Raw genomic sequence first — 72,089 nt, forward strand, 5'->3', positions numbered from 1 at the left:
ATATATATTATTTTATATTTTATATGGTCAATAATAATAAATTAGATGAAAATTACATCTTTGCAATGAATGTTATGCACATGAGTAACACGTACAATGAATTTTCATTAGATTTAACGTTGCTGGTAGACGAAAAGGGAGATTGAGAAGTTTTAAAAATTCGAGGGTCCACTTTAATGTAATTAGTAGTTTCAAAGGTACATTGTGAATTGAGTGAAAGTTCGAGAGGGTAAAGTGTAATTAACCCATTCCCAAATATAAACGCATTTCTTTGTTAAACGAAATTATTCTAATTATGACCTATCTATTATACTATATTTTATAAAATTCGACATATATTTTTCTAATTATATATTACACTAAAATAAAAAATTCCAATAGATAATTATATATATTAAAAATGTGGTAGTTAGCGTTATTGTAGCGGGACTTTAGAGGCAGTTGAAACTTTATAGCAGATCAACTATAGCGGTACTATATTGTTACTGTAGCATTACTGTAGGGATGGTTGAAATATTAGAGATGAGATAATATTTTGTATTCTGCCGTGTGGATAGGCATATGAAAGATGAAGTACAACTCAGATGAGATATGTCATTTGGGCATCCAAACCAGCCCTTAGTTTGTTAGTTTGTCCGCCCAATTTGATGACCTGACCCGAGAAGGATGTATTATGGTTTTTTGACAAATTTACAAGGAGGCTTGGGCCGATAAGCGAAAGTCGAAGTGAAAGTTCGCTCGATGTTCGTGCGAAATATTGCTTGAGCGAAGATCAGGTAGAAAGCTCGCTCAACATATCACTCGAACGAACATAGACAAAGGGTTCGCTCAAGGCCGCTCAACATTCTACTCGAGCGAATAATGCAGAGAAGTAAAAATTAAGATTTTTACCGTATGACAATATAAATATGTACTTAATGAATAATATAGTACTATTTATATTGTCAGTTTTGCACAAGGGATGGACACATAGACTGAAGATAGGACATGCTAGCAACAGGAGGTGGGATCAGTCTCCCAGATCAGAGATGAAGGCCTTTGCTACAGATTCTCTAATGTGTTCCAGGGTTAGTACGAGAGTAGATATTCCTAGTGCAGTTAGAGTTGAGAGTTTCCCTGTAGATATGTTGATTGAGGGTAGTGTACGTGTAAAACTGAAATTGGGTGCTACTTCAGTTGGTCTTCTAGCCTGAAGACTGGGGTTATGAGATGCAGAGATGGATGATTACATATTTGGGAGATGATGGTGATGTGTTGGCTGTAACTAGTCTCTAGATGGAATATTGTTGGGTTTGTGGAGCCTGGTTTGTTGGTGTGTTGACTCGATTTGATGACCCGACCTGACAATGATTCGTTATGGTCTTTTGATGGATTTTCAATTGAGGCTTGGGCCAATACCCTATGGGGTTTGCCCCCAGGAAAAATGTTTGGTATTGTTTTGACTTGTAGAAAGTAAGTTTGTTTGATGTTCGCTCGACATATTGTTCGAGCAAATATTAGGCAGAGAGTTCTCTCGAGGCTTACTCAACATGTCACTCGAGTAAACATCAGACAAAAGGTTCGCTTGAGGCGGGCTCGATATTCCGCTCAAGCGAATAATGCATAAAAGTATAAATTAGGATTTTCGCTGTGTGACATTAATATGTACTTAATGAACAATATAATAGGTTCTGAGTGTTCTGAATAATGAAGTTTCTCTCTAAAGTATATTTTGTGATTCCTTAGTACAATAAAATCATCTCCAACTCTGTGGACGTAGGCACGTTGCCTAACCACGTTAATATTGTATCGTCTGATTGATTTGATTTAATTTTTTTGTCATCGTTTTCACAACAAGGCTGTGGCTGAATAATTGACTGTCTTCGGAACAAGTTTTCTTTAGAAGGAGCTTTCTCCTACTTGGTGGAAGGCTTTGGCCCTTCACAAAAAGTTGGCAGGCTTATCATGAAAATTTAGGACAGTAATAGAAAAATAATACAAAACAAAAAATGCTATTATATGTTAATTGGTTTGGCATTGTTTTACACCAATAATGTGTCTGCTATGATAATAATGATTGTAATAAATAAATTTTTTCATAAAAATGAAATAAAAAAAAACCTATTTACTAGAACACTAAACACGATGCTAGCGTTGAAACATGTTATATTAGCTAGTAAATAAAAGTAATGGCGTTTTTAATTATTTTTATAACTGTAATATGTTTCAAGATATGTAATGGATAAACACACTATTTACAATCTTGTAAACAATAGAATTTCCTAAAATAAAGCCAAAGTTGAGTTTAATGACATATGTTGAAGTGACATATTTTAATTGTTGTTCATTTAAGTGATTGATATATGAACTGTTTTAAAGGTGTCACACCATCATATATTACTAGGCCTGAGCCTGCTACCCGCCCTATCGAGTAGGTAGTCGGCCATCCTGACTCCCGCCTGCTGGAAAAAAGTTGAATATATGATGGAAGAACGGAGTCTTTATGACCAACTACTTATTATATAGGAAAGCCTTTTATCATGAAATCAATTGATCAAGTTGATAAAATGCATGGACGTTCTAGCAGACATGTCCATATAGGGCTTTGATTATTTGTAACCTCAACTACTAATTTTGATTATTAATATGAATGTGAAACAATTTATCTCATTAAAATTTCACATTGAGTTTTTTAATATATGCATCCCATAATTAATCCAAGAAAATAGGATAACTTTGGGGGTAGGGGGGGATTTTTGGCACCGCACCTTGGTACCACCTTATCCCTTTCCCGCTCACATTCGTTAAATCGACGGGCGGATTTTTGCTATTTTCACCCGTAAACCCATAATAAATGCAACAAAGATGCTCGGCCAAAAAAATGACGAAGAAGATGAGAATAGAGAGAACAGATGCTCGATGGCCACAAAAATAGAAGCTTCGTCACGAAAACTTCATGAAAACGACGAAGAAGAAAAAAAAGAAAAAAAGAAAGAACAAGAGAAGAGATTATTGGAGTTAGGGTCATGATGAATCCACCATTTGTGGTTATAACAAAAAAAAATAAAGAACGATGAAGAACAGAAGAGATGAAGAGGGAAGAAGAAATGAGAGGAGGTGGATACTTGATAGCACATAAAAGAGGGGAAGAATAGATAGTTTTATAATTGTAATTTTAGAATAAGAATTGTAATTTACTGATATGACGGGCGGGTATGTAACAGGCAGATCTTGCCTTCAACTTGCCCCCACCCGTTTCACTTAAAATTCTAAAAGAACTCGCCTACCAGGCTACCTTGCCTGGGTAATGGGTAACCCGAGTCCTATATATGGCTGGAATCACGAAATTTAAGATAAAACGTAAAAGTTGCTCTTTCATAAAACGAAAAAAAAGGATTGTGTTCTTAATAATATATGGTGTTTAGATTTTCTTTTATGATAATTTCAATTAATGACTATTTTAAAATTTTGGTTTAACAATTTAAAGATCATGAAAACATCAAGAAAAATAACAATCATAAAATTGAATATTAAGTTTTTAATTTTCAAATTTCTCTATAGATTATCTTTGACATTTATATTCTCGATATATAAATACTTAATAATTTTTCTATAGATAATCTTTGACATTTATATTCTCGAAATATAGATACTTAATATTTTCACGACGAGTTCTTCTACTCATCATCTTTATACTATATATTTGTTAATAAAAAAAATAAAAGAATAAAAGTAAACGTAAATGTATAGGAGAAAAGCTCAGAAACGGTCGGGTGTCTTAACTCATATTCACACCAGCCAATAGGGACATAACTTGTAGCAGGTGTATTTGTCTGACAATGAACCCCACCTTATTGTAAAAAAGCTTAGACTTTCCCTCTTCTCTCCATGATTCTCCCTCCCCTTTCGATTCCCTCTTCTGACTTCTTTCCCTATTCTCCCCCCGATTCTTCATTTATTCTGCTTATCCTCTCCCTGATTCTACCTTTCTTTTTTTGTTCTGCTCTTTCGTTTCTTCTTTCCTGTTGTGTTCCTTTTTCTATAGTCGGTTCGTTTTTGGTTCTTCTACAGTCGGTTCTTCCGATTCCACATGTTTTAAAACACATGTTAAAAGGATTTATATATCTGTAGAGGATAATTATTATCCATTTTCTGGACCACCAAAACACAACATGGTAATTTGTCATGAACCTGCGTAAATACTTGTTGTGATGAACCTGATAAATGATTACTGTGATGTAATGGTGAATGCTTGTTGTGATGTAATGAGGAAATGTTAGATTGTTGGGTTGGTTTGTTGTATTAAGAAATGGAAATGGATGCAAGATGTTTGATAAAATGCTCAAATGAGCTGATTTGTATGATCCTGATCAACTACTATGGAATAACAACTACCCTAAAACATCAAATGGCCTGCTCACTCTACAATCACCCAAGAATGATGAAACTGAACACTTTTTGACAAAGAAAGAATTTTGTTGTCTGCACGCAATGCCAAGACTACTTTTCCCCTTCTTTTATGCTTCCATTTAATTTCTTTAAGGTGTGCTGCATCAACCTGGTAAATCTTATCGTGTTTGGTCTCTCTAATCATTATTTTTGGCTATATTTTTTTCATCTTGTAGAACTCGGTGGTAAAAAGGTTTCAGGGGAAGAGGCGGACAATTTTTTTCAGAGAGAGGCAGGGGAGGAGGCTGACAGGAGTGGGGGGCGGAGGAGAGAGGAGATAAAACTGGAGAAGAGAGGAGTAGTGGTCTTGGGTGCAGTCTTGAAAAGTAGTAATCTTCTACATGCGGCTCTATTTACAATATTATTAAAAGAAAGCCGCTTTGCAGCGGTCCATCCGAAAGTAAGCCATTAACAGCCCTCTAATAATACTCTGCCACGTCAGAAATTCTACATAAATCACAATAAAATCATTACACTGGATAATGAAACACATCTTCCCCTCACCCCTCGTTCCGAAATCAATTGAAAGTTGAGCCCCTCATTCAGAATTTCACTGCCAAAGAGCACCATGTCCCCTTCGCAACACTTTTACCAGCTTCTTTGTTTTTCTATTTTTCGCCGAAATCCATAGATAAGCTTTCTCTTTCTTCCACAGTTCCCTCTTGAGGAGGTTCCATTGAAGAAATGAGAGAAGGTTTCTATCTATCTATCTATCTAGACGTTTGCTTCAAAAATGAGGATCATCACATGAAAGTTCCCTCCTGAGGAGATTCCACACAATTATTATTGGACACCGTCTGCTATAAAAATTTGAATTTTTGATTTTGGGGTTGGGGTCTAGTTTAAAAGTAAATATACAAGAAAAGAAAAAGAAAATTGACTCGATTTTGGGTATTGTGTTTTGTATTAATCTCGATTTGTTGGTGAGTTCCTCGTTCTTTGTTCATCGTCCTGAAACATACGAAATCGACAGAAGAATAATTAGAAAATTCATGAATAGTAAGCTTTTTCTGGGCTTCGGATCTCTAAATTTATGAGTAGAAACAAATCATTTGCATTAGAAACATTTTACCTAAAATATCTATTGAAACCATGACAACTTTCATGTTATCCATTTTATTGAAGCAAACTCCTAGTGTCTTTTACACTAGAACACTACTGAATACAAGGCCACATACCTGCTATAGCTACGATAAATAGCAAGGTCGTCAAGAGCACTCAGAGCGACACCACCTGTTACAGTAAACAAAACAAAAGACATCGTCTTTCGAGTCAATGACTTGCTGTTATCTTCATAGGTGGGCTTTGCAGATACCTCCATTCATTGGCTCACAAAGATGAAGGGTTTGCGAAGGAAGGAGATGACTCAGATGAGGGTCTGCAACACAAACTGAAAGGGGCTGCAAGGCTTTCTCCTACAATGCAATCACATTAGTGTTCCAATAGACCGCCTATGTAGCCCTCACTTATTGGTGGGCTGCTTTTTAGTAGAGGACAGACGGACCGGTTTAAAGATTATCTCTTATTAAAATTGATGAGTGGCATGTTATTATTTGCTGGTGTTTAAAATCACTTGACACCTGACCGACTCTAAGTTCTTCTCAAATGTATAGTGTAGAAATGAATGATATAATTTTTCTTTCACAATAATAAAATTTTTATTTTTTATTATTTTCCCATTCCGAAAAAAAAACTAATATTTTTCCGAGAAGCGGGTAAGACCAACAAGCAAAATAATACGTTGGAAATTCCGACTATTCGCAGAGAGAGAAATAGATTTCTCTCTCTCTCTCTCTCTCTCTCTCTCTAGAAATCTTTCTTCTCGATAGAGATATCCTTCTCTTCCATTCATTGAAAAGCCTCAGAGAGAGAGCGGCGGATCCGAATAATCTCTGGTTCATCAACGGTATGGATCAGATATTGAACAAGGTGGGCTCGTACTGGTTCAGCCAGAAGGCTAACAAGGAAATAAACTCCGTCGGTGATGATATCAACGTACGCCCGGTTCTCCCTTTCTCTAATTGAATTATGTCTTTTTTTTTTTTTTTGCTTAATTCTATTAGCATATCCGTCTGATGGAAAAGTTGTTTCTTTGTATGTTGAAGCTGTAAATTAAATCGAGGTTTTTTATGATTTCGGTTTAAGAGAATAGATGTTGAGCATTGTCTCTAATTGATTTCTTAATTGATATTGAGGGATGTAGCTTAGAATGGGTAGCAATCTTGTTAGCTTAGTTTGTGATTGCTAGCTTAATTCGGAAAGAGAAATTATAAAATCACAACTAAAAAAAAAACTTCAGCAAAAATTTTCAATAAAATATTATTTTTCAAAATTCAAAAGTTATTAAAATCAAACAAAATTCAAATAAATTCATAAAATAATGAATATTTATTACAAAGTTTTGTCAAAGTTGTAAAGTAGTTGTATATATATTTTTTATTTGAACATCAATGTGGTTTGACACATTTAAACGAACATATAAAGAAAGAATCAATAAATTTTAGTCTGGATTATGTCGAATGGCTTGGGAAAAAAAGGGTGTAATCAAGAAATTAAATCAGACTGCATTTTATATTTGCGCTTTTTTTTTTGTCCTTTTGGTTATTGCTGTTTATGTTTAAATCTATGCGTGGTGACATGGGATTTGTATGGAGACAAATAGCTAGCGATCTCTATATAATCGATTTGATCATTTTTGGGCTAAGAAGGTGTAGCGTATTTGATATTTATTCTCTTTTGATATCACAAGCAGACCCATTATCACTGCTTAGCTCTAGGGTCTGCAAATATGTTTTGATTGAAAAATTCTATTTGCAGTCCTATGTGAGGGACTGCGTGTGCAGTTTCATTAATGAATGAGTGTAAAAGGGAAAAGAAATTATTTTAAAAATGATATTATTGTAATTTTAAATTTCTTTTAAACATAACTGTATGAGCTTGCATGAGCAATCCCCATTTGGGGACTGTATGTAGACTAACTCGTTTTGATTTGCATACATGCACTTTGGAATGTGAGTTTCTTTTTCTTTCTTTCTTTTTATTTAACTTCATGCTTTTCTAGTTATGAAAATGATGCTAGATTTGATAATTTTTGTTTGATTCAATAAATAATATTCGTAAATGGATAATCTGGCATTACATTAATAGCGTAATAATTATGTAAGATGGTTGAAGTTGAGTATAAACATGATAATGAAGCGATACACAAGCTTCCTTAAACCAAGGTTGAGCTTCTTTAGAATTATATCAAGAATGATATATACTTATATCAAGGTTTTAGTTAAAGACAGTTATCAATTGTAACACTCCAATGGAAGGCCCAAACCACATAGCCTATATTCTAAAAGGACTAGTTAATGATACAATTGGAGCTCCATTAGAATCTTATAATGAGCAATAACTTCTCCTTCCAAATAATGTGAGATTCCATACACCACCTACCATTATTCTTATCATATGGGGGTATCACAATCTCCCCTCCCTTAAATTTCCGACGTCCTCATTGGGCCAGTCTATCGTAGGTGGCACGGAAGGTCTCAATGGTTGGGATAGACTCTGATACCATTTGTAACACCTCATTAGAAAGCTCAAACCATATGGCCTATACTCCAAAAGAACTAGTTAATAATACAATTGAAGATCCATTGGAACTTTATAAAGAGCAATAATTTCTCATTCTCAAGTAATGTGGGATTTCATACACCATCTACCCTTATCCTTATCATATGGGGTATCATATCAATACACTCGCATTTTATCCACCCGTGGTTTGGGTGGTCTAGAAAGTTGCATATTACCCACACAAGGGCTGATTGTATATGGTTTTGGTTCTTGAGCTTAATGTATTTAGGGGTACCAAGGATGCTGTTGTGTGTGCAAGTTTTTGTTGTGTGGATAATTTGGTGCTAGAAGCTTTAAAGAATGTGAGTGAAGTAGAAACTTTTAAATCACATATTCGCAACCTGATCTCAATAAAAATCAATCAACCGAAAGGTATTGTTGTATTTGTAATGTGCTTAAACATATGGCCATTTGCATATAGCCTCCTACTTCTGTACTAAACTGGCATTGTTTAATTATTTTTCCACGTAGATCTTACTGACATTTTTGCCACTCTAATCAGTCATTGTCATCCAGCATTGAAGGTGGAGCCAAATGGTTGGTTAATAAAGTCAAAGGTTTGTGTTTGCTGCATTTTGTTTCTCTTTCAACAGTATTGCTTTGCATGTGAAAGAAATTTATTTATTCCCATTCCATAAATATATTCCCTTAATTTGCTTCAAACCTCATTACTAAAATACTGGATAACTGTAGGCACTTGTATGATAATGAACTGTGGTGTTTAGTTTATCACTTAGAACGGTATCTATTGTGTGCCAAGTTCAACTCTTTAGTAAGTTTAATATTTTGTACGTCAAACAAGATTTTCTTTCTTGGAAATTGTAATGAGTTGAGAACACCAAAGGTGAGAACACAACACTATATTTAATTTTGTCTATACAGGAAAAATGCAAAAGCCATTGCCAGAGCTGCTAAAGGAGTATGACATGGCAGTAGGGATCTTCCCTCGCGATGCTACCAACTATGAGTTCAATGAAGAGACAGGAAAGCTTACAGTCTTTGTACCGGCAGTTTGTGAAGTGGGCTACAAGGACTCATCTGTTTTGCGCTTTTCCACCACTATTACTGGGTATCTGGAGAAAGGAAAGCTAGTTGATATAGAGGGGATGAAGACAAAGGTGATGATATGGGTAAAAGTGAGCTGTATCTCATCTGATGGATCGAAGCTACATGTCACGGCTGGGATGAAGAAAACCAGGAGCAGAGAGGCTTATGAGGTTCTTAGAGATGGTGTAACTGTAGAAAAGTTCTAAAGCAGGATGCTTTTGATCAGTTTATATATCCACACCTGTAATTCCCCTTGTAGTGCTTGGACCGGCTTGTCTGCTCCATGATTGGGTATTGTAATGACCAAGACCAGTTGAATGATTGAATCACATGTTAAATGTTCCCTGCTATGTTATCTTTTTTAATGGTCGAAGTCACAGTGTTTGTTTTCTTGGGCTTTTCAAAGAGATGCGATTTCCTCTGGGTAATAAAGGGGCTATGCTATTTGAAAGAGTTATGTTAAATATAACCTCGTGGCGTATAAGTTTGGTATATATTTTTTTTTTGGAAAAGTCTACTTACAACCGGTTTGGGGAACCGGCGCGAAACCGTGTCTTACGTGGCACAAAACGGCGTCGTTTGCATTTTGAAAATGAAATCGTTTCCTGCATATTTCACTTTCACATTTTCCTTCACTTTCTCCTGCTCGATCCAGACCCTTCTCCCCATTCCCATTGTCTTCCCCACGAGCTTTGTTCCGCTCTGCTTCGGTCAACGTCGAAAGGAGTAAGGGCTTTCGGATTTCACTTTCTCCTGCTCGATCCAGACCCATCTTCTTCCCCTGGAAGGCTTCCTTCTGCTCTGGTTCGGTCAACGTCGAAACAAGTAAGGGGCTTCCGGATTTCACTTTCTCCCACTAGATCCAGACCCATCGTCTTCCCCAGGAAGGCTTCTTGGTCTTCTCCACCAGAACCCACTTGGTCTTCTCCACCAGAGCCACGAAGCCGATTTGTCTTCTCCACCATATCTGTAATCATGGTTTTCATTTTGCTGTGTGTTTGTTATGGACTTACTGCAGTGAAAAGGTAAAACAATGGCAGGGTATGGAAATATTACGTAAACACAGGAAGGTGATGAAAATGGAAATGCCCAATTCTTCTCTCCTTCTCATTTGCCCTAGCCCCTTCGATATTCTTCTTCCCAAATAAAGGTCCCACCTTTTTTCTTCTCCTTCCATCGTACTCCCCATCAGAACCCTAACAGTGTTCTTATTCGGGTTTCTTGCATTTTGTATATGCATGTATTTTACATTGTAATACTCTGTATCTTAATAATTGATATCGTTCAAATTTTCTTTTAGCATATTTTTTCAGTAATCAAAAGTTTGTTAAAGAACACAAAAGGCTTAGGTGATTTTTTTTTTCGTTTAAATTTCAACTAGAATTGCTTTGGTCACCTGCTGCATAACTTTGGATTTTCTTTATGACTTTTTGTAGAATAAGACAGTGTCTGTGTTTGAGACTACTATTCGCGTTCTTGGAGATTTACTCTCTGCTCATTTTATTGCAAGTGATTATGCTACGGTATTGGTTATGCATGTACCTTTACGAATTATTTTTATTACAATTTATGATTTTTTTTTAGTTAAAGCATTGGTTTTCCAGAAAAAGTATTGATGTGCTTTAGATCGACCTAAAAGGATTTAATTAGAAGGATTTATGAAAGAGGTTATTGATGCAACTTATGTGCATTTTACTTTCCATGCTGACATTTGTGACTTCTCTTGATAAATTATACTTGATGTGTAGAATATGTAGATCAATTATATGGTCTGTTTTTTATGGATTTTTTTTTTTAACTACTGATTTTATCATTTAAAAGTTGGATTGAAGGCAATGATAACCAATGAACCTTCAGATACCACAACCATTTTTCATAAATGTGAAGACATCACATAAAAACAAGTTTATTTTCTTTAGTGTTAGTTAGGAAAAGAATTGGAACACTCTTGTTATTAATAATGTAAAATGCTCATAATTCTTTAGTTTTAGCCCCTCTTTATTTGTTCTATTCTACAAATTGCCACATGCCCTATGTACCATTGATCATATGAGGTTTTTATACTTCAGTTTTAGGCCCTTTTTATTCTTTCTGTTCTATTCTTCTGCAGGTTTTTAGCTTGTTCTTTGTAATAGTTTCATTGCTTTTGAGAGCCTTGCTCTAGCATTGCTTAAAGGTATGCATTGCTCCAAATGTTGCACTTTATACATTTTCCTCTACTTCCCTGAATTGTTTGGTTACACTGCATAACATATATACTTTTGTGGCCTTCATCCAGGTGAAATCTAGAAGAGAGAGATTTTACTATCGAATAGAAATGATGGGGTTCTGAAGGAGTTGGTGCTTCTGGAGCAATAAATTGAAATAAGGCATTTACGCACACTACTCCGGCTGTATTGGGCTTTTCTAGTTGTTGTATCATGTTACTTAATAGTATCTAATTGATTTCAGAACTTAGTTTGTAAATACATAACTTAAGTCTGTGTTTCTGACTTATGTAAATCCAAAACAATGTGGTTGGTTTTTAAAGCCTTGGTGAAGGCAACCATTGAAATGAATATAAATCTAGCTTTTTACCACCTCTTATTTCCAGTAGTTCTTGTGCATTAAACATGTCAACATGCCAACAGATTTATGCATGCCAACATGCCAACAGATTTTCAGCAGTTATAGCTTTTAACATGCCAATAGATTTACGCATTAAAAATGCAATCAATAAAATGCAATCAAAAGCCACTCATTTGAAATGCAATTTGCCTAGCAATAAAATGCAATCTACTTTTAACACGCATTAAGTTACTACCATCCACAGCAAACCATTATAAAATCTATGAAATAAAATCTATGAAATAAATCCATGAATTACATTCAATACAAAATCCATGAATTACATTCAAACCACAAAAAACCCATTACAAAATTACAAATTCCAAATCCATGAATTACATTGAATACACAACAAACCCATTACAAAATCTATGAATTACATTGGATTTACATCCATGAATTAAATTAAATACACAACAAACCCATTACAAAATTCATGAATTACATCCATGAATTACATTGGATTTACATCCATGAATTATATTAAATACACAACAAACCCATTACAAAATCCATGAATTACATTCAATACACAAAATCCATGAATTACATCCATGAAAATAGAGGTTTCTTATTTCCTCAGCACGTACAGAGTTGCCCTGGTCCTCCTCCAATGATGCCCATGTCATCCAGGTTACATAACTTTGTGAATTTATATTCAACGAGAACTTAAATAATCTTCTGGCTGCTGATAAATTACGAAGCCTCTATTCAAGAACACCCCAAGCCTGCAATGATTTTTATTCTAGTAAGTTGTAATAATAATAAAATAGTTTGCAATCTCATAGAGCTACTACACTAAGCCAAACCAAATAGAACGTTTTGTTGCTACAACATCACACGACATGTTCATTACTTGAACACATCGAGCAGCACTTTCACTAGTTGAGTTGATTGACAGGGCTATTTGGTACAATTCCCTTGCCTTTGCGACGTTTCCTTCTTTCCATTCCATCCATCCCCACGCCTAAACAGCCACAAATCCTAATCATTAAATTAGTTTTCCAGTGGTTCACAAAGTGCTTGAAAAGAAATGGATGGACGCGATTTCTTGTGCTAAATCATTATAACGCACGAAGAAATCAAAATACAAGAACTACTAACAATCAGAATGGGAAAATATAGATTAAAATAATCTGCATCACCATCAGAGGCAGCTGCTCCCTCTTAGCTTGTCTAAGATTAAAATTATAGTACTTATAAAACCCCAAATTTCCACCATTTTAATGCGGTCTGTAATAACTGTCAGTGCAAGAAATTTGGTACTTGACAGAGCCCCAAAATAGAAATATTTCATCCAAGGAACGTAAAAATCCAAGATCCCAAGCAGAAACATGCACCACCACAACACAGAATGTATTATAAATTACCTGAAGCTAGCCACGGAGACACCCACACAACACAGATTTGGACGAGACACCCACAGAGATGGAAGAAACACCCACACGAAACTACTTATTCGGAGACACCCACAGAGATGGACGACACCCACGGAGACAGCCACACAAGATGCAGCGTCGCAGACCCAACAATGCGCAGGCGGAGACAGCCACACAAGAAGCAGCGTCGCAGACCCCAGTTTTGATTTTGTCTGAATAAGACAATGAGAAATCTGAAATTTTTACTCCCTCCATTTCATTTCACTTTTTCTTTTTCTTTTTCTTTTTTTTTTTAAATAAATTAGCAGCTGACGTGGCAGTACCACGTCAGCCGATTCCGCGCCGATTCCGCAACGGCGGTTGCAAGCAGAAGAACTGTTTTTTTTTTGGGAAAAGAAATTATGATTCGTTACAAAAAGAATAATTTTTTCAGTGGATCCCACTTTTCTCCAGCTTGAGGTTGCATCTCCCAAGTTTGTACAGTTATTTTTCTTCTTTTAAATAGACCACTCTCAACGAATTAATTAAAATTAAAAGATATTTTTTTATAAATATAAGATAAATTTAACTTTTGACTATTTCATTCATATAAATTTATATATTAGAATAGTTATTTTTTAATTATCTAATAATAAAATAATATAAGATAAATTTGATTTTAGTAATTCACATCAAATCTCCACACTAGATAATGAATAATTATTAATTTCAAAAATATTTAATTTTTTAATTATTAATTTATTTTATTTTATCATATTTTACTATTATATCTATTATATATTAATTACTAATCATATTCTTATTAAATTAATATATCACTAACTCAAATTAATATATCAATAGTGATAAAATATGTGATAAAGAAAGGAAGAGATATAATTAATAAAATATGTATTTAATATATATACAGTAACCTTCAAGCAGGTGCAGGAGACGGTTGATTTTTACACCCCTTAAGATATAGAATGATTTTATTCATCATTCTCACACACCAAATATCATATTTTTTTTTCTCTTACTAAATATGTGATATATAGATGATTAGTATAAGAATTCAATTAATTTAAAAAGAATAAAATAAAAAATAAAAAAAACGTGTGATACGTGAAGATGATGAATAACAAAGCTAATAGATATAAGTACTGGCTGCCACCAATGTAAACTTCAGGAATCACACATGGTATCTTGCATCTATCTATTGTAGAGGGACACTAAAAATAAAACATACCAGATCAGTTCGGAGAGTGGGAGCAATCATGGCAAAACAAAAAATAGTAATTGATGCACCAGCCGGGAATCGAACCCGGGTCTGTACCGTGGCAGGGTACTATTCTACCACTAGACCACTGGTGCTGGATATATAAATGGAATTGAAGTTTTAAGTGAGTAAATAATAACAAAGGTTGATTATTTGAGTTTTTTTCTTTGTAACATGGTGCCTTCTTGAATTAATGGAATGCAACTAGTATTCCCACCTCAATTGATATATTATGAATGTATCATATACATTCAAATCAACCAACCTTCTGGACAATGGCTGGGTTTGAGAAAATTATGTGTAACCCAAATACTGCAGGCTGAAGCTATTTCTTTCAGTAGGTCACCTAATCAAGCTGTCCGCAAATACCACGTATTTTCCCACATTAGTTTACAGAAGCGTTGATGTCACTGAGTCGATGAAGAAGGTGCATTTGATGGTGCATAATTGCAGCAGCAGGTGTATCCAAGTGCATTCTGGGAATCCATCCTTTGTTAACTAATTTTATGGTGTTGTTTGGTGGCTTGCAGGAGTGTGGCACTTCGATAAAGAATTATGGTGTTTTAAGGGTACGTTTAGATAGTGAGAAGTGTTGAGAAGTGTTGAGAATGTTTGTGAATAGTAGTGAAAAAGTAATAATAAAATATTGAATAGTAGTAAAAAGTAAGTAAAAAGTAATGAATAGTAGAAAAGTAGGTAAAAAATAATAATAAAGTAAAGAATAGGTACTCTCACTTGCCAAACACACCCAGTTCTTTGTTACAGTCTAGTAAGTATTTCATTGGATCAATGGAAGATCAACAAACATTATTTTAGTTTTATACTCAGATGCTGATATTTACAAATAATGGGTGTCTTCTTCCCCTTGGATTTTCAATTTCCTCCAAAAATGAAGCCAAACCTCTCAACAAAGCTGTAATGAGAAATGATAAGAGACTTGTCTAACAAGTTCATAATACCAATTCTCTGACATCTATATAACTCATTCAAGTTGGCCGAAAACAGAATCTCCAATTAGCACTCTTGCTTTCATTGTTCTTGCTGGCATTTGCAGGAGAAGAAGAAGAATGAAGCATCTCCCACATAACTTGTATGTCTGCATATTCCCTGCAAGACTCCATGTCCTTGTAGAGAGTTACAAGCCCTTGTCTATTCCCTGCCATTGTTATAATGAGAGACAGAGATTAGGAAACATAGATGTGAGAATTGGGCTTAATCCATTGCAAGCTTTCTAGTAGCCAAAAAAGAGTTACTTTTAACTATATATGTTGCGGGGGGTCTTACCTTTGGCCTTGCGTCTGAGATGTGAAGTGAATTTGAGAAATATACACTTAGTTGGGAAGAGAAGTGAGCGCTTGATGCATAGCCAGGCCCCCCAGCTCTCCATCTTCCCATGGCTGATCCTCCTCTACCTCCATTAAATATCTTGATCATCCTCACAATCGTTTAACTTCCCAAACAAATAAACTAATGCTAAAAGCAAAACAACAAAGCGCATCTGCCAAGCCACAAAGCAACATATGTAAAGACAGTGAGCCTGTGTGTGTGTAGGCAAATGATAGGACAAATAAAGTGATGAGTTTACGATAGAGATGAAAGTGCTGTGCTTATTAGGGAAAATGGAAATTGAGAAGGAGAGGTTGTTTGGACATAGCCTTTCCCACTTATCGTCCCCACAAATTAAAAGTCGAGAGATTCCCATTTTTTAAACATGTAGGGAAGGTGTCATGGGGCCACAGGTCAAACGGTTGGTTGCCTTTTCTCAGAGCCTTGGTGTACTTTGTCTGCACCCATCCTTCTGTGTCACACTTCATGAAAAAAAAAAATAAATTTATTTGCAAGTTCCTTATTCACACACTAAACACAACACTGATCACTGATCACTTAACATGAAAACATATAATTTTTATTTTCAATTTTTTACAACGGTCATGAATCTGATAATAAGTTGTGTTTACACATGGAATAGCTCAACTCTTATACGTGTTATCAAATTAGTGGCGATGTAAAAATTATGAAGAATGTTATGCATCAGTCACTATTCACTCTCACACTCCACACCTATAGCTTTTTCATAGAATGTATGAGTGTTCTTCATAAGATATGAGAGTGTTTTCATAATATGTGAAATGTTGAATAATAACTGATGAAAAGAATTTTATTAATCTAATAGAAGAACAGACACTTTTGTTCGAGTTAGAGCAATGGGATTCCCTTGGCATCGCTTTCAAAGCGTGCATGCTTAATCTTTTGGCCACAACTTCCAGCAGGGAGGGTTGAATTGCATGTGCGTTGCAACCGTTTTGGGTGTAAATTTCACCTGCCTCCTATCACATCTCACCAAATATATGTTAGGTTGTTTTAAATTCCTTGCGTTTCAAAGCACTTCACAAACATAATTTTTTAAGGTAAAATCGAAAAATCAAACCCCACCAAGATACCAACTTCATTCGTGGGTTTTCTTAAAGAATAATGTTATATGTATTTATAATTTTATTTATATTTTTACTTACAAAATTTATTTTGTTAGTCTTCTTTTGAAATTCAAATTTAATTATTTTCAGCATATCAATAAATGATATGTGAAGAAATACATTTTTTAGAATTTTATTACAAATCGACAACTGTTTACATTACACACTCTATACCTATAGCTTTTTTATAAAGTGTGAAATGATGAATAGTGACTAATAAAAAAAAATTTAATTTTTTGTAAGTCTTTCTTAGATATATTTTAAATATATAGGCCCTGAACAATCGCTTTTCCTTTTTCTTAAAAAAAAAAAAAAATGATTCAGGAAGCTAATCATGCAGCTTATTTATTAGATAAGGAAGGTACAAAAAGGAATAATCCTGGGAATATATAATGTGTCAACATATACCGAAAGTAGTAACAAGTTTCTTGGCACTTGACTGAGTGAGCAGTAGGGCTGCCTTCTTCTTTGAGTAAAGCTAGCGTGCCGCTTGCACGTTACCGCTGCAAGTGACCGCTAATGCAAGGTTTGGGTTTTTTCTATCTAATTTTTTTATTCACATTTTTTTATCATTTTTAAAAAATATAAAAAATATATCAATACACTAAAAATTATTTTCTTAATTATTAAATAAAAAAATATTATTATTAATTTTTTTTCATTGAGCGGTCAAATAGAGCAGTAAACTTTTTGCGGCAAAATAGAATTTTCCTTCTTCTTTTTACGACGTAGATGATTTCCTTAATTTTACGTATAGAATACAGATTTTTGTTTTGCATAGATTGCTAGGTTTTGTTGGGTTGAGGATGGCCTTGCTGATGTTAGAACAACTTCCAGCCACCAACACTGTTTCCAAACTCCAGTGAAAGATTATTTGCACAATAGAGTAAGGTCAGAGTAGTATGTATACTATGTAACACGTACATGACTCGATACTTAAGAAATCAGAGTGCACCTTAGAGAGGAGGGTTAGCAGTGATTTGGATTCAGAGATGAGTTAAGATGGGTTGAGATAGTTTATGAATAGTAGAATAAAAGTTGAATTATTTATTATATTTTGTGTAGAAATTTGTAAAAATTGTTTTAGAATTTTAAAAAGTTGAATTGTTTATTATATTTTGTGTAGAAATTTAAAGAAATTGTAATAATGAGATGAGATGAATTGAGGTGAATTTTGAATACAAACAAGGCAAGTTGGCATGTATCTATCAATTGATGTATTAAGTACTCAAGTAAACTTCCTATCACACTTTTTTACGGTAGGTTATGGATTTTTCAAGGAGTCATTCTACTTATTATCTCTATACCACACACTACACTTAATTTTTTTATTTTTTATTTTGTTTTATTATTGCTAAACTAAATAAATTATTCTACTCATCATCCATACAACACATATTTAGTAACGGAAAAAAATAAAAAATAAATAAATAAATCATGTGGGGTGTGTGAATAATGAGTAGAATTGTTATTTGACTATAACTTGACTTTTGTTCCATTTCGAACCAAACCTAAACTCCAATGAATTACAACTCAATTCAACTAAATTTTGTCATTAGAATATGCCAATAAATAGTTTTTACATAAACAATCTCTTCCATATCAATTTTATGACAAAACTTCTACTTGATACAAATAACCGAGCCTAATCCAATATACATGTATTGGAAACTTCTATATAAAATTATCTTTTGTTTTTCTGAATTGCTTACAGACGTAAACGCGTAGAAAACAAACACAGATAAAAATAATAACAGAAAGCAAAGGATAACATGCTGACAAACATATCATATTAGTTCATACATGAAAGTAAATCAATAAAAGACCAGACTTTAGAGATCAAATCATCAAAGATCTATACATCTCAACTCTCAAGTACTCTACCCCTGAATATCTCCCTAGATCAACTTTACAAAAACTCTCCTCCTTTTGTCATTGCTCATAAAAAAATATCCTTTTTGTCACATTATTACAAAAGGGTAAAATGTAGCTACTAAGCTCATTGGTACCATCTGGCACAACTGAGTTTGCAACTATCTATCTGCCAGAGAGGGTATGGTACGCACATCCTGCTCTAGTCTACTCTGGCGTTGCTCTAGTCTACTCTGGCGCTGCTCTAAGCAATCAAGGCGCGCTGACAATCGTTCCTCCATGCCAACTATGAACTCCATCACAGTTTGCAAGGTCACAAGGGCAGGTGCAGTCGAAGTAGAAGGACCATCAGAAGTTGAAGAAGGTATCTCAAGTGCAGGAGCAAGCTGTGTCACCTCCTTATGCACATTGGGCCTAGGAGGTGCGGCTCTTTTAAGATTATGCACATTTGGCCTAGGAGGTGCTGCTCTTTTAAGATGAGAAAGACTCAGCTGTAGGGTGCTATTCCCAATAGCTGTCGTATGGCTAACAATAGGATCATTACGAGGCAGAGGAACCTGATGAGCTAGAGCTATCAGGGTGATCAAACACGGAAAAGGAAGACACTTACGTTTTGCTTTTGTCTCAAATGCCTCTAGAATGACAGAACAAAAGTGTCTTCCAAAATCAATTGGAACACCTGTCAACAAAGCATATAGAAATCTAGCCCTAGTCACCCCAATGTCACTAGTATGTCGAATGGGAAACAGGTTGTAAAACATAACATGACATAGGGCAAGTGTATCATCTGTAAATCGAGAAGTATAAATGATATTACTGCCAGAATCCCAAGATCCGTCATTAGCACAAAAGAGAGTAGCCATGACAGGTTTGGATGGGCATAACGGAGACGAGGGATCATATGGATAGTCAGAATGCTCGACCCTAGGAACTCTATGAATGGAAGAGATCAAAGAAGGTGTCACCCTAATCGTGACACCTCTAAGTAAAGTAGTGAAGGAATAGTCATCCCCAATAGCATGAATGTTGGCATAAAATTCCTCAACTAAATTCTTAGAGTGGCGTGGTAAATTGGTCACTAAATTTTCCCAACCACGTTCACGAATGATGTTTGGAACAGGTGTGTGGTTGAGCTCACTCAAGATGACATTCCGCTCAATAAGGAGAGGACGATCATGAAATTTAGTGCCCCACAATTCCTGAGCCTTAGCATCATAAAACCGAGCAACTTCACGAGCTAGAGACTCAGCAGGCTGATGCCTAGTGGACTTGCGACCAGGAGGCATCTGCAAAATGCAAGACCAGACATACCAATGAGCCAATAAAACAGAGATATATATGTGATGAACTCTTTGAACCAAAACAATGCATGCAATGAAAATAACTTATTCAGTATGCCAATGAACTTAGAAAGTGTATGCTTACTCAGCCATGGCAAGTGCGTGCATGCCAGACAATGTCCACATGCAAATTATGAAATGCACTAAGCTAATGCAAATAAGGATAGGCCAAATGTAGTGTCTACATTGAAGAAATAATGCAATATTAGTTCATGGATACATTGATACAATGGGACGCTGGACGTGCATGGGTGCATGATGAACAGGAACCCAAATCAGAATGTTGGTACACAATCACATACAGAATGCATTATGAACCAAACATGAAATGAAATGATTCCAGAAATGCATGAGTTTCGTAACTTATAATTCAGTAGGGTATTTTTTCGAGCAGTGAGTGCGCATGCCCTGAGAGCCAAATGCACTCATGTGCACGAGCATGGAATCCAGGCCTAGTATATATGTAACTATTGTTCGATTTAGAGATGCCCAGACTTAACTCCAAACAACCAGATTAATTGAGAAACAAGAACAAAAATTCGTGAGAGTAACTCAAACACAACCGGTCCAACAGTGAAATGCGTGCATGACCTGAGAACCGAATGGACTCATGTGCATGTATGAGCATGAAATCGAGCCCTAGTACATATATAACTCTTGTTGAATGAAGAGATGCCCAGATTTAACTCAAAACAACCAAATGAATTGAGGAACATGAATCAAAATGCCTGAGAGGAACTCAAACACAACCAGCCCAAAAAGCTTTAATCAAATGCAGCAATAGACTAACCTTCAATGTCACTTAAAGATATAAGCAAAGAAAACGTGATTGAGAACCCGATTTATTGCCAACCAGAGATGAATCTAGGGAGTAGTGGAGGATTGATTAAAATTTGTTGGAATAATGATGGTGCAGAAATCGCAGGGTATTTAAGTAGCGAAAAGTCGCTCCACCTCCATGTCCAGAGCGCGCATAGCGAAAATGATTCTATTTCGCTCGACCGCCAATCACGCAGATCCTCTAGCAAACTCTCGGGATGCTAAAATTAGGGTGCTACCCGGCCCCTGGGTGGATGCCGGGGTGACCGTCAGCCCACCACCCCATCCACGACGGATATCAGAGAGTTATTCGGGATTGGGGACGACGACGAGAGGGAGAGAAACACTGTGACGATGATCGAACGGAACTTGATGTAGGAGAGAAGATACTTTAGCCGGACTGAGAGAGGAGAGAGAGAGAGGAAAGAGAGAGACACGAAGCGGGAAGGAGGAAGGTTTTAACAATAAAAAATAGTTTAACCAGAAAGTATAGTTTACCCACAAAGTAATTAACCACGAATAAACTTATAAACTGATGTAATTTAATATAATACGTCAGATTATAAAATTATTTTTATTATAAAATAGATCTAACAAATTCTATAAAATTACATCAATTTATAGATTTATTTTATATAATCTCTTTACCGTATGTGACAATTCTTATATTTGAATTGGACGTATTTGGACCTAGCTTGAGTCTCATCCCTTGGCTCTCAAAATTGTGGGAGGTCTACCCACACCCGGCCGGTGTGCGGACGGTCCCGGCCTAGGGGCAAGATGCGGTGGCAGCCCGCCACCCACTCTTAATTAAAATACTTTTACAAAATATGCAAAGAAAAACATTAAGGTTAATTGTTGAAACAACAATTGGATAACTAAATCTAGTAATAAAGAAACTTGGGCAGAAATATCCATTTTACATCTGATTTTGTAATCTCCCATGCAAACAGAAATTAGTACTCAATCCGAGTGTCCAAGGCGAATTACATTGAACACTTGTATTACGAGACAGAAAAAGTGAAAAACATCTCTGTTTTACAGCAGAAAGAGGACTAATCAGAACATAACATGACCAAGTTGCCACATGAAGGAAACGTAGAATTGTAAGCTCATTTCCACAATCTCCTGGAAAACTAGATATTTATGATGCTATGGGTCATCTTCAACTTGATCGCCCAATTCTTTCTCCATCGCAACTCTCTTCAGCACTTCCCTCCTTGCTACTTCTCTTCTGGTAGCCCTCGCATCAGAATCAGCCCGGACTTTGTCCATTATAGTACGGAAACCGGGGAGTGTCCGATCCAACTTCTTGTAAACTTGGGTGCTAAGGTTGATGAAAGTTTTATACAGCCTCTGCAAGAAAAGAAATCACAAAGGTTATATAGATTTATAAAGGATCGTGCACTAATTAAACCCACAGTTTTAGAGCACCCGATAGGAGAGGATTTAGGAAATAATCAAACAGTTTAGCTACTGATATGCAAAAACTCATGTTGGGACTTCCCAGCATGAATTCTTATGACTGTATCCGTTGTTCTTCCCTTGTACTTCTTTCCTAAAACAGACATTTCTGAAAAGGACATTTGAGGATAAATTGGCAAGGAGACACCAATAATAACGATATCAATCAGATTAATTAAGCAAGCAGACTTGATCAATCACAACTCAAGCAAAAAATAAAAATAAAAAATTGTTTCAAGATTATTGGCTCAAGTGTTTGAGGCCTTGGTCTTGGTGGTATGCTCCATCCAAGTCTAAGGTTCGAATCCCTTTGAGTGCAAACAATCTCTAGGAGCCATCGGCTTGGGCAATTTTTCCCTTGATTTACCCGAGGTGCACTTGCAGGAAACTCCTTGTCTAGGGCCTATGCACTCCCGGGATTAGTCAGGATGTTGTTCCCGGACACCCAATGCCAATAAAAAAATAAAGATTATCGAGCAAGAACATCAGTGTACCTCTTACTATTTTTAAAGTTGAACATAACCATAGAGCTCAAGCAATGTAAAAAACTAATCCAAAACCAGAAGTAGGATCAAGTCTTTACCTTGCAATCCTTATTCCAATGCCTGATGTATGGAGGACCTGTTGTGTATGTACCAAGAGGTTCACGATACCACTCCCCGCCATATGTTATCTGATCCATTGCTTGTTCTATACTTAAAACCTCCCATGGCCTTAACCCGGGAATAATTTTAGCCAATTGGTATCTGCCTCGCATACACAAACAAAACATTAGATTCACGCCAAAATATTTACAATTCCTTCTAACGGTGGGTTTGGATAGACAGTTCAAATGAAATGAGATGAGATGTTTTGTTGAAAGTTGAATAAAATATTGTTAAAATATAATTTTTTAGTATTATTTTTATTTTGAAATTTGAAAAAATTGAATTGTTTATTATATTTTGTATGGAAATTTAGAAAAGTTGTAATGATGAGATTAGATGAGATTAGATGTTTTGTGTATCCAAACCCACCGTATCCTCAAATGGTTGACTAATTGTGACTTTCATAAATCCTTAACTAAGAAAGCTTTAGCTCCACTAGCTCCAATCTGCAACTCTTTCCTTTTAAGAAAAGATAAAAGAATCATTTTCTAAGAGGACAGAATGGTATACCATTGACCAGTTGCTTCATCTATGATTTGACATACCATTAATCTTACAGTTGCTTCATCTATGATTTGACATACCATTAATCTTATATCAGTTGGATGTAAACGAGATGAAAAAAATGCAAAAAATCAGCTGCATGGACATACCTAAGATGTTTTGGTATGAATTTGTTTGGCATGTGGTCCTGCTCCATAAGTGTAGTCAGTTCAGAGCCACTAGCCCAAAGAAATAGGGCATGACTAGGAATTTTAACCCCTGGCCAAAAACCATCATTAGCTTTCAGAACCGCCAAGTCGCGTCTCTTACTCTCTAGAGCCTCTTCTTGGAGCTGCTTATAGGTTTTCTTCTCATGTCCTTTGAGAGGAACCCAAGGAGGTATGCCATTCTGTAGTTTGTGGAGAAAAGCTGTTGCGGCAGCACCAAGTCTAACTGAAGACCCCGAATGGTAAGCCAACAATCTATATTAAACAAAGTCATAGCTATGCATATCATACCTAATAAATTAAGACATCTTCACCGAGTGGCCCATTCAAATAACTTTTTGTGGCCTAAAGAAGTTACTGGAGTTCATAGTTCTATTACGTTCCATACGAATAACTTTCTTTTCTCAACCTCAAAATTTCCCCATCAACTATACAACAAAAAAGGTGGCATACATTTTTTTTCCCATCATGACTAGTACCAAAATTTTCAAAACACATCCAAAGAAAAATCACTACAAGGAATTGTCATCTAAAACTTGAAGTAACTTGAAGTAAATTTGATCGATGAATCGAGAGAGTTTTACTACAAGGAATTGTCATCTAAAACTTGCATTACGCAACCTTCAGTTTCTTCCTTCAATACCATTTGCCACTTCTGAAGTCCACATGTGTAGGCTAAGGATCAACCGGCCATGATCAAAAGTTATAATGTGTGTGTGTGTATATATTTAAGTACGAACGAATCAAAAGTCATGATATGATTAAAAAACATAGACGCCACCTTTTCGTTCTAAATTGACAAACAATAAGATCATTGCCACTAGAAATGGCCAAGAAGCTACTCATTACTAACAGATAAAGGAAAGATGAAAGCTGGAAGTTTAACAAACCTTCCCAAGTGGCAATTGCAGGTTCCAAGCCATAAACCATGTGTATTGGTGCCCATTCATCCATGTCATCACCCCAAATGAAAGTGTGCTTATCAATAATCCCACCACCCCAAGCTGTTTTAAGCGTTATCAGCTCGCATGGTCCCCGAGTACGACCCAACCGATCCTTATAGTACCATCCACCACTCCTCATGATAACTTCATCAACCAACAACAGCATTAACATAATGAAAAAAACAGATACGCTACCCAGAAACATAATGTCAGGGACTCTGTAAGTAAAACTGATGCACATTAAATATGCACCAATAAACATAAAATCTTTTTTTTTTTTTATATAAGTAAAAAAATTAAATAAACATAAAATCTTGTATAATACAAACTTACAATCGTAGTACCGCTTCTCGAGGCGCTTGTACCCGATGGCCTGAGCAACATCAATTGGCCGGCCCGGCGGATAGGGTCTCTGCCTAAAGCCCCAAAGCCCAAAAAGGAACTGCTTCATAAAGTCCCAAAACTTGTCGTCCGATTCCTTCTTCGTCTTTATCGCTTTCCTCGGCATAGGCCGGCCGTCCAACCCTGGCACATGGGGCAACGCCTGCCACAGCTTCTTATCCTCCCTGCGATACGGAGTATCATTCTCTTTCAGCTCCAACTCGTTGATCTTATCTGTAATCTCTTCGGCTCGAGCCAGGAACTGCACGACAGGGCTGGCCCTGAACCGGGCCCAGAACTCCTCGTTCTCTTTCAGCTCCGCCTCCGTGGGGTTCTCTTTCTTCTCGAAGATTGGGTCCTCGTTCAGGATCTTCTCGACCTCGGGGGTGTGTCTGTAATCAGGTAAGTTCTCGCATTCCCAGAAGAAGTAATCCAGCATTTGGCGGTAGAAGCCGGGTTCTTTCGGTTTTTGATCTTGCGGATTTTTGGGTTTTCCTCTAAAGGGGTTCGGGAGGCTGATTGCGGCGAAACTTGTGGGGTTTGGGGTGGTGGGTACAAACGATTCGGGGAAGGAGAGAAAGTTGATGGGAGCGATGGGGTTTGGAGGTTTCTTGAACCAGTTGTCAAAGGGGTTAAAGTTAATGGAAGCCATTTGGGTAGAGAATGGAGGAGGGTTTAGCAAAAGGTTGAGAAATGGACGAAGAGCTGAGTGAGAAGTGAGGAGAGTTTTGTTGGGGGAAGTAGAAGGAACGGATAGCGGAGATCAGATTAGGGAAGACGGAATGGCAATTTGTGGCTGTTTGGGCTCAATATCTCTTCTATTGCGACTATGCCCATTGGGCTAAATCAACGACAAAACAGTATTTACTTTACCAGTTCCTCTTTGGAACGGTTGGGCTGATGTTAGGCATTTAACAGCCCAATGAAAATAAGATACGTATGAAATTTTATACTAGACACGATAAATTTGATCTGATCTGATTAAACCAACGAAAGTCATTTTTTAGAAGAGAACGTGGAGAATCGAAAATCATTCGAACTTCATCTTGTAAAGAACTAGATTGTCGCCGCCGTGCCAAACTAGGTCCATCACAGCCACTTCCAGACAACGCCGTCGCACCACCAAGTTTTGTCACCCCCACAAAGCTCTTTCTCCCCCAGCCTATTCCATCACCCATGATGTTACGGAATGATACAGCAGCTACCTTGCCAAACGTCTCAGCTGAAGCACTACAAAACGTCTCCAACAAGATGCAACAGAATTCACAACAAACTCCCAGCAAATAATCATGTTATCTGTATATTTGTTTTTAGGGCTAGTTCAGTATTTTTACATTATATAATTCTTTCTATAAATAGTATACTGTACAGCTTAGAAAGGACACGAGAAATATATACAGCTTAAAGATTTTCTTCCCTTCAATACTCTGTTTCTGCATTCTTTGCATTTTAGCTAAACAACTATCCGGCCTCATCTTTCCTAATTCTGACATGGTATCAGAGAAGTAAAAATGGCCACCATCGATCCTCCTCCTCCTCCTCCTCCTCTTACCAAATATACCAACCTTGCAGACCCAACCAACCCTTATCGACTTGAGACATCAGATAATCCTGGCACTGTGCTTGTCACAGAACTCCTTACTGCCGAAAATTTTTCTACATGGTCTCGATCTATCCATCGTGCTCTACGAGCCAAGAACAAACTCGGATTCCTAAATGGAACTCTCACCAAACCATCTGATCCTCATAATCCACTTTTTGAGCTGTGGGAAAGATGCAATGATATGGTTGTGTCTTGGCTGCAAAATTCAATTAGTCTACCCCTACGATCTTCTGTAGCATTTGTTGATGATGCCCATCTCATATGGACTGAGTTGCAGGAACGCTTTTCACCACAAAATGGCCCACGCATCTATGAACTCAAGAAGACTTTGGCAACTCTTACCCAAGATGAAGATTCAGTAAACACATACTACGGTAAACTCAAATCTCTTTGGGATGAATTATGTGTTTATGACCCGTTATCTGTTTGTTCTTGTGGCTCAACCAAGTTTCTTACGGACCGATACCAACGGGACTGCGTCATTCAATTCCTAATGGGACTACGTGACTCCTTCAACAATGTCCGCGACCAGATCATGCTAATCGACCCCCTTCCACCAGTTAACAAAGTTTTTTCATACATCCAACAACAAGAACGCCATCGCTTGTTTACATCCTCAGCTCCATCCACTGACTCCATAGCCCTTGCTAGTCGAAAAACATTTTCCACTCCTTCACCACATTCTAGCCGTAAAGACAAACTATATTGTACACATTGCCGAATCACGGGTCATACATTAGCAAATTGTTTTAAATCAGGCAATGCCACAGCTCCTATTTGCACACACTGTGAGATGACTGGGCATACTATTGAACGATGCTACAAGCTTCATGGGTACCCCCCCAACCACAAATTTCACAAATCAAGAGCAAATGCAACCTCTCTTGGCACCTCTGCTGAAGTTTCCTCCGAATCAAGTATGACGTTGACAAAAGAGCAATATCAAGACCTCATAGCCTTACTGCACAGCAAGGATTCTTCTCCATCCGCCAACCACATTCAGACGGTTATACCTTCCCAATCTAATTCTTGTTCTGCTGCTGGTATTTCCTTCTGTTTCTCCTCCTCTTCTCTTTTGTCTACTCCTTGGATAATTGACACGGGTGCCACGGATCACATGATCTGTAGCCCTTCCTTTTACACCTCAATAACTGCTATAGTTTCACAAACTGTCAAATTACCAAATGGAGAAATCGCTGCTGTTACTCATGTTGGTACCGTGCAAGTCACAGCTAATATTTTTCTCCACAATGTTTTATGTGTACCTTCTTTTAGTTTTAACTTGCTATCTGGCTGTAAACTCGCCCATGACTTAAATTGTTGTCTCATATTTTTATCTACTTCATGCTTTATACAGGCCCTTTCACCCTGGACAACGATTGGGAAGGGTAGCTTGGAACATGGACTCTACCAGCTGATGCACGAACCTGTTTCTCCTCAAGCTTTAACCAACACTTTGTCACAAAACTTTCATTCACAAAATTCTTTTTCTGGTTTTGTACAACCTGCCGATAATGTCCATGACTTATGGCATTATCGATTGGGTCATCCATCTCATGATCGTATGAAATTACTTTCTGATTCTCTTGTAATCAAACAGATAAATACAAAGCAGATTTTACCATGCTTAGTATGTCCACTTGCCAAACAACCTCGCTCACCTTTCACTTCCAGCACTCATACCACTGATTCTTGTTTTCAACTTATCCATTGTGATTTGTGGGGACCTCATTCCATTGTTGCTCATGATGGCAGTAGGTTTTTCCTCACCATTGTTGATGACTATTCACGATGTACTTGGGTCTATTTACTGAAAAACAAATCTGATGCTCGCTCATGTCTTAAATCCTTTTGCCACTTGGTCGAAAATCAATTCAACACTAGAATAAAAATCTTGCGTAGCGACAATGGACCAGAATTTTCCATGACTGACTTCTACTCTGATCATGGCATTATTCACCAAAAATCTTGTGTCGAAACACCCCAGCAAAATGGTTTAGTCGAGCGCAAACATCGTCATATTCTTCAAGTTGCTCGAGCTCTTCGTTTTCAATCTCAAATTCCTCTACAATTTTGGTCCGATTGTATTCTTACCGCCACTTATTTGATCAATCGGATTCCCACCCCACTTCTGAAAAATAAAAGTCCCCATGAACTCCTTTTTCATAAACCACCTTCATACTCCCACTTACGTGTTTTTGGCTGCCTTGCTTTTGCCTCAACTCTTCTCCAAAATCGTCACAAGTTTGATCCTCGGAGTCAACGTTGTGCATTTCTCGGTTATCCTTTTTCTGTAAAGGGGTACAAATTACTCAATCTTGACACCTATCACATTTTCATTTCCCGAAATGTCATCTTTCATGAAACACTCTTCCCTTTTAAAACTCCCTCCCTTCTCCCCACAACAGATATTCTTCCTACTCCTACCTTGCCACCTAATTTTTCTTTACCTGATCCAGATTCCACATGCACGACCTTGCCACATCCAGAAACTCTGCCAACTCCAGAAACTCTTCCCACTGAATCCCACCAGCACTTACCTCATCATGAAATTCCAACAGCACCATCTCCACCTCCACTTCCACCACTTCGAAGATCCACACGCATACGTAAAAATCCTATCCACCTCAATAACTACATTTGCCCCTCTCTACCCATTCCATCTACTTCACAAACAATGGATTCCTCTCATTTGCAGGTGACTCATGTTCCTAGTGATCCTTCTTCCTCATTGTCTGCGGCAACACCATGTGCACCTGGTAAAGCTTTCCCTCTAACTTCCACTCTCTCTTTTTACAAATTATCTCCCTCTTATTTTTCCTTTGCCTCTGCCATTTCATCTTCCATTGAACCTTCTACATATGGTGAAGCTCTTAAAAATCCTAAATGGTGTGAGGCTATGAGATCTGAAATAGATGCACTTGAACTCAACAATACTTGGTCCCTCGCTGACTTGCCACCTGGAAAACGTGCTATTGGTTGCAAATGGATATTCAAAATCAAATATCATTCTAATGGTAGCATCGAACGCTAAAAGGCGCGCTTAGTCGCCAAAGGTTTTACTCAGCAAGAAGGGCTCGATTACACCGAAACCTTCTCACCCGTGGCTAAATTAGCTACTGTCCGAACATTATTAGCTGCTGCATCCATCCAAGGCTGGTACCTCAAGCAATTTGATGTTCAAAACGCCTTTCTTCACGGCGATCTAAATGAAGAAATATTCATGCGCAAACCTCCTGGCTTCTCAAAGGGATCGTCCTCTCAAATTTGCCGTCTCAACAAGAGTATTTACGGTCTCAAACAAGCCTCGAGACAATGGTACCAGAAATTTTCTAATGCTCTACTTCTCTTTGGTTTTCAGCAGTCCAAAGCCGACTACAGTCTTTTTACTCAACTCAAAGATGGCTCATTCACTGCCCTCCTTATCTATGTCGACGATATTATCGTCGCCAGCTCTCACATGGATTCTATTGAAATACTTCAACAATTTCTCAAAGATCATTTCAGAATTAAATCTCTCGGCAATCTCCGTTACTTCCTTGGCATTGAAGTGGCCCGCTCCTCCAAAGGAATTTCCATCTGCCAGCGTAAGTATGCACTCGATATCCTAGCTGATGCTGGTACACTCGGTTCTCGACCTCTCAAATTGCCAATGGATCAGAACCTCAAACTTCACAAAGATGAGGGTGATCCTCTCTCGGATCCACTTCCCTATCGGCGCTTAGTTGGTAGACTTCTCTACCTCACTATCACTCGGCCCGATCTCTGCTATTCAGTCCAGCACTTGAGCCAATTCATGACAGCCCCCACGAAGACACATCTACATGCTGCTCATCAAGTTTTACGGTACATTAAAAATGCTCCTGGGCAAGGTCTTCTTTTTTCTTCCAGTTCTTCACTTAATCTTCGTGCATACTCAGACTCGGATTGGGCATCTTGCCCAGACTCACGTCGCTCAGTTACGGGATTTTGCATCTTACTTGGCCAATCACTCATTTCCTGGCGCTCAAAGAAACAGGCAGTCGTCTCTCGATCCTCTGCTGAAGCCGAGTATAGGGCCATGGCAACAACTACATGTGAATTACAGTGGTTATCTTATATCCTTCATGATTTGCGTCTCTCCATCTCACTTCCAATAGATTTATATTGTGACAATCAAGCCGCACTCCATATTGCCAAGAATCCAGTTTTTCACGAGCGCACCAAACACATCGAAATGGATTGCCATCTCATCCGCGACAAAATCCAAGCTGGTTTCTTGCGGACATGTTTTATTCGATCTTCTTCTCAGCTTGCGGATGCTTTCACAAAAGCACTTTCTTCTTCACAATTTGTTTTCTTGTTATCCAAGATGGGAATAGAAAATATCTATTCTCCATCTTGCGGGGGGATGTTACGGAATGATACAGCAGCTACCTTGCCAAACGTCTCAGCTGAAGCACTACAAAACGTCTCCAACAAGATGCAACAGAATTCACAACAAACTCCCAGCAAATAATCATGTTATCTGTATATTTGTTTTTAGGGCTAGTTCAGTATTTTTACATTATATAATTCTTTCTATAAATAGTATACTGTACAGCTTAGAAAGGACACGAGAAATATATACAGCTTAAAGATTTTCTTCCCTTCAATACTCTGTTTCTGCATTCTTTGCATTTTAGCTAAACAACTATCCGGCCTCATCTTTCCTAATTCTGACACATGATAGCCTTGGCCTACCACAGCCGTCACCCACCACAGCATCGGACCCAACTGATCTCAGTCCCGAGAAGCACACAACAGCACTAACCTCTGCAGGTGTCAATGCAGGGAAATATCCCAAGTATTTCATTGTTGCGGGCTCATAGCACTGAACTTCCCTCGGTGGAACTTGCACCAAACCAATCACCAATAAAAGGTAAGAAACTTGGTCGTACACCAAAGTGAATAAAATTCATAATTCTACTATTTTCTCTTTTCTTAAGCAAAATTGGACATCCATTTTAGATTTTACCAGCAATATGAATTACTCTGAACTACTTCGAAAAAGAAAGTTGACACAAACTTAATCAATTTACACAAAAAAAAAAAAAAAAAAAAAAGAGAGAGAAGAGATTAAGTTGTTGACCAATTCATTTTCCTTTCATAAGGCAGATCAGATTGATAATCTCAATAACTGGCGTCCTATTTTAGAATTAATCAGAAAGTCAGAGCCAATTAAGCCCGAAGTCTTACACAAAACTGGTTAGTGATTTTTAATATCATACTAAATTCAAATAAAGTACAAATCCTGTCAAGTTACAAAAAGCCATAAAGAAAAAGGCAGTTAAGAAACTCACATATATGAAGCTGTTCTCCTACATTTGACTCCCATCCTCCAACACTGCCATTGGCAAAACCACACCAGTTCTTCAACAACACCAAAAGAGAGCAAGAAAGAGAGCGGGGAAGTTTCATGTATGAATCATACCGTCTGAGACATCAACGTCGATGGAGGGAACATTGTGAGAAATGAGCATGAAAAGGAATCTACAAATGGCGCAAGCTAATGCAAGAACTATCAAAGGCCAACAAAATGCCATTTTTCTCTTCTAGAAAATGGAAGAGAACGAAAATGAAGCAGCAATCATAACCAATTCTATTTTACTTTAGTTTACTTAATTCTTTAATTAACTATGATGGTTAGGAGAGGGGAAGGGTCAACGGGAGAGGTGGAGGGTAGGGGCTTCGGTGGAAGAGGGGAAGGGGAAGGGTTTATGCCCGTCACAACTCGTGCTCGAATTCCATTGCCGACGTCTGTTTTGGGAGAGGGGGAGAGTCAGAGGGTAGTAGGCTTTGGTGGAAAAGGGAGGGAGGAAGGATTGTCACAAAGAGAGGAAGAAATATCTGAGAAAAGCTTGGGGCGGATGGGTGCCAAAATAATTTTCGCATAGGCTAATAAGAAACAGCCACGTAGACACTCCAGAAAAATTAGAGATGAGCCCGCATGCATAGAACAACCGCTCTCCCTCTCCTTCTTTCTTCCCAAAACTGCTGCAGCGAACACCTCACAGTTTCTCATCCTCTTATTCCTGTTGGATGACACCTTCATGTTGGATGATACGGGCACCAACGGATATTAGGCCTGCACGTGCCATTAGGGGAGGCATGAGAGGCACCTTGATCGACCCCAAAGCTGAGAGCAAGGTGGCGTGGAGGGCAAGAGCCGAGCGGAGATTTTGCACCGCAGCATTCGCGATTGGTTTTGGGGCGTTGGTTCACCTTGGAGTTGCATTCAGACCTAGAGCAGGTCTAGAGGGTGGGTGGTACAACCTGCAACAATTGAAGCTATGCCTCCTTCAACAAAACCATTCAAACCCATGATCTTGAAAATAAAAAATGTTCTATTTTTTTCCCAAGAAACAAATACAAAGAATAAAATAAAAGGGGAATTAATTTCAGAGTACTCAAGGGAAAAGCTTGAGAAATGGGAGTAAAAAGATTTCAACTAATGAAAATTGGAACACCAGTTGGAGTTGGGGTTCATATCACTGGACACGAGGAGGTGGGAATGGAGGTCGAAGGTTATGGCAGAAGAGTGAGCAATGCTGGGCCTCTGAGACATGCTATCAGAGAAAAGGGTTTGTTTGGTTGAGAAAAAGGGAAGGAATGAATTGAAGGAGAGGGAGAGCGTTTGTTCTATACATGCGGGTTCATATCTGATTTTTCTAGAGTGTCTACGTGGCTGTTTCTTATTAGTCCGTGTGAAAATTATTTTGGCACCCATCCGGCCCTAAGCTTTCCCTTATCATCTGTAGACATGTATATGGGATGTAAAATGGAAGAGCTATGTGGCAAAATCCTACTGGAGAGTTGTTAATTTAGGGACAACAGACTAACCGGTGGGAAGATATTCTCTCTACTTAATGGTTTAGGTTAATGTTGCTTTATGAAAATGTAGAAAATAAATTATTTTTTATGCTAATAAATATATTTCTATATCATTGTTTGGTAAAGGAAAAATATTTGTGACACCTCCAGATTCTACTTGGGATTAGAAGGAGACTGAAGTTTCGAGACATACAAGTCAAGGTCACATACCCCTCGTTTGTGACAGTTAACATCTAGTGTATTAAGCATGTTTTTAATAATATGCAATAATCGCAACGAAAAAGTTCATAGCTAAACAAAGTTTGAGTATTTTTAATATGGTACCAAAATAAAACATCTATTAATCCCAAAAATGTTTGTTCCAAAAGATCTTTGAATACAAAATAAGGGTTTTAAACCACAAACGCTATTCCAAAAGTACCATAAAAAGTGTCATAACATAATAAGGGCTCTAAACCCAAAATATCCAAAACTTATTGCTCTTTAACATGCATCCAAAAGACATCCTAATGACCCTTATTCTTATCCAAGAGCTTCTAGAGGTCCTCAAAGAGTTTTAGTACTTCGCTGATACAATTCTTAGCAGACTTGAGTCGCTCCACAAATGAAGAGCGCTCAGAACTCTTTGAGACTTCCTTAATTTTTGGGGGTTCCTTGCGCATGTGTTTCCTCATAGCTATCTACTAGCCTTATCACAACTTCTACCATTTTGGAATAAAATGATAGTGAAAACTACCACAATGAGATTTCAAGAAATTTCAACAAGTTAAATAAAAAACATACACAAAAATAATATAAGCATGTATAAGGTAAGCCATGAGTATGTATGCATGAGCATGAACATGTACTTCGACCAAAAACACACTTTTTGTCCCATATACATTCTTTTTTTTCAAAAACATTGATCTTATAACCATGCATCAAAGTAAAATAACCATATAACAAAATATCACATTTCCGTTTCTTATAAAAACTTTTAACAAACTAGTTCCATATAATAATGTGGATGAACACCTCACGGCTACCTCTAGGAACCGTGGGCTCCCTACTAGTTACCGCATCACATTGTCAGCCCTCTTGACTAGGTTTGAGTATGTCAGAGTTCATATGATATGACAGTTTGCAATTCGCTTTCATCGCATTTTACAATGTGTTGCATCCATTAGCGTTATGTGCGGCTATTTCACTCTAAAATCATTTAAAAAGAACCCTTTTGTAGTTCGTTGACTATATTTTATTAACCCAGGAGTTACCACTTCAATTTAAGAACTCTAGAGTGCACAGAAGAGTTCTACCATGATATTTTTCCATCCTAACATTGGGGTCATGACAAAATAATTTTCTTTTAATGCACACCCGAAAACATGTGACATGTGACTTGAGACAATACAATGTAACTTTCATACTACAATGTCATATACTTATGTTATATACAAAGAATGCATCATGTGTATAGCTTAAAAGAATTAGAACATGTCGAAACATATACATGAATATAACATATGAAAGCTCAACAAAGCATATTCCATTTCTCAAAAACTCTAAACGTGTCATTTGAATCAACAATTTTAGCAAGCATCATTTGAGCATAGCATGCACATATAAGGTATGAATCATAGCATGTAACAAGTAGCAATTCAATAATCAAATTTAAGCAACCAAAATGTAGAGTTTACATGTAAACATAAGTATATTATCCAAGAGTAAATTAGTGACTAACTTACTTTTGATGTAAAAGAAAATATCAACGATCAAGTAAGCTGAAAGTGTACGTTTTAATAGTTAGAGTCTTGAAGAGAAAGATCTAACTTTAGGCATTCCTAACTCGGTTAATAAACCCTAAGTCAATTTTAGAAAACCTTCACTTTCCTTATCCTTTTTTATACAAGGTTTTGCTTATCCATACAAGAAAAATCCCAATTAGGCCAAATGACAATTGGGTTGTCATTAAGCTATACCCTTTTGGAAATAAAGCCTTAAGAACTGATTCCATTGAGTTGCAATAACCCTTCTAATTACAACTCCATGCTCGATTTCTCAAGACAAATGCTTTGAACAAAAACCCTAGTGATAGTCGGCTAACACTTGACCTTTATAAAAAAACTTCCTTTGCCTTTGGTTTTTTGAAAGAAACATCTTCATGCATGAACCAATCATACCCTAAGTTTTGGTAATTGAAACTTCCCAACCTTATGAACATTCCCTTTCTTTGAAAAGTGCTTGAAAAGAGAATAAGGAAATCTTGTTTCTTAAACAAAACAAAAAAGGTTTTCTTCATAAGATCCGAAAATCTCTAAGGAAAATTTTACTTCTCACAAGAAGAAAAGAGAATCATAAGAAGTGTTCTTACCTTGCTCTACTTCTAAAATCTTAAAAATATTGAAACAACTAAGTGATGATGCTCGGTTTGGTTGAAAGAGGAACTAGGGTTTTTCCTATTTTCCTTGGAGAATGGTGTAGGAGTAGAGAGAAGAGAGTGTGGAGGACTTAGCTGAAAAGAGATGAATGGCCTTTCAGCTTCCCTCTTGGTGAAGTGGTTGAGTGCCTTAAATGCCCTCCTATAAATACCTCTCTTATCTACATACTTAGGGAACACTTAAGGCCAAGTTTGTTTTTTCAATCATTCTCATATCATCTAATCATTATAACTTTTTCAAATTTTCACACAAAATAAAATAAAAAATTAACTTTTTCAAATCTCAAAACAAAAATAATATTAAAAAATATATTCTAACAATATTTTATTCAACTTTTAACTTTTACCTCAACTTATCTCATTTCCAAAAGCAAACGAGGCTTAAGAGTTTCTTCATGCATGCATGACAAGTGTTCATTTTCACTAAGATTTTTAGAAACCCTAACCCTAAATCTGAAAGTCTCATGCGTCTCTTGCTTCTCCGTCTTCTTTTCTCTATTTCCAAAAACCCTAGCCTTTGCATGAGTGCCATGTGGTGTGTCCCTCTCCATTAGCGAAGTCTACCTCTTTCTCTTCCTGATGATTGAAATTCTAGGAACTCACAAGCTTGCCACATGTTATGGCGGAAATACCATTCTTCTACCTTCATCCATTTGTGATCTAGATAAAATGAACCTAAAGAAAGTGACATGTATGTTGCCAAATGGCATGGGGTTGGCGAGTGCCTCTTACAAAAATTGAAACTCTCATGTCTTCTTCAATTCATAGATTATTTTAGAAGCCATCTTGCATGAGCGATGAGTGGCATGTGGTTCTTTGGAAAACCGAAACTCCCTCTTCACCTCCCTCATCATTGCTTCTTCTAGAATCCTTGAAGTCCAATGCATGTTTGCCAGTGGCATAGCTCTTGTAAAAATCGAAATTCGCTTCCCTATAAATCTAATGATTGTGGCTTAGGGAAATTCAAGCGCCTTTCTTCCATTTTAACTCCAAGTGGCACCTCTCTCCTTCCCAAACCCTAATTGGGTTTCCAAACTCTAAATCCTAATAAGGTCAAAATTAGTTAGGTGTTGGGCCTCTCTTTGGGCTTGAACACCTATTGCACCATCATAAGACATAATCTATATCAATCTCACACGTTTAACATTCTCAATCTATTGGGCTTAAGTCTATCTAGATCAAAGCAGAAATGAAAACTAAACGGACCTAGCTTAGACTGGGATGTCACAAGATTTATTGTATAAGTAATTAGATCTACTTTGTTAAATTCAAGTTCCACTTGATTTGTTTAAGCAGGTTTGACAAGTAGGATAAGACACAAAATTTTTATTTCATTTAATCATTACAATCTTTTCAAGTCTCAATTCAATTTTTTCAAATTTCAAAATAATAATAATATTAAAAAATAATATTTTAAACTTTCATTTAAAACTAAAAATTCTTATCTCACTATCCAAACTTGCAAAATTTTTATGGACACAAAATTATGATTATTTATTAAAATGCACAAATTCTTAAAGAACTCAACTTGACTTATATAAACTCGAATAACTTTATATTTATTTTATTGATAAGATTATTTTCAACTTTTTGATGGAGGATACTTAAATATTTAAAAGGATTAGATCAAGCGCCTTCTTTATACTATCAATGCATGGTTCTAGAGTCCTAAATATAACAATTGATATATAACTATATAAAGATATTTATAAAAACTTAAAAGGTTTTTTGGTTTTTCAAAACTTGGGGATAAACTATAAGATACAATATAACTTTTTTTTTTCTTTACAATATAAAATATTGAGATAGTAAAATTCAAACAAATTATTTAAATATAATGGAAATGAATCCCAGAGCCTAACCATGGACCTTAAATGCGCATACTAAATAAGACGAAGAATGTTACTTTCATTCTTGAATTTTTCATCATTAACACATTATTGATGTATTATATTTAAAATGACTTTATAATTTAATAATGATTTAAACTATAACGTATTTACTAATATAATGTAAGGAGTGCAGCGGAAGAACTGTACCTTCCAACGTAAGGAAACTTGTTTTATAAAAAACAACACACTTTCCTTTCTTTATTCCAATATAAAACATTGGAAACTATTGATCTAATAAGGAAAGCTTTATGGAAAATAAGTGACAAAAAAGGAAGCAGATCAATTAATTTGCTGCCATGTCAATTAAGTGCCGGGTGCGTTTGGATGTTGAACTGAGTTGAGATGATAAAATATTATTATTTATTATTATTATTATTTTAAGATTTGAAAAAGTTGAATTGTTTATTATATTTTATGTTGAAATTTGAAAAAGTTGTAATGATGAATTGAGATAAATTGAACTTCCAAACGAAGTAAATGGTGCTAATAAAAAAAAAGGAAATAACAATAGGATGTCTTGATCGATGGCATCGTCCTGGAGCTTGTTCAAATCTCTCACTACTTAAAAAATCTTCTAGAAAGTTACAACAATCAGTTGCGGTTTGTGTATAAGGGTGAAAAATAATCGGTGAACCGGTGATGAGTTTGGTTCGGTTCTAAATCGGTTTAGTTCGGTATCGGCTCCATTTTTTCTAAACCAATCGAAATTGATCCAATTCTGATTTTTCTTTTTCTAACACCAGACCGGATCGGTTCATATAAATATATATTTTAATTCTTTATATTATATACAATATTTTAATATTATTATGATTTTTATATCTAATATATATAATCACGTATAAAATAATCTTATATTATATGCTAAATTACAAATTAAAATAACATTAAATTTTAAAATCCTATATAAATAACTATATATTATCTCTATAGTCTATAGTATTAGTAGTTATATTAATACAATATCACTAGATTATATATTATAATATATCAGTATGGTCTATAAGACAATTATAATATATATTATAATATACCACAATATATTATCATTATATTATTATATACTATAATATATATATATATAGCATATTATATATACTCTATATATAATATACCAGAAAAATCGGATCGAACCGGACCAGAATTGATAAAATCGGAAGTATCGGTTTAGGGGTATAACCAATGTGATATCGATTTTTCAAATCTCAAAATTAGTGTATACTGGTTCAGTTCTAAAATATGTCAAAGCCAGACCAAACCAGACTAGTTACACCCCTATTTGTGTTCTTCATCAGTTCTCCCCCATTTAAAAGAAAACTCTGCATCCTCGAGTTATTATCGATATATAATGATTCATCTGGAGGGTGGTACTCAAATAAGCCAGAAACGTTAAAAGTGGAAGAAATAGACATGTATTGAGGCAGGTCAACCACGTAGGCATTGTGATTAATTTTCTTCTTGATTTGAAAAGAGTCATACTTCTTATTATTCAATTTGTTGTAAGTTTCTGCAGAGAAACTGTTCTTGCATAGATGGTAGAGAACCAAAGTGGTAGAAAACTAAAAACTTTGAGAAGTGATAGAGGCACTGAGTTTAACTCTAAAAAGTTTGATGAGTTTTGCAAAATTGAAGGGTTGGAACACCAGTTGACTGTTGCCTATACTCCATAACAAAATGGAGTCTCGGAGAGGAAAAATAAGACTGTCATGGAGATGGCCAAATCTATGCTAATGGCAAAAGGACTTCCTAAAAATTTTTGGGCCGAGGCTGTTAACACAGCTGTGCATCTCTTGAATAGATGTCCTACAAAAGCTGTGAAAAATTAAACTCCCATTGAAGCTTGGAGTGGGATCAAACCTACTGTTGAGCATCTGAAAGTTTTTGGATGCATTTGTTATATGCATATCCTTGAGTAAAAAAGGCACAAGTTGGAAGAAAGTCAGCAAAGGGAGTCTTCCTTGAATATAGCTTTCAATCCAAAGGATATAGGGTCTTCAACTTAAAATCACAGCAACTGGTTACAAGTAGGGATGTGGTGTTTGATGAGTATTCAACTTGGAATTGGGAGAAAGATGAAGAATTAACTTAGCCACTTACCATACCAGTAATTGAAGAACTCGAGACAAGAATGGAAAATGATGATGACAGTCAACCAGCAACTCCAACCTCAGAACAAAGGCTTGACAGTAATCTTGAGTTCTCAGATCAGTCTACTCCTGAAACAACTCCAAGAAGGCTTAGACCTTTGAGTGAAATCTATGAATCTTGCAACTATATGTCTTTAGAGCCTGAAAGCTTTGCAGTAGCTGTAAAAGAATTAGTTTGGGTTGATGCAATGAAGGAGGAGATTAAGATGATTGAAAAGAACAATACCTGGGAGCTTGTTCCTTGTCTTGACAGCAAAGAAATCATTGGAGTTAAATGGATTTACAAAAGGAAGCTTAATCCTGATGGTTCATTAAAGAAATGCAAAGCAAGATTAGTTGCTAAAGGGTACTCACAGCAGGCTGGAATCGATTTCAATTAAACTTATGCTCCTGTGGCAAGATTAGATACTATAAGAACTATTTGTGCACTTGCAGCTCAAAGAAGTTGGAAGATCTCTCAACTTGATGTTGAATCAGCTTTCCTCAATGGAGAACTTGAAGAGGAAGTGTATGTGGAGCAACTCGAGGTTTTTAACAAGGAAGATGGCAGGGTGCTTAAATTAAAAAAGGCTCTATATGGGCTTAAACAAGCACCTAGAGCATGGTATAGCAAGATTGATGGTTACTTTGGTGAACAAAGCTTCAAGAAAAGTGTGAGTGAACCTACACTTTATGTTCAAATCAAAGGTAAAAATATGCTCATAGTCTCCTTATATGTTGATGATTTAATCATAATTGGAAATGACTCAAAGATGATTGAAGAATTCAAGCAAGAGATGATGAAGTCTTTTGAAATGAGTGACTTGGGTTTAATGCATTATTTTCTTGGTATGGAAGTATGTCAAGATGATGGCATCTTCATTTGTCAAAAGAAGTATGTTGAAGATTTATTTAAGAGGTTCAATATGGCTGATTGCAAACTAGTGGCAACTCCTCTAATTGCAAATGAAAAACTTAAGAAAGAATATGGAGGAAAATTAACTGATGGGGCTACTTACAGAAGCTTGATTGGCAGCTTGCTATACCTCACTTCTACTCAACCTGATCTCATGTTTGCTACAAGCATGTTGTCAAGGTTCATGCAAAATCTCAGTCAAGTGCATTTTGGTGCTGCAAAAATAGTGTTGAGATATGTTCAAGGAACTTTGAAGTATGGTATTTCTTTCAAACCGTGTTCTTTTTCAAAATTAATTGGGTACACTGATAGTGATTGGACTAGTTCTATTGATGATATGAAGAGTACATCAGGCTATTGTTTTAATTTGGAATCTGGAATTCTCTCATGGGGTTAAAAAAAACAAGGTTCCATGGCTCAATCTATAGCAGAAGCAAAGTATGTTGCTGCTCCCAATGCTGTAAATCAAGCTATATGGCTGACTAGAATACTTGAAGATATGGGAGCAAAGCAACAACTTCCAGTTGAGATTTTCTGTGATAATAAATCAGCAATTGCAATGGGAAAAAATCAAGTTATCATAGCCGAACCAAACACATTGTTATTAAGTATCATTATCTTAGAGAAATAATTGCTAATGGAGATGTTGAGTTGAAGTACTGCAAGTCAGAAGAACAATTGGTTGATATCTTTACGAAGGCACTTCCTAGAGACAAATTTCAGAAGCTGCGTTTGATGCTCGAAGTTGAAGAAAATGCATCAAGGAGGAGTATTGAAGACTGATGCAGCTTTTTATACAAGCTATATTTAGTTTTCTGCTATTATTAGTCATCTGATTTATTACTCTACTTTGGAAAAATATATTATTAATTGTTGTTATTCTCAAGATGGCATATAAGATGTATTTTGGTAAATTGTAAACGGCAGAACAATAAAATCAATCAAACAATTGTTGGTTGAAGTTCTCCCCTATTTTTCTCCTCTGGTTTCACTATTTTTCTGCAGATTTCTAAAACCAACACGTACCTTACAACCTGTTGTGTATTCGATAAGTTGTTTTAAGAATTTAAACGATAAGATTCTCATGTATTCGTTGACAGTCGTAGTTCCTTGTTGACAGTTCTGGTACTACTGATACAAAATCTGCTCATAGCCTGGATGGAGGAATCTAGCCCTCAACAGATGTTTCATTTTAGGCCAAATATGCACCAGTTATTTGCCTTGTCGCTTTTGATTGATCTGCATTTGTTCCCACCAAGGTGATGCACCCCAAGTAACTTATAAGCTACCAACTTCACTTGTTGGGCTTTCTAGGATCTGCATGTAATCAAGAAAATTCTCTATGTCTAGTAGCAGTCAAGAAAACTCTCAACATGGAGATGGCCATTGAAGCATGCAAAATCAATTTTGATCTAATAGTTGTTATTGTTGTCTAGAACTCTTCTATTACCTCGGTCCCCTCCAATGAGACCTTGTAACTCTTCATCACTAGACAAATTATTGGGTACCTAGTTCCTCTATCGTGGTATAAAACCACGTCCTCCACTTGGATGGTCATGACCCACCCTTCCATTATCTTGATTCCTGTTATCATCCGCGTGGACAGTTGTGATGGCTCACTGTATTTTTTGTAGCAGGCACTTAATATTCTCAAATCGTTGTTGATTTTGTTTGCCTTGGGATTGGACAACTACTCAAAGGGCTTTTACTCCACGCTTTTCATCATGGGGATGGTTGCCTGCATTCTTTTTCCTTGCCATCAAGCCAGACGCAACCTTGCTCTGATGCCAAAATTGGTGGAAGGAAGGTAAGGAGTGCAGTGAAAGAATTATGTCTTCCAACAGAGAAGGAAAATGGTTTTTTTTTTTTTTTTTTTTTGAAAAAAAAACAGACTTTCTTTTATTTATTCCAATATATAAATGTCTCCGTTCATAACAATGGAGGTCAACATAAAACAATGGAAACTATTGAGCTTAATAAGGAAAGCTTTCTTCTGATGGAAAGTAAATGACAAGAAGGAAGCAAATCAATTAATTTGCTCAAATCTTCTACTACTTAAAAAATCTTTTAAAAAATAACCACAATCAGTTGCCATGCACGTTGGTTTGTGTCCTGCATCACTAAAGATGATAAAACACAAGAGGTTATATCATCATTTATCAAATGAGAAATGATATTTGTAGTCCTAGAGAGTGCAAGTTTCGTACACTCATTTTGAAAAAAGTGAATAAATATGAGACTCATATAAAAAATTAATTTTTTAATGGTAGACCAAACACTTTTTTCAAAAGGAGAGCACGAGACTTTAATATCTTAAAATTGTATCTAGTATTACTCTTATCAAATAAGCCACGCTGATATGTGAAAGGAGTTAGACTCAAATATGTTAGGATATGGCTAAAAAGCTCAAATATTGTTGACAAAGTCTTATTTTTCCCTTTTTTTTTTTTTGAATTAACTATAAAAAGATCTTTTTGATTTCATTTACAAGATATATAATTCAAGTAATATTCATCACTTGAAGGGGCACCAAATGATATATATATATATATATATATATACACACACTTAGAAACAATGCCTTTATTTGTATATTTTGAAATGTAAATGTTGACGGGTTGTAAGTCATGGTCAGATTTGGAGAAAGAGAAACAAAAAATGTAAACTCCAAAATCTTTAATATTGTTCGTTCGTGTAGAGTTTGGAGTAGTGTAGACCTCATAAGCTGTGTCTTTTCCAATTTGAGCATTAAATTTGGATAAATGATTTAGAAAGTATCACCATCTCCATTGGATAGCCATTGATTTAAGATGTAGGAAAACATGGTTGGATAACTAGGATTGGCAGTTAGTGTACAAAACAAATGAAAGTATAAATCTCTGCATATTCTACATTTACACTGAAACAAGAACAGGACTTTACACCCTCATAGATTTAGTTTGTCCAAATTGAAACTTTGACCATTGTAGTTCCTTTCCATTCCAAGATCATCTCATTCCCAACCCGTCCTTGAATACTTGCTCTATAGGAAATTTCCCCTTTCACCAGTTCTTTTACTTCTGCTAGTATCTCTTTGCTCAATCTCCTACCCGGCAACCCAAACCCTTCATTGAGATGGCTGCCTTCCCTTATCTCCTTCCACATTTGGAGCCAAGATAGAGATGAGATATAAGGTGCCACAAAGAGACACTCCATAGCTATTCTTGCTTCTGGAAGATGAAGTGAGAAATTCACTTCCAATGATTCTAACATGGCTTGGTAATGCTCCAAACATCCATAAAAAAATGACCCAAAACTTGAGCAATGTTTTAGTTTTTCACAAGCAACACCATCACCAAAGGTTATAATACCACTGTTACTAGTACTGCAGTTGGCAAGCCCAACTATCGATTCCTTAGCCACCCTTAGAAATTCCATCACAAGCCTTCTGCTTCTACTCCTTGCCATATGTGGAAGCCCCACCATGCAATTAAAAACCAACCATTCTCTTCTTCCACTCATTTTCTTCATTTTCTTTGTCTCACTCACCAAATGCTCAATTCTCATCTCCTGCACTTTCAACTTTAGACCAAGACCTCTGGCTTGGTTACAGAGCCGCCTTTTGGTTTCCTCAAACCTCCAGGGTGAAGGAACACGATCACAATCCTCATCTTCCCATTTAATCGATGTCAATCTTAATGTTTTTTGTTGGCGTGCAATCTCCTCAATCATTGGAGGCCACTGAATCCCTTCTCCCATGTCAAAGTCCACTATGTGTATAGTCTCTGTATCATCTGGCATGGCTTCAAGAATCGCAGAATTTGCTGCAAAGTGAGCAAACCTCCCTTGTGGGAAGCTTTGGTAGAATGCTTGGAACGCAACCTCAAAATTCTTGTAGGACTCTTGTTTAAGATAGTCACCCTGATTGTCAATTTCCTGGGATAAGTAGAATGCAACACGCTCCAAGTTTTTGCCAACTGGGCTAACTTTCTCACCGATGCATCTGAGAATCACATGTGCAAGCTCTCTTTGATCCTTTTCCAAGGCTTCTCCATAAGCCTTGAGTAAATGGTGAAGGCTCATAAGGTTTTTGACTTCCATATCCTCTCTTGGAAAGGTTAGTAATGGTTGAATAGATGATACATCAAGCGATGACTCAGATTTTGCTGATGGGCTAGAACACAAAAAGTCTTCTGCTGGGGAAAATTGTTGCAGACTGAAACTTCCCTCACGTTCTCCTAACAATCCATTCGTACATTCAATCTCAGCATCATCGTTCAAAATAGACTCTAAATCTCCATACACCATCAAGATGTCTTTCATGGCTAACATAACTTGCTGGGAATCATCACAAAATGGATATTGGACAAAGTTACTAGGGAACAAAGTTGAAGAAAAGGGAGTGGAAGAAAATTCAGAGGAATCCTCTGTTGTGGTGAATAATATTGAAGAGAACTCATAGCCATCCAAATGGCCATCCATGCTGAGGTCATGGTGTACACCCTGATCAAAAGTGGAATCCATGACATTGTAGAACGGCCATGAGTGCTGAAAAAGATCAGGTTGCATCATTGTTTGATAGTTTCTACAGGGTAGTAAAATTGTTTATGGGAGTTTACTTTCCTGGCAAGCCAAGTATTTATAGACCAATGTATGGACAAATTACCATAAAATAATTAGAGAAAAAGAATATAAAAGCTACCACCAAACTATATATGTTTACAATAAGGGATTTACTATGGATCAGCTATTATTCACTCTCACACTCCATACGTATAATTTTTCATAGAGTCTGGATGTGTTTTTCATAAGGTATGGAGATGTTTTTCATAAGATATGGAGTATGAGGTGGTGAATAGTGACTGATGAAAAAAATATTTTTACAATAATTTATAGGCTTTCACTCTCACCCACTTTCTAGAAAAGCTATATGTTTTCAATAATTTATTAACCTTTCACTCTCACCCACTTTCTCCAGAGTTCTAATTGAACAAGGTTCCCAGCTGAGTCTTCTTTCTTCATTTCTTGGCAGCTTCTTGTAGGTGGCATGTAAGGTGTAATCTCATTCATATATTTTAATCCAACACATTCGTTGAATAATCTTTCGTGTCTTTTCAATGTAATCCCCAAAAAAATATTCTAATACTAAGAGAATGCCTATGCTGAAATTGGTCCGCTTATGTGTAAAAAACACTCCAATAGTAAAAGTCCACGTATTGACACCAACATTTTGTGATCCTTTCATTCAATGACACCTATATAGCTCGACATCATCTTTTCAAAATCAAATTGACCTCTAGTTGCTTCGTTTGGATTTTAAATTAATATCAACTCATCTCAACTCATCATTACAATTTTTTTAAATCCCAATACAAAATATAATAAACAATTCAACTTTTTCAAATCCTAAAATAATAATAATATTAAAAAATAATATTCTAATAATATTTTATCATCTCAACTCAACTCAATTCAACTCACTCCAACATCCAAACACAACGACGGACGGCTTTGTGGTTAGCATATGGTATTTGCATCATAAAGGTCAAGCAGAAACGGTTAGTTTACTTGCTTGAAAACTTTATCCGCAAGTTTCATGTATTAATAGTAATTTAGGTAAGATTATTAGTTTTCACACGTTATGATAATTTATTGATCAAATAAGTTGTACATATTATAAAACCAAGCTTGACGTCATCATTGAATATGAAACAACCCTATCCCTATGAATAATTATAGAGTAGTTAAGTTATAAAGGTAGTCGTGAGTACAAAATACTATGTTGGCTACTTGTACCGTTTGGATAGTGAAAGTGTTTCATCTCATCTCATCTAATCTTATTTCATCATTACAAATTTTTTAAATTTTCACACAAAATATAATAAACGATTCAAACTTTTTCAAATCACAAAACAATAATAATAGTAAAAAATAATATTTTAATAATATTTTATTTAACTTTCATCTAAAACCATCTCATCTTACTATCCAAACCACACCTTATTATGTAAAATTAGATTTCAATCATAAGCAATTCGAAAGAGGCTTTAGATTGACTAGTATTTTTTAAGTTATAGGGCATATATATATGACTAATGCTTAAGGTAAGCTATTTGAGAAAAAAATTACATGTGGGTGGACTAGTTAGGGTATATTTGGATACTTGAAGCATCTCAGAATTGTATGAATAGTAATGAAATGATTTGAGTAAAGATTTGTAAGTTATAGGGCATATATATCTGACTAATGCTTAAGGTAAGCTATTTGAGAAAAGAATTTCATGTGAGTGGACTATTTAGGGTATATTTGGACACTTGAAGTATCTCGGAATTGTATGAATAGTAATTAAATTATTTGAGTGAAGATGTTTTATTAGATTTTGAGAAATGAGAGAGAAAATTTTGAATAAAAATATTATAAAGTTAAAATAATTATTTGAATATAAAGTTTTTAATTAATATTATTTTTGTTTTGAAGTTTGTAAAAGTTTTATTCATTTTTGAGTTTTATTTTTAACTTTATAAAAATTGTATTAGTTTTTGTGTTCGGATAATAATTAAATAATAATTAGATGAAAAAAATTAAAACTTTGAAATTGAAAACTTTTTAAAATTTTGAATGATATTTAAAAATAAAATTAAGAAAAATTTTAAAGATTTTGAAAATTTCATATTTCATCTTTATATCTAAACGTGCCTTGGTGATGGAGTTTTGTAATTTGTGCATATGCATATAGGAGGCTTTCGAGGTAAGGGCCATTTGCAATTTGAATGATTTTATTTAGATAATAGATAGGCTGAAGCAGGCCGTTTCCTATTGCAACTTGATGCAAACACTTTTGTCTTTTAATTGCCATCTAATTAATTAAGAGTAATCCTGTTTGCAATATTAATACCCTTTCGGCCTTTCTTATTCTTTAAATAATGTGATCTTGCGAGATTTTGGTTTTAATTAATATCTGAATTTTTGTTTTAATTAATTTTTTTTTTCAATTTATGAACTCAGTTTTGGCCCCTTCTATCAATCATAATCCTTGGTCTCCATTTCTGCCAGTTTTTAAATTGGAATTTTTTTTTTGTATTTATAACCTCTTAATTTATGTCTCTATCATCTTAGGCATAGTTTGTTTTTACATATGAGATGAGATTAATTAAGATTAAAGTTAAAAGTTGAATAAAATCTTATTAGAATATATTATTTTAATATTATTTTTATTTTAGAATTTAAAAAAATTGAATTGTTTATTTTATTTTGTGTAAAAATTTAAAAAATTTGTATGATTCGACAAGATGAGTTGACTGTTGAGAGAATTTGTGAAAACAAACAAGATCTTAATTTATGGAAATGAACCGATGTAGGTGGGATATGATATATAATTTGTCTTTATCTATGTATTAAGATATATAATTTTGAAAGCAAAGTACGTCTTTGATCCATCTCCTCCATGAATTTAAATAATTTACTAAGCTTAAAACAATTTGGAAGTTTGGAGCTGATCTGCAACTTGATACATTAATACAGGTAATGAGGAATATTTTTCACTCCTAAACTTACAAGTTGAGTCCACAATCAGATAGATTTAACAATATTTTGGCATTGGAATTGCTTAATTTCATGAGTTGAAAATGATTATCATCATCATGAAGCTCCTCTGAATTTTCTATTGCAACAAACAAATCGCTTATATGATATAGTTTTAAGTCGGTGTGTAGAATGCATTTAATAAATTGCTTACTTGATATAATTTAATTTAAAAGATATATTTTAAAAGCTTGAATGATGTGATTTACGCATTAGCATGATAATATAATTTAGTTCAATATTTTATATATATAAAATTACCAATAAATCCCATATGAATATATCTTTGCGTCCCTTGTTACGTAAGATTAGACAATAAAAATCTGTGCCATATTATAAATGTCTAAAATATGTCTATTAATCAAATTCGTAAACAAATATAAACATTGATGTTTATATTTGAATTTATAAAAAGAAAAATGAGGCTAATCCTAAACTTGTCGCCATTGATGTTTGTTACCAGCTTGTTGTTTGTCATGATGAGATGAAAATTAAAAATAAAATAAAATATTATTATTATTTAAAAATTTAAAAAAATTAAAATTGTTTATTATATTTTATGTAAAAATTTTAAAAAAATTATAATGATCAAATGAAATGAATTGAGATGAGTTTGAGGCTTTTGTATCGAAAAGTAATGTTACTCATCATTCTAATTCTAATCATTCTCTTATCATTTTATGATGTGACATTAAATATTAGAAACTATTTATTATATTTTATTTGTGAACTTATAATCTAATACCATATTATGAAATGACGAGAAAAGAGATGATAAATAAATTTTTCTTGTATCGAAACCGTACCTTAGTTAAGCCACAAAATGGGATCTTGTGCCATTTTTAATACAAAAAATCTTTACAACCTCTTAACACTCCATACTCCAAATTATTTTTAATTTTTATTATTTTTTTCTTTTATCAAATATGTTTAATATACGCATGCATCTCTCTCTTTATATATATATATATACATACTCCATGAGCATGCTGGGAAAGGCATTAGGCAGTCCATTGAAAAACATACTACTTAGGTACATAGGTCTCTTTATGATTAATTATCTGTATAATTTTAATAGCCTCGGCCCCACAAAATGGGATCTGGCGCTAATATTGAAAATCATGCCTCAGACCTTAGCAGTAAATTGGTTTCATTCGATTATGTTTTTTATATGCTGTCAAATCGGTTTAAGCCGATTTTGAAATTCAGAAAATTAAAATCAACAGGTTCATCTAAGGAATCGGAAATTTCGATTTTTCGGCTCAATTCGGTTTTATTTGTATGATTCAGTTTTAGACTTTTTGTTGAGTTAGTTAGTTTTTCTGACTTAAATGAATAATTTCTTTTAGCTTAAATATGAGTTTTAGAATCCAAAACATTATTTTTTTAGCTCTAAAAACCATGTTTATGTAACTTAATATTTACTTATAAAAAAATGAATATATATACACACACTTATACCATATTATATATGTAACAATGTAACTTAATATATAATAATAAATAATAACATTTTAATAACTTAATATTAATACTCTTGTTTAAGAGTAAATTTATATCAAGAAAACATAAATAATAAGACTAAAATTTCATGTTATATTAATTTATAATATGTATAATATAAAAAATTAAAAAATATATATTTTGATTAGATTTGGTCCAATTCGAATTTCAAATCATAAAAATTGAGATTGAATTGGTTGTAATTGATTTTGATTCTCAAGAATTGAAAGTTGAAACAGGCTGAACGGGTCACGGTTCAATTTGATGGGATTGCCCTCCCATTGATCTTTTGATAGAGTTTGATCGCCTTAATTTCTACCGTTAGATACTATTGGGTTAAGAGAAATGCTAAACGTTCTGAATTCGGGACGCAAAAAGTGTCCCGGATGAGTTTTTTTTTTTTTTGCTTAATGGTTAAGAAAATATTTTTTAATGATGTTGTAAATTTTTTTATTTTTTTTAAAATGTTTATGATGATTAAAAAATATATGAAAATAAAAAAAATAAAAGAAAATAAAATATGCTGTTCGGAAAGTGCATTCGGGAGCTTTTTTCGAGAAGTGTAATACTACTCATTAGGTTGATAGAATTTGATCGCCTTAATTTGTTAGATATTATTGGGTTAAGAGAAATGCTAAACCTTCCGAATTCGTGATGCAAAAAGTATTCCGGATGAGTGGTTTTTTTTTTTTTTGGCTTAGTGATTAAGAAAATATTTTTTAATGATGTTGTAATTTTTTTTTTTTTAAAATGTTTATGATATTAAAAAATATATGAAAATAAAAGAAATAAAATATGCTGTTCGGAAAGTGCATTCGGGAGCTTTTTACGAGAAGTATAGAACTACATTAGGTTAATAATGCTATAGGAAATTAAATAAGTTTTATCCAATTAATAATATATATACTCGTCTTGTTAATTCTTGCAGACAAACCACTATGAAAACAAGTTGTTGATGCAAGTTTAGGGATTTTGGTATGCCTGTTAATTACTACCCGTTGCCTGGTATGAAGGTGAGATTTGGAGTCCCAGAAGACGAAATCTCTGATGTTTAAATTAAGAGAAATGATATTTGCAGTTATAGAATGCATAAATATTGAATAATCTATTTGAAAAAAATAAAAAAATAAATATAAGATCTATATAAAATTTTTTTAATAATAAATCTTAATATTTTTTAAAATTATTGCACCGAACTTATGTATCCCACGACTATAGTATCATTATTCTTAAATTAAATCCTTGTAAATTTCCAAAGAAAGGAAAAACCATACTCTAACAACCCTCTCCCCAGCTCGGGCGGCGCCGCCACACTATAATTTTTCTGTTAAACGGATCAATCTCTCGCAACCATTCTGCATACTATATAATTTAAAGAGACTCAAACTGGGCCGTGTTAGATGGGCTCCACGTTTCACTAATCTAAACTCACAGGCTCATTCATGCTCATTGGGCTTTCTCACAATTAAAGCCCAATTAATTTTCATTGCATTCATTGAATTTTGATGGCATTCATTCTTATACTAATGATGAAGTGGCCCCGTCCCTAGCTTGTATTATTTGAATTTTTCTTTTGAGGGATTTGTATTGATTGAATTTTGAAATAGTGTTGTCTTATTCATTTTCATATATAAAATAAAATGTATTTATTTTTTCTTTGAAGGATATATAGACTAATAATGTACTTTTGCTATGGTTATGAGGTCCATAAATAGTGGGTTGACTCTATTATTCTTCATATGACCACGCAACCTACGGAGTTTGAACTTTGAAGGATACCTATTAATTTCCAATGAATTAAACATGGATTTTGATTGCAATGAAAATTCAAAAGATGAATGATTGATGCGTACGTAGGACTTAATTTATTATTTAAATGGTAATTTGTCAACCTTCAATTCTTTCCTTCTAGAATCTTATAATATTTTCTCTGTTTTATTACTTCTTTTTTTCTTTTTAATTAGTATTCGATCATACTCATTTACAGTTTTTTTTTTTTTTTGATCAGATGATCTCTAAGGCATGATAAAGATATTTAGAATTATATTTTTCATTTCCTTATAGTCTTGTGTTTCACTTTCATGCCACGTTGGATCAATCTAGTATGTCAGATTTATTTATAACTTTTTACCAAAATTTCGGTTGAAATGATTAAATATCACGTTCGACCAGGTTCGAATGATTTAATGGGCTAGTTTACAAACAGACTACTTTCTTTTAATTATAATTAAAAGTGTTATTTGATTTCATTTATAACCTTAATTACTTTGACTCAAAACAAGAAATCCAAGTCTATTTAGTTTGGAGTTTAGAGGGAAGAAAAAGAGAGACAAAAATTATATAGAGAAGAAAGAAGAAAAGAAATAAGATTATTAGAAAAAAATATTAGAAAAAAAATGATTTGATTAATTATCTCACCCCATGTTTGACATATTGTTTCACTTCCACTATCTCTTGTCCTTTTTCCCCGTTCACCCATATCTATTTATACGTTTGAAGAAAGACCAATGTTCAATTCTTTTGCGTATGAAGTTTAATATGGTTGTGACATGAAGTTTACTTTCTCTTTAGAATTTAAATCAAATTACTTTTTATAAACTTATATCAAACTTCTTTTGCGTATATATTCTTATGGTTGTTGTAATTATCTTTTTTTTTTTTTTATAATTTATTATGATGCAGTTATGTTATTTATATTTCTTATCTATCTATATATAGTTAAGAAAATATAATTTTTTTTATAATGCAGTTATCTTTTTTTTTTTTCCCTCTCCACTGAGCAAATGTCCAAGTGATTACTACAAATATATTTATACGTTTGAAGAAAGTCCAATGTGAAAGACAAATAAACTACTAGTATATTTACTAATATTCATGTAAATGGATATATATGAGGGTTGTTGACCACAAATATGCAAGTACGTACACCCACCGTGGTCTGCTTATTTACCAAATCTCTGTTTTTTAACTATGTACTCCAATGCTTATTTATCAAATCTTTCTATTTTTTTATTATCCTATTTCAATATCATATGAAATTAGATAATAGATTTATAAATGAAATATAATAAATAATTTTTAATTATCTAATACCACATCATTTTATAGAATAATGATAATTGAAAAGATTATGCTACAGTCACCACTCTCAGCTCCTCCTGCTGGGAGCTAGCGTTAGTTATAAGATTTTTTTTTTGTTTTTTGCTTTTCCATACAAATAATATATATATATATATATATATATATACTAAGAAACAATCCCGGATGCGTTAGTCTTGGAATGCACCTGACATAACGATTTAAATAAAAAAATAAATAAAAAGTTAGTAACTTATTTGTCTGGAAAAATAAACTACAAGGTTAAATAAAGACAAAAAATCAAGATTAAAAAAATCTAAATTTTAGTAAAGTATAAACATTGGTCTGCATCCATATTGAATTATCTATTTATTTTTTATATAATAATAAAATATTATTAATTTAATATTAAGAACCTTTTAGTAAAATATGATCTTTCATTAAATTCAATAAAAAAAATTACACGTCAAATGATCAAAGATCTTAAGAACTTTTTGATCAAATATGATCTTTCATTAAATTCTACGAAAAAACTACACGTTAGATGGTTAAAGATTTTAATGACCTTTTAATAAAATAAGATTTAATGAAAAAAAAAAAGGAAAAAATAATAAAAATTCCTAGAGTAGAAATGAGTAGAATTAAGTAATTTAACTGCATACACGCAATAATTACAACTGGCCGGGCATTATTATTTTCCAGAGTGTCGTACAAACTAAGGATCTCAGCTCTTGCATGCAAAGAGGAAAAAAATGTCATTTTCTACAACCAAAGGAGACTAGGAAGAAGAGTCGAGCGACAAAATCATTAATCTTGTGGCTCTCATCTCTTAGCAACTGGATCGATGAATTGGTCATTACCGGACGTCAAAGTCTTCCGAACTTAGAAAATTCAATCCCTCCTCCACTACGGAACTTGATGTGGCCAGAGCACATTGAGAGCTACGTAGGATCCATCTCATGGATTTAATGGTGTGATACTGAAAGACAACAGAGTAGAATAGACAGCACTGTGTCGCCGTTGGTGGTCTGTAATTTCCAGGGACCAAGTATTTTTTGTCCTGCTTGAACTTTGACTTCTTCAACTCTCCCATCTCCATATTTCACTCGGTGAGAGAATAGTACCTAACGACCAAAATTCTCCTTTAAAGTTCTGATAAATTGTTGTTCTTGTGCTTTACGTCTTTGATCAATCCTTACGTCGGCTCTCATTCATACTTCCATGACTTTATCACTTTGTTTTTTTGCTTTCCTATGTCTGATCTTATTTCCTGATCATGTTGCTCAATCTCAAAACGTTGAATTCGTCTTTCATGGATTCAAAGGTCAGGAAGCAAGTCTCATCACAGAGGGAGCCTCTTTTACCAAGCCCACTGGTTTACTTCGGCTCACCAATCGATCAAACTTCGTTACAGGCCATGCATTCTATACCAAACCCGTTCCGATCATTAACAGGAGTAGTTCTTCTTCATCCCGAAACGCTTATTCTTTCAGCACATCTTTTGTTTTTTGCATAATCCCCCCAGGCTCCGGCAGAGGTGGTCATGGTTTTGCTTTCATTTTGTCTCCCGACAAGCACCTTCCTGGAGCTCAGGATGAGCATTACCTTGGAATTTTCAAGGAATCCAACGATGGAAATTCTTCCAATCATATATTTGCTGTTGAATTTGATACGGTTAAAGGGTATAACGAGCCTTCCGATTCTGAAGGAAACCATGTGGGGATCAACATCAATGGCATGTCTAATCCCGTGGCAGCTAGACCAGCTGCTTATAGTGAGCAGGGCAATGAACAAAACGAAAGAGATATTAAATTGGAGAGCGGTGATCGTATTCTTGCCTGGATAGAATATGATGGGCAGCAAAAAGTTGTGAATGTTACAATATCTCCAGCAAAGAAACCGAAACCGAGCAAACCCCTCATTACTCTGCAAAAAGATCTGACTTCCATTCTTTTGGATAGCATGTATGTTGGTTTCTCCGCATCAACGGGCGAGAAATCAAGCTCTCATTACATCTTAGGATGGAGTTTTTCGACGAAAGGAGTTGCTCCTCCACTAAATCTTTCACAACTTCCTGCGCCACCTCCAGAGGAGAAAAGTCTATCTTTCAAACCCCAAGTTACTGCAGTGACTGCCACTTTATCTGTTTTAACGATTATTTTGTTGGGACCCTAGTAGCTTGTATTAATTGAATTTTTCTTGAGGTATTTGTATTAATTGAATTTTGAAATAGTGTTGTCACATTGATTTTCATATATAAAATAAAATGTATTTAATTTTTCTTTGAAGGATAGACTAATAATGTATTTTTGGTATGGTTAGGAGGTCCATAAATATTGGGTCGTTGACTCTATTATTATTCTTCATATGGACACGCAACCAATGAATTAAATACGGAATTTGATTGGAATGAAATTTCAAAAGATGAATGATTGATACGGCTTTTATTATTTAAATGGTTTGTCAACCTTCAATTGTTTCCTGCTTTTTTTTTTAAAAAAAAAAAAACCCTTCAATTCTTTCAATCTAGAATCTTATAATATTTATTTTCTCTGTTTTATTACTTCTTACTTTTTAAATTAGTATTTGGTCAGACCCAATTACAGTTTATTTATTTATTTATTACTGGCCTGTTCGTTTTGAAAATCAAAACCAGTAGTCTTTTGAAGATGGAGTAGAAATGAGCTTTTCTACTTTTTCTTCTATGCGATCCAGCTGTTGTCCTATAGCATGGAGGGTTAGATTAATAAAATTATTTTGTTCGATAATGTTTGTAGTTTCTTTGAAAATATTTGTCTCCATGGACTCATTGCTGGATACTTTGATGGGGGAGGCTTTTACCTCAATCCCTTACGAGAAATAAGAATTGCTGGATAATATTATATATAGCTAGATACATTGCGGGTAATGAGGAATATTTTTCACTGATCCTAAACTTACAAGTTGAGTCCACAATCAGATTTAACAATATTTTGGCATTGGAATTGCTTAATTTCATGTGTTGAAAATGATTATCATTGTCATGAAGCTCCTCTAAGTTTTTCCTTGCAACTTTTTTTTGCTAAGTTTAGTATTTTTTATGTAACGCTTCAATGGAAGGCCCAAACCACATAACCTATACTCTAAAATGACTAGTCAATGATACAATTGGAACTTCATTGAAACTTTATAAAGAGCAATAACTTCTCATTCCCAAGTAATGTGGGATCTCATACACCACCTGCTCTTATCCATATCATATGGGGTATCACACCTTATATGCACCAACTATTCCTCAATTCGTTCGGTTCTTACAATTGTTTTGGTTTCTACTAATCCAATTAACTAATTTATTTGTTGAGTTTCTCTTCTTTTTATTCATTAATTTGTTACGTTTTGATCTAAAACATCCATAACCAAATATATACTTGTCTAAGAATTATTTTATTTTCAAGTCGGTACGTAGAATACACCTAATAAAATGCTTACATTGTATAATTTGATTTCAAAGATATATTTTAAAATTCGAATGATTTGATTTACACAGATAATATAATTTTTCTTTGCTTCAACACCGCATTATATATTCATCACATGTGACAAATTCTCATTTCTTTCACAAAAATTCCCACATGCATTATTAGGATAAAAAATATCAGTTCAATATTTTATATACAATTACCAATAAATCATGTTAACGTCGTGTTTCGTATGCCTTTGGGTCAGGTTCCAGCAACTCAAGTCTTCAGATTGGGCCTGCAAAAATAGAGAAGAAGGTAGCTGGGAGAGGGTGGCCTTGGGGCCGGGAAGTCTCCGATGCCAAAGATAATATCGTCTTTTAGAAGTTTGTAAATAATGAAAGAGTCTAGGAATCAGAGAACATATCTCGTACCTGGAACTGGAAGTTGCTATTTATACAGAGAGTCTAGGGGGGAAAAATCGTGCCTCTGCAACGACGTCATTAATTTGGCGTGTAGCTCGAGTAGCAGTGTTATTAATGTGGCATGGTTTCCCGATTTGCTTTACCTTCGTTGGTTCGTCAATGTCTCCATGTCGGAGGATCAAGTGTTCTCTGTCTTTCTCATTCTACCATGTACAAGTCCTCATGAGCTTAGTGTGGTTGAGCGACGTTAGACCTGTCCGTCCCATCAATTATTATTGATTACTTTTTTTTTATAGACGACTTACTTTATGAGCAAGTTTGGATCCTAGGGCTGAGTATCTGGTCAAAGTCTAGTGAGCTTGTGAAGTGGGAGGAAATCTCCTTACAGATACCATATGAATATATCTTTGCGTCCCTAGTTAGGTAAGATTAGACTATAAAATGGGTAAAGCACCAAAAATCTTTGCCAAGTCTTTGAACATTTATCCCAAATTTTAGTCCCTAAAGCAAGCTCCTAATCACAAAAATAACATGAAAAAAAAGAGATCAAAATCTGTGTCATATTATAAATGTCTAAAATATGTCTATTAATTAAATTGGTAAACAAATATAAACATAGAGGCCGATAGTTTCAGAAAACAGACGTGCATGGAAATTAAAGATGGTTGAGTGAAAAACGTCTGGACAAGCTCATAAATTTATAAAAGAAAAAGGAGGCTAATCCTAAACTTGTCGCCATTGATGTATGTTACCAGCTTGTTTATCATGATGAGATGAGTTGAGATAAAAATTATAAATTAAATAAAATATTATTTTTTTATATTATTATTATTTTAAAATTTAAAAAAATTAAAATTATTTCTTATATTTTATATAAAAATTTAAAAAATTATAACGACTAAATAAAATGAATTAAAATGAGTTAGAAACTTTTGTACGGTAACCGGACCTTAATTTCCTACTTACCTTTACGCCTCAAATTGGGATCTTGCGCAATTGAAAAACATTAATATACGCATGCATCTCTCTCACCATATATATTATAATATATATATATATATATGTATGTATATATTACTACTCCATCAGCATGCTGAGAAAGACATTATGCAATCCACTATTGAAAAACATACTATTTAGGTACGTAGGTCTCTTTATGATTAATTATCAATATAATTTTAATAAAGATATTGTTAACGTTGTGTTTTGTACACCTTTGAGCTAGATTTCAACAACTCAGGTCTTTAGAATTGGGCTAGCGAAAATTAAGAAGAGGGCAACTGGAAAAGGGTGGCCTTGGGATCGGGGAGTCTCCGATACTAAAGTTGGTATCGTTATCGTGTTTTGAAAGTTTGTAAATAATGAAAGAGTTTAGGAATCGGAGAGTGTTTCTCATACCTGGAGATTGCTATTTATACTTGGAGTCTGGGGGTACAGATCGTGTCTATCCCCATGGAGTCCATGTTCTTTGTACTGTTTCTTTTGTTAGAGTCTTTTAATGTGGAGTGCCTCTGCGATGAAGTCATTAATGTGGCGTGTAGTTAGGGTAGTGGTGACATTAATGCAGCGTGGTTCCTCGATTTGCTTTATCTTCGGTAGTCTGTTGATATCCCCATGTCAGAAGATCAAAGGTTTTCCTTCTTTCTTGCTCTGCCCTGTACAAGTCCCCATAAGCAGAGTGTGGCCGAGTGACGTCAGGCCTATCCATCCCATCATTCATCATTTCTTATTTTTTCTTGTAGGCGATTTGCTTCATGGGTTGGTTTGGGCGCTGGGGCCGGGTATCGAGTCAAGCCCTTTGTTTACTTTTCTCTATTGTTTCCTTCTTCTCCCTTTTTTTATGGCCTGTCTGGGGGTTATATCATAGGAATTATGGGATTGGCGTTAGGTGGAGGGAATTGTCGTTATTCAGAGCTTTACGGTTCACCTCGCTAGCGCCCAACCTATTCTCGACAACCCTGCTGCTAACAATTCTCCTGCTTATACTGTCTTCGCTCACCCTTGTTAGGTAGTCGTCCTTTTGGGGCCTTTAGCGATACTGTTGGACTAGCCCGATGTTTCTTGACTTCTCTTTTACACCGATTTGCTCATTCTTCCCGTCTGTCTCTTGGATGTGCTTTACCCCGCCAAGTCTCCCCGTTCTTCCTTTTTTGTTTTGTTGTGCTATATTCTGGCATGTAAAAAGAAGAGAAGTGTTGTTAGTGTTCATTGGCTTTCGTCTGCTGCCGCCGGCTTCCTCGGGGGAAAGGTCGGGAAGTGTTTTGCTAACTCGTCTCTATGTCCCTCCGAGTAGCACCGTGGCCATGGAGTTGAATATAAATAAACAAGGCTGTTTTTGCTACACTGGGTGTCGTGTAGCCTGTTATTCAACTAGGCTATTTGGCCTTTGAGGTGGTGCACCCGTTGTTTTGACGTTTCATCTTTGGAGACTTTATTCATGTTGGGTAGTCGAAAGACTAGGCCCACACTCCATTAGGAAGAGTCGGGATGCCTTAAGTCAAACCCACCCATTTGATTCCATGAAGAGGTAACTTCTTCGGACGGCCGTGTGGCCAGTCTTCTCTTTCGCGGCTATGGGAGTCGAGGTAAGTATTCGGGCATCAATGTTGGACCCGCTCTCCTCCGCGGCAGGGTCCGAGCAGCCTCCGGCTCAACTCGCCCCTATTCCCCCGCGGGGCGGTAATTTGTTTAGGAATTCTAAGACTAAAGCCACTCCTGCTTACTGACATCGCAGGAAAATGTAAGATTTGGGTCAGGCTGGCGCTGAACCTACTCTTCGATCGCAATGGAGGTTGGGCTAAGAATTCAGACCGCTAAGGGGCTAGAACCGCACTCTTCCGCCTGGGGGAGGGGGTTAAAGAAGCCTTTGGCGTGACTTATCCCTTTGAATCCCACGGGAAGGTAAGTTTTTGGGTAGTTTGTAACTGGACCCGCTCCCGCCCATTGACGCTTACGAAAAAGGTAAGCTTTTGTCTTCAGGCAACTGAGGACTGGTCTGCACTCCGCCGAAGAAGGGATAAAGCAGCCTTAGGTGTTACACTCATCCCTTTGGTACCCCGCGAGAAAGGTAAGTTCAGACAATGATATAAATGGTCCACTCTTTGCCACGATAGGGGTCGGGATAAGTTGTTCAAGCCGCCTAGGGGCATGACCCGCTCTCCATTGCTGGAGGGGTAGAACGGCCTTTGGCCTAGTTCTCCCCTCTATCCCGTGGGAGGTACGCTATTCAGGCAGTTTGAGACTGGACCCACTCCCGCCCATTGATATCACAGAGAATGTAAGTGTTGGTCAGGTTGGGCTGAGCCCACTCCTCGTTGCAACGGATGTTGGGGTAAGTTGTTTGGGCTGCCAGGGGCAGGACCCGCTCTACATCACAGGAGGGGTAGAGCGGCCTTCGGCCTAGCTCTCCCTTTGATCCCGCAGGAGGTACGCTGTTCGGGCAGTTCGGAACTGGACCCGTTCCTACCTATTGATACTCTCAAGGAATGTAAGTCTTTGTCTTCGAGCCTCCGAGGGTTGGCTAGCACTCCGCCGCGGGAAGGATGAAAGGGCCTCTAGTGTACTCCTCCTTGTGGTACCCCGTGGGGGAGGTAAGTTTTTCGGACACCAATGTGGCTAGTTCACTCTTCACTGCGATGGGGGTCATGGTAAGTTGTTCGGGCTGCTGGGGGGGCGGGGGAGGACCCACTCTCCATCGTAGGAGGGGTAGAGCGGCCTTCAGCCTAAGTCTCCCATTGATCTCGCTGGAGGTACGCTGCTCAGGCAGTTTGGAACTGGACCCACTTCCGCCAGTTGACATTGCAGGGAAGGTAGGCATTGATTTGGTGATGATTTTGTCATTCCAGATTACGTTAATTATAGATTGTATTGTCGGTGTTTTGTTAATAACGCAAAAGTTCAAAGTAAATGTGTTGCATTGTCGTGGAAAATTATACATTTCATTAAATAACAAGAATTTACAGTATTTAAATAATGCATTACAGGATAAGGGAAGATGGAGCCTTTAGCCGGAGAGCTTTCACCCTTTCAATGAGGATTCTGCTGGTGGTGAAGTTGGCGACCAACATGGTCACCACCAGTGCATCATCATTGAGGTAAATGACCCCTTCATCGTTTGCCTCCTAAAAGGAGATAACCGGGGTCGGCTCGGCCCTTCGCTTTCTGTGCTTGGCTGGGTGTTATTTCGTTGAATACACCTCATGGTACAGAGCTCGCTTGGAGTGTACCTTTTTGCATGAGGAGGAAGTGCCCTCGCCTGCGAATCCTCGCACTATTGTCTGGATTTCCCAAGTGGAGGTCCCCCTTACGGTGGTGAGCGGTGGCGATCTTGATGCGGCCCTCGTGCTGGTGGTCATTGCCGAGGGCTTTCCTCCCTTCTTCGTCAATCAACTCTGTCCATGCTCCTTTCCGTCGACCTTCCCCTCATTTCCTGCTCCAGTCTTGAAAGCGGGTCAGTCGAAGCGGGGTCTCGGCCCCCTCATCTGAGCTTCCTCCCTTCTCTTGTCATGGGAGCTCTTTTCCGGCTTCTCATAGACCTTAACCTTGGATGGGACCCTTGCCTTTCTCTTCGCCCTCTCCAGCTCCATCTTCCTTGGCTCCATTAGGACCCGAAGAGTGTCTTCAGCATTGATGAAGTTATCGGCCTGACCCATAAACTCGTGCAGCGTCATGAGAGTTCGTCTTGCCAGTTCAGTCATGAATAGGGATCACGGCTAGACCCCTCCCAGAAGCACTACCAGGGTTATTTTCTCGTCCTGGTCATCGGTGTTCATGCGCTCCCTATTGAATCGGGACAGATACGTCTTCAAGTTTTCCTCCTCTCCCTGCTTGATTGTGAGGAGGTACGTTGCTAGGCGTCACCTTCGTCGACTTGACATAGATTGGGTCAAAAATAGTCTAGCCAACTCTCCAAAATTGTTTAGAGAGCTGGGCACTAGAGACCCAAACCATACTCTTGCTGACACCTTTAGGGTCAGCGGGAATACCCTGCATGCTGCCTCCCCCGAGAAACCATGCAATGTTATGTGAGTCCTGAAGGTTTCCAGGTGCTCAATGGGGTCCCTCCCTCCATCGTACATCTCCATGGTGGAGAACCTGAACTTTGGTGGTAAGGGCACAACCATCATCTCCTCCATGTAAGATAGATTAGAGCTCGTAAGTAGGTGGTCCACTAACGAAGATGTGCCCACCTTTATTGCAATATATATATATATATACATATATATACATATATATACATATATATATACACACACAATTATACCATATTATATATGTAACAATGTAACTTAATATGTAATAATAAATAATATGTTAATAACTGAATATTAACACTCTTGTTTAAGAGTAAGTTTATATCAAGGAAACATAAATAATAAGATTAAAATTTTATATTATATTAATTTATAATATGTATAATATATATATGTATAATATAAAAAAATAAAAAGATATATATTTTGATTCGATTCAGTTTAATTCGATTTTCAAATCATGAAAACTGGGATCGAATTGGTTGTAATCGAATCGATTCTCAGTAACTGAAACCTACCATTGAACCAAACTGAACCGGTCAGTTCGGTTCAGTTTGATGGGTTGCCAGTTTTTACTTTCAACCCTCCTATTGATCTTTATAATAGAGTTGATCGCCTTAATTTCTACTGCTAGATACCATTGGGTTAATAATGCTATAGGAAATTAAATAAGTTTTAGCCAATTCATAATACATATACTCGTCTTGTTAATTTAGGGATTTTGGTATGCCTATTACTACCAGTTACCCTGCGTATGAAGGTGAGATTTGAAGTCCCCGAGGAGGATATCTCTGATGTTTAAATTGAGAGAAATGATATTTACAGTCGTGAAGTGCTCAAGTGTTGAACAATCTATTTGAAAAAAATGAGTAAATACAGGACCACATAAAAAAATTATTTTTTTAATAGTAAACTCTACGCTTTTTCAAAATGATTGTGTGAGGCTTATGCACCCACGAATGTACCAAGCATTACTCTTAAATTAAATCCTTGTGAATCTCTAAAGAAAGGAAAAACCAAAGAGAGACTCCTTCGGCAATTCAGCTTACCTCCCTTGTCCTATATATCATGGGAAATGGGAAATACAATGGGCCTCTGACTTCCGTGGCCTGGCACAGGCATGTCCCCATGTGGCCATTTTGGGACATTAAATACGATAACACTTCTAGGCATGTGGAAATCCCTTTAGACCTAATTCAACTATATGGTCTGACAGAAAATATATATTTTTAAATTTACTCTTAAAAATATTAGAGGATAAATAATAATATATTAATGATTTGATATTAATATTTGTATTTTTTTTTAAATAAACCTCATTGTATTCAATTTCAAGTCGTAACTGTATCAGTATACATTTTGTCTATCCTCAACTGATTAGTAATACACTCAGGGCCTTCCTCAATCCAATACAAATAATTCACCCCATGTACAACCCTTTTTGCTAGTTGATGAGCAACCTCATTACCTTCTCTATGAGTAAACCCAATCTCCCACCCTAGATAGAGTCTCAGTTTCTGCTACAGATCTTCCACCAGATGACCTAGACTTGAATCATTCCTCTCTCCCATCTTCACAGCTTCGATCATACCTTATGCATCCCCTTCAATTATGACCTGTCTCACTCCCAACTCTTCACATAGGACCATAGCCTCCCACATGATAGAACACTCAGCCCCAAAGGCACCATAGTTGCCTTCTCTTATAATAGAAGCTACAACAAACACTTGACCCCTTCCATCTCTTAAAATCACCCCAATACCCAACTTTTTAGAAGACACATTGATAGCTGCATCAAAATTTGCCTTTAATTTCAATTCCTTAGGTTTCTTCCATCCCCTATCAAATTTGTTGCCAACATCAATTGCATTTGGATTTACTTCCACCTCATTTTTCCCTCTAGCCATTTTGAATTCCTCATATCCTGCTATTGACCACTGTACAATACTAGCAGGATCTGCAAATTTTTTATCGAAGACCATTTTATTCCATCTATGACATATATTCCTTATTATTAGAATCATCTTCTCAATGCTTTCCATTGTGAGTTTGTTGTACAGTTCCTTCCATAACTGGAAAAAACTTTCCATACCCACTCTCCATTTTTGCACAGGGCTTCCCCTCTTTGCCCATACATCCGTGGCTGTTGGGCACCACCAAATAGCATGCACAGCATATTCTTCTTCGATCAAACAAATTGGACACAAGGCATTATTCACTATCTTTTTTCTGCCATAAGTTTTGCTTTGTAGGCAGAATATTGTTTGCCAGTTTCCACAGAAAGTGTTTTACTGCCCCAGGGAAGTGTAATCTCCATATCTGCTTCCATATAGTTTCCTCTCTGCCCCCCTCTGAGGTTTCCCCTTCCCCCTTCCTCCTATCTTGCTGGAGCATATGGTAGGTACTTCTAAAAGAATACTTGCCATTACTAGTTTGATCCCAAATTAGTCTATCATCTGCACCCATGGGGATAATAGGCAAGGCAAGTATCATTTCAGCTTCATCCTCTTCAAAAACCTGTCTCACCAACTCCTCCTTCCACCCTTTAACTGAGTCATTAATCAGTTCACTCACTCGAGTTTCAGCATTTAGCACCTTCACTTGAGTTTGAACACAGCTAGTCATAAGCTTAGGCAACCATTTCTGTCCCCATATATGTATGGATTGACCATTTTCCACCCTCCATCTCATACCTCTCTTTATCACCCCCATAGCAGTCCACACACTCCTCCAAATGAAAGAGGGACATTTACCTAATGAGGCACCAAGAAAGGAGGAATCTTTTAAATATTTATCTTTAAAAAGTCTAGCCACCAGAGAATTAGGGTCTTTGAGCATACACCACCCCTGTTTGGCAAGCATAGCAAAGTTAAAATCCTCAAGCAATCTAAAACCCAACCCACCATGCATTTTACCCTGCCCCAATCTGCTCCATTTCCACCAATGGATTCCATCTTCTTTTTTATGATGAGACCACCAAACTTTAGCAAAGAGCTGTTCAATTTCCTCACATAGCCTCTTAGGCAATTTAAAAACACACATAGTGTATGTGGGAATTGCTTGCAACACAGTCTTAATAAGGACCTCCTTTCCTGCTTTTGAGACGAAAGCATTTTTCCAATTTTGAACCCTATTCCACACCCTTTCTTTAAGGCCCCTCAATGCATTATACTTGGATCTGCCCACAATAGCTGGCAAACCAAGGTAGTTTTCATATCTATCACAAATAATGGAACCAGCTTCTTTGAGTATCTCATTTCTATCACATTCCTTCGTGTTTTTACTAAAAACGATGGAGGTTTTTTGCTTGTTTAACTTCTGCCCCAAGGCCTTTTCATAACACTCAAGGATGAAATACATGTTCCTCCATTCCTCAACTGTAGCCTTCCCAAAAAACACACAATTATCTGGAAACAGCAGAAGATTTACCCTTAAGCCCCTCTAACTGCAGCCACCCCTTTAATCACCCATTCCCCTTCAGCTTTCTTAAACAAGTGACTTAAGCCTTCTGCACATATTAAAAACAGATAGGGAGATAAGGGATCTCCTTGTCTTAACCCCCTCGAAGGAATGATTTTCTTCACTGGTTTGCTATTAACCACCACTGAAAAACTGACAGTTTGGACACATAGCATGAGAAATCTAGTAATCTTCTTCCCAAAGCCCAATCTGAACAACATAGCTCTCAAAAATGGCCACTCAACTCTATCATAGGCTTTAGATATGTCAATCTTCACACCCATACTACCAGACTTTCCTTTATGCTTGGTTTGCATTGAATGAAGTAATTCAAATGCAACCATAATATTATCAGTAATAAGCCTATCAGAGATGAACGCACTTTGAGTTTGTGAAATAACATCAGGCAATACCTTTTTCACTTTATTTGCAAGGACCTTTGAAATCACCTTATATAAGACATTACAAAGGCTGATTGGTCTGAACTCCATCACAGTCCTAGGCATCTTCACCTTTGGGAACAATGCTATGAGTGTGTGGTTTAAATCTGCCACCATAGTTCCCCCATTTAGAAAATCCAACACAACATCACTAATTTCAGAGCCAACTGAGTCCCAATGCCTCTGATAGAACCTAGCCCCAAAACCTTCTGATCCAGGGGATTTCCAAGGTGACATCTGTCTCAGGGCCATTTCTACCTCCTCTCTTCTAAAAGTTCCTTCAAGGCCCATCCGCTTCTCACTGGAAATTTTAGGCTCACTATCTGATATACATCTTTCAATATCAGCTTCAGAGGGATTAATGGAAGAATACACTCCTGTAAAATACTCTCTAAAAGCCCCTTCAATAGCTTCCTGTCTCCTCACAGTACACCCATGCACATAAGCTATTTCAACTATAGTATTCTTTTTTTTTTCCTTTGGCTTGGACATGCGTGAAAAAACTTAGTATTACGATCCCCATGTTGCAGCCAATGAGCCTTAGCTCTTTGCCTCCACCAGTTATTCTCTTATTCCAACAACTCCTCCAACTCTCTATTCACATGTCCTATTTCATCTACATTAGAAGGCCCTTCTTGTTCTTTCATTTCTTTGAGTTTTTCAGAAAGAATCTTGATCTTTACCCCTCTCGTCGAATTCTTCCCTATAGACCATTTTCTTTTCAGAGAGCCTGGTTGCATGACTTTAGACTCCTCTGAACACTTAAGAGACTACCTCTCATTCCCTCATTCCTCTTCCACACCTCTTTCACAGTGTCTCCACACTCCTTTTCCTGATCCCAGCTCAATTCATAAAGAAAGGGTCTCTCAAATCTTCCCTCCAAGGAGCTGTCATCATAACAAGAGAGCAAAACAGGAAGGTGGTTGGAGCTCCAAGCTACCACTGTTTCTACCTCCACCTTGTTATAACCCATTCTCCATACTTGGTTAGCAACAGCATGATCAAGCCTTTTTTTTACAAAAGACCCATTTGAGTGGCCATTGCTCCAATTATACTTGGTACCCCTCCATCCAAGATCACTCAACCTACCAAGAGATAAGACATTTCTGAACTCCTCCATCTGACTCTCTCCTCTCATTCCCCATTTTTCATCTTGAGAAATCGGCTCATCGAAATCATCAATTATGCACCAACCCATCTCTGATGGAGGTTTTAACATTTGCAACAATTCCCAAGATCCCTTCCTTTTGGTAGTTTCTGGATGCCTATAAAATCTTGTTAGTATCCCTTACTCTCCCCATTCATCTTCATCCAAAGGCTAATATGCCATTGAGATAAATTCATCAATTCAACCTCTCCCATATTCTTCCATAGCATTAACAGATCGCCCCTTAACCTTCTCGGTTCCACGATCATACAACCTTCAAATCCCAATTTCCTTTGAATTATTTCTACTTTGTTAGATCTCAACTTTGTTTCCATTATAAAAACAAAGTCTGACAACTTTTCCTTTGCAATCTTATAAGGACCTGAACTGTCCTAAAGTTGCCAAAACCTCAACAGTTCCAGCTTAGAACCCTCATTGATCTTGGCAGGGCTGCCTAGCAGCACCTGCCCACAAAAGTGAAGTAGCATCTTCTCTTGTATCCACCCTCAATTTCTTAATATAATCCCCTTCTCTTCCCACCTCTTCCTCTTCCCTAACCATCAACCTTTTACCTACCACTAACCTTTGCCTGAAACTATTTGTTTTCCCCATTTTTCTTGCTCTCCTCTTCCAAGTCTTTTTAACCTCACTCTTCTTTACTTTCACACTCCCCTCATGAAATTGACTAGGCCCTTCCCCTTCCATCATTTCTCTTCCCTCCTCTTCTATTTCTGCAATCCCTCCCACCCTAATCATCTCTATTATGGATACCTCACCCTCATGTTTTTCCTTCTCCACCTCTTGGCTCTCCATACACTCCCCTTCTTTCCTGACCTCCTTAAACACCTTGACCCTCACCTCCTTTGACTCAACCTCCTCTTCATTACCTCCCATAGAAGCTGATCCCCCCCCCCCCCCCCCCCCCAACAGTCATATCATTTGCACTTCCCTCACCCTTAAAAGCTCTTTCCGAGTTAGCATTCCATATCTCATTTCTTCCTACACCCCCTCCCTTATAATTCTTTCTTTTAAAGCCCCCTCTCAGCTCTTAACCACGAGCCAAACTGCTCCTGAGCTACATTCCCAATCCCCTTGCCCTCACCCTCCCTCACACAACCCTTCTCTCCATGGATTAACCAACCACACTGAAAGCATAGCTTGGGCAGCTTCTCGTATTTAAGATTAGCCCATACATTTGTTTCATTTACCTTAATCCATCTTCCTCTAACCACAGCCCTTCTCAGAGGTATCTCCACCCTTACCCGTAGGAATTCCCCCCAACCAATACCATCACCTGGCACATCCACATCTATCAATCTTCCAAGTGACTCTCCAATCACTTTTCCCTTCTCTTTCATCATGCAGAACATTGGCAAATTATGGATCTGAATCCAGAACCACTCACTTTCGAACTTCCACTCATTTCGCTGGGCAAAATTCTCAAATGTCTTAAGTGCAAACAGGTGGTTGTCAAACAACCATGGTCTACCATCTAGCACTCGCAATTTATCACTCAAAGATTGGAAGGTAATCACAAATTTATTATCGCCTATCTCACGAAATTCAGCAGGCTTGTTGATCCTCCAAATCTTCCCCATCGTGACTGCTAAAATCTCCATTCCAATTGATCTTTCCATGCATATCTTCCCCACAATACTTTGTTCCCCACACTCCCATACATCCTGCTCTACTTCTTTTCCAACATCAACAACAAGCATCTCCTCCTCCGAGAGCCTAAACTTCTCCCATTGTGCTTCCAGATTCTTCATTCCTCCTTCAGATGACTCTTCCATGGCACCCCATGCAATCCTTTCTCATAGTTAGTTAAAACTGTTTTCCACCACCTCACTTTCTAGAGAGAAAAAGAGAGGAGACTCAATTCGCTATGATATTAATATTTGTATTTAAGAATAAGTTTATGCCAATGAAGTATAAATAATAAGATTAAAATTTTATGTTTTATTAATTTTATAATATATATAGTATATAATATATATGATATAAAAAATTATATATATATATATATATATTAGTTGGAATCGATTTTTAAATCACAAGAATCGGGATTGAATCAATTAAAAAATCAGTTTAGATTTTTGAGAAACAAAGTTGATCGAACCAGTATTGAACCAACCTTGGTCTGGTTCGATGGTTTTAGCCATTTTTTGAGTTTTTTCTTTCGTCCCTAGGGAAGAGGATGATTCTTCCTTCCCACCACTCATTCAAGGTTTCTCACTTTCTCCTTTACTGCACTACTGCAAGAAAGCTCATGAATGCTAAGAAAGCACTTCCTAAGAGGTGACACTATAAGGAATAATATTTGAGTAGTGCTAGTTGTATTTATTGTTGAGGAATAATTAAATATTGTCTGTGGACAAGGTCTTAAATATTTTTATAAGGAATGAGCAATCTTCTCTTGTAGAACCAATTTTATGATATGAGTTAAGCTCATAAATTTCTTCGCTTATAATTTTACTTATTATTTTACTTGCAATACTCAATTTTGTTATGAAATGTTATGCAAAACAAACACACCAACGATAGAAAATAAAGTAAAAACACACGATCAAGAATACGACACACAATATATGTGGTTCTGCAAATTGCCTACGTCCACAGACCTGCAGAAATCTTATTAACCAGAGGATATTATATTCACTCAATCTCAACTCACATTCTTTAGGGCATTTTGCTCTCTCACATAATATGCACTCACTAGATAATTTTTCTCTCTGAAAATATGCTTAAGACCATCCAACATAAGTCTAATATGATATATTTATAGCGAGTGGCGTTAGAAACCTAATTTGGAAAAAACTGCGTACTTCGCTAGAGCGGCGTGTCGAGTGCGCTTCGAGCGAACAATCAAATGAACATTGGCTCGATAAGAGTGTCGAGCAAGGATCGAGCGAACACTAGGATCTATGTCTCGCTCGAGTGGAGTGTCAAGCAGGACTCTCGGACTTGAGGCTTCGCTCGAGCGGTATGTCGAGGGATGTCGAGCGAACTTGGCTCAAGCCAACTGTCAAGCCAACTTTCAGTAAACACTTTTTTAGCTCTAAAACCAGTCTCCACATATATCATAACAATCTCTCACTTGGAGACTGGGTCTCTATATGCTAGCCACTATTTTCAGCCAAGCCCTATCATCTCTGTAGCTCACAGCTCCCTTCTTCAAGCTAGAAGACGTACTGAAGTCAAGCCCGACTTCAGTCTTTCACATAGTCGCCCTTAACCAGAGGAGATTACAATTACTCAATCTCAACTCATACTCTCTAGGATTTTTTGCTCTCTCACACAATATGCACTCACTAGACAATTATTTTCTCTCAAAATATGTTTAAAATCATCCAACACAAGTCTAATATGATATATTTAGCAAAAACTGCGTACTTTGCTCTAGCAGCGTGTCGAGCGCGCCTTGAGCGAATAGCCAAGTGAACATTGGCTCGAGCGGAGTGTCAAGCGAAGATCGAGCACACTAGGGTTTGTGTCTCGCTCGAGTGGAGTGTTGAGCGGTACTCGAGCGGGACACTCGGACTTGAGTTTCGCTTGAGTGGTAGGTCGAGTGATGTCGAGCGAATTTGGCTCGAGCCAACTGTTGAGCCAACTTTCAGCAAACACTTTTTTATCTCCAAAACCTGTCTCCACATATACCTTGATAATTTTGTTAGTTTTTTTTTAATTTCAAATTATCATGATTTTCAGTATATCAATAACTGACATATAGAGAAATAAGTTTTTTATAAATATTTCTTAAGTACATTTATAGTATTTGCCATAATTACTTGGGCCTAATAAGATATCAAGACATATGTGCTTAATTTGTCCAAAAAGTGGATGGACGAACTAACTTATTACATGAAGGTTTGTACATAGATATTAATTATTATTTGTCATCTCGAGACTAATGTGGGTTATACTGATCTAAACTCACAGGCTCATTCATGCTCATCGGCTTTCTCACAAACTAAAGCCCAATTAATTTTCATTACCTTCTCTGGTCAACTTCAATAATGTAGTGTGTAGATGGCATTCATTCTTATACAAATGATGAAGTGGCCCCGACCCTAGCTTGTATTATTTGAATTTTTCTTTTGAGGGATTTGTATTAATTGAATTTTGAAATAGTGTTGTCTCATTCATTTTCATATAGAAAATGAAATGTATTTATTTTTTCTTTGAAATACAAATAGTGGGTTGACTCTTCATCTTCTTCATAATATGGCCACGCAAGCTACGCAGTTGGAAGGATACCTATTAAATCCAATGAATTAAATACGGATTTTGATTGCAATGAAAATTCAAAAGATGAATGATTGATACGTAGGACTTTTATTATTTAAATGGTAATCTGTCAACCTTCAATTCTTTCAATCTAGAATCTTATAATATTCAGAATATTATATTCTCTCTGTTTTATTACTTCTTTCTTTTAAATTAGTATTTGGTCAGACCCATTTACAGTTTATTTATTTATTTGATCAGATGATCTCTAAGGCATGAAAAAGATATTTAGAATTTTATTTTTCATTTCCTTATAGTCTCGTGTTTCACTTTCATGCCACGTTGGATCAATCTAGTATATCAACATGATCCCACCATATTTATTTATAACTTTCTACCAAAACTTTAGTTTGAATGATTAAATATCAAATCCCGGCACAATTATATATACTTTCATGCAACGACTATTTTTCAAATAGTTATGTAAGCATTCTTTCGAACTATATTTAAAATTGTCGTCGAACGGTTTTTTTTTTTTTTTACTTTCAAATGTTTTTTTTTTCAAATGATGTATTTCTTTACAGAAGGTCTAGTTCGTTCAAACGCATAAAAAACCGCATCCATATTTTGAGATGAAATTTAAATTTCATCCCAAATAAGTACTTTTAGGGATGAAATTTAAATCATCCCTAAAATATTTCGTATCTAAAGATCAAATCTTTGATAGTAATTTTCACCGATGTAACATATTATTTATAATGAAACTTATTATAATTATAAATAAAATAAAATAAAATTATATATAATTTTTTATATTAGAAGCAGCTTCTATGTGTTGAGCAAAAGAATTAATCGGCTAGTTTACAAATAGACTATTTTTTTTTTTAATTATAATTAAAAGTGTTTTTTGATTTACCAGTAAAATATAATAAATAATTCCTAATTATCAAATGCCACGTCATTTCATAAAATGATAAAAATTGA

The 72,089-nt window shown here is 36.1% G+C and overlaps 7 protein-coding genes and 1 non-coding gene across 8 annotated transcripts; 2 read left to right on the plus strand and 6 right to left on the minus strand.

Moving 5' to 3' along the window:
- Positions 1–6,157: 6,157 nt before the first annotated feature.
- Positions 6,158–9,469, plus strand: LOC108995168 (uncharacterized protein At5g01610-like). Its single transcript, XM_018970671.2, has 3 exons — positions 6,158–6,423; positions 8,552–8,606; positions 8,932–9,469. Exons 1-3 carry the CDS (start codon positions 6,337–6,339, stop codon positions 9,300–9,302), a joined length of 513 nt encoding a protein of 170 aa, XP_018826216.1. The 5' UTR covers positions 6,158–6,336; the 3' UTR covers positions 9,303–9,469.
- A 4,895-nt stretch (positions 9,470–14,364) lies between these two features.
- TRNAG-GCC lies at positions 14,365–14,435 on the minus strand. The gene has a single exon. It is a non-coding gene; the product is annotated as a tRNA-Gly (tRNA).
- Positions 14,436–18,585: 4,150 nt separating this feature from the next.
- Positions 18,586–21,323, minus strand: LOC108995167. The gene is made up of 2 exons (XM_018970670.2): positions 20,817–21,323; positions 18,586–19,972 (listed from the first exon to the last, which is right to left on the minus strand). Exon 2 carries the CDS (start codon positions 19,970–19,972, stop codon positions 18,848–18,850), a length of 1,125 nt encoding a protein of 374 aa, XP_018826215.1. The 5' UTR covers positions 20,817–21,323; the 3' UTR covers positions 18,586–18,847.
- A 377-nt stretch (positions 21,324–21,700) lies between these two features.
- Positions 21,701–25,785, minus strand: LOC108995173 (protein TIC 56, chloroplastic). The gene is made up of 5 exons (XM_018970676.2): positions 24,944–25,785; positions 24,557–24,754; positions 23,610–23,892; positions 22,893–23,055; positions 21,701–22,201 (listed from the first exon to the last, which is right to left on the minus strand). Exons 1-5 carry the CDS (start codon positions 25,641–25,643, stop codon positions 21,998–22,000), a joined length of 1,548 nt encoding a protein of 515 aa, XP_018826221.1. The 5' UTR covers positions 25,644–25,785; the 3' UTR covers positions 21,701–21,997.
- Positions 25,786–43,555: 17,770 nt separating this feature from the next.
- Positions 43,556–45,378, minus strand: LOC108995154 (protein NODULATION SIGNALING PATHWAY 2-like). Its single transcript, XM_018970652.2, has one exon. It carries the CDS (start codon positions 45,345–45,347, stop codon positions 43,731–43,733), a length of 1,617 nt encoding a protein of 538 aa, XP_018826197.1. The 5' UTR covers positions 45,348–45,378; the 3' UTR covers positions 43,556–43,730.
- Positions 45,379–53,614: 8,236 nt separating this feature from the next.
- Positions 53,615–55,335, plus strand: LOC108995119 (lectin-domain containing receptor kinase VI.3-like). The gene has a single exon (XM_018970622.2). It carries the CDS (start codon positions 54,159–54,161, stop codon positions 55,110–55,112), a length of 954 nt encoding a protein of 317 aa, XP_018826167.1. The 5' UTR covers positions 53,615–54,158; the 3' UTR covers positions 55,113–55,335.
- Positions 55,336–66,452: 11,117 nt separating this feature from the next.
- Positions 66,453–66,929, minus strand: LOC118348283. The gene has a single exon (XM_035689643.1). It carries the CDS (start codon positions 66,927–66,929, stop codon positions 66,453–66,455), a length of 477 nt encoding a protein of 158 aa, XP_035545536.1.
- A 977-nt stretch (positions 66,930–67,906) lies between these two features.
- On the minus strand, positions 67,907–68,671 carry LOC108995139. Its single transcript, XM_018970640.1, has one exon. It carries the CDS (start codon positions 68,669–68,671, stop codon positions 67,907–67,909), a length of 765 nt encoding a protein of 254 aa, XP_018826185.1.
- Positions 68,672–72,089: the final 3,418 nt, after the last annotated feature.

The sequence above is a fragment of the Juglans regia genome, chromosome 4 (genome assembly GCF_001411555.2).
Source record: "Juglans regia cultivar Chandler chromosome 4, Walnut 2.0, whole genome shotgun sequence".
In the NCBI taxonomy this organism is placed as follows: Eukaryota; Viridiplantae; Streptophyta; class Magnoliopsida; order Fagales; family Juglandaceae; genus Juglans; species Juglans regia.

Excerpts from the sequence above, each read along its gene's own strand:
- LOC108995154 (XM_018970652.2), bottom strand. The coding sequence starts at position 45,347 with ATGATGCAACCTGATCTTTTTCAGCACTCATGGCCGTTCTACAATGTC.
- LOC108995139 (XM_018970640.1), bottom strand. The coding sequence starts at position 68,671 with ATGGAAGAGTCATCTGAAGGAGGAATGAAGAATCTGGAAGCACAATGG.
- LOC118348283 (XM_035689643.1), bottom strand. The coding sequence starts at position 66,929 with ATGGGTTGGTGCATAATTGATGATTTCGATGAGCCGATTTCTCAAGAT.
- LOC108995119 (XM_018970622.2), top strand. The coding sequence starts at position 54,159 with ATGACTTTATCACTTTGTTTTTTTGCTTTCCTATGTCTGATCTTATTT.
- LOC108995173 (XM_018970676.2), bottom strand. The coding sequence starts at position 25,643 with ATGGCTTCCATTAACTTTAACCCCTTTGACAACTGGTTCAAGAAACCT. Across the intron at positions 24,755-24,943 it reads CGAGAAGCGGTACTACGATT|TTATCATGAGGAGTGGTGGA; the intron begins GTAAGTTTGTAT and ends TGGTTGATGAAG. Across the intron at positions 23,893-24,556 it reads TGCAATTGCCACTTGGGAAG|TTAGACTTGGTGCTGCCGCA; the intron begins GTTTGTTAAACT and ends CGGGGTCTTCAG.
- LOC108995167 (XM_018970670.2), bottom strand. The coding sequence starts at position 19,972 with ATGCCTCCTGGTCGCAAGTCCACTAGGCATCAGCCTGCTGAGTCTCTA.
- LOC108995168 (XM_018970671.2), top strand. The coding sequence starts at position 6,337 with ATGGATCAGATATTGAACAAGGTGGGCTCGTACTGGTTCAGCCAGAAG. Across the intron at positions 6,424-8,551 it reads CCGTCGGTGATGATATCAAC|TCATTGTCATCCAGCATTGA; the intron begins GTACGCCCGGTT and ends CACTCTAATCAG. Across the intron at positions 8,607-8,931 it reads GTTGGTTAATAAAGTCAAAG|GAAAAATGCAAAAGCCATTG; the intron begins GTTTGTGTTTGC and ends TTGTCTATACAG.